The 69,876-nt window shown below is 52.7% G+C and overlaps 1 protein-coding gene across 1 annotated transcript; it reads left to right on the top strand.

Annotated features, from left to right (window-relative positions):
* The first annotated feature begins 32,105 nt into the window (after positions 1-32,105).
* On the top strand, positions 32,106-67,294 carry TSPAN14 (tetraspanin 14). The gene is made up of 9 exons (XM_039240536.1): positions 32,106-32,260; positions 40,054-40,154; positions 55,218-55,268; positions 57,063-57,209; positions 58,721-58,891; positions 60,808-60,933; positions 62,135-62,179; positions 64,303-64,422; positions 65,513-67,294. Exons 2-9 carry the CDS (start codon positions 40,074-40,076, stop codon positions 65,582-65,584), a joined length of 813 nt encoding a protein of 270 aa, XP_039096467.1. The 5' UTR covers positions 32,106-32,260; positions 40,054-40,073; the 3' UTR covers positions 65,585-67,294.
* The last annotated feature ends 2,582 nt before the right edge of the window (positions 67,295-69,876 follow it).

Genomic DNA, 69,876 nt, shown 5'->3' with positions numbered 1-69,876 from the left:
TGCTTCCTTGGTTAAATTTATCCCTAAATATTTTATTGTGTTTTGATGCTACTGTAAATAGGATTGCTTTCTTTTTTCTATTAGCATCCTTTTATGTCTGAAAAGTTTATAATAATGGCTCTTCTTTTATTCCTGATTCTAATAATCTGAGTATTTTTTCCCCCTTTTCTGCGTGGTATTGTATCCTGTGATGTTACTGAATTAATTTATTAGTCCTAGCAGTTTTTGGTGGAGTCTTTATGTTTTTTTAATATCATATCATCTGTAAAGATCATTTTCCTTCTTCCTTTCTGATCTGGATGCCTTTTATTTCTTTTTCTTACCTAATTGCTATGCCTAGGGCTTCCAGTACTATGTCGAATAGAAATGGTGGGGGGAGGGGGGGATCCTTGTCTTGTTTCTGATCTTAGAGGAAAGGCCTTTAACTTTACACCATTGGGTATGATGTTGGCTATGAGGTTGTCATATGTGGTCTTCGTTACATTGAGGAATGGTCCTTCTATACCTAATTTGTTGAGAGTTTTACCATGAAGGAATGTTGAATTTTGCCAAATGCTAAATATACTTCTTTCCAATTAGATATAATCTGGAAGGGGGCGCCTGGCTGGCTCAGTCAGAGGAAAATGCAAATCTTGATCTTGGAGTTATGAGTTCAAGTCTCATGTTGGGTAGAGAGATTACTTAAATACATAAAACTTAAAAATATATATATATATTATATTATAATATTATATTATTATAAATATGAACATATATATATGACCTGAGGGAGGTGCACATCACTTTTGCTTACATCCCATTGGCCAGGACTCAGGGCTGCCCTTAACTACAAGGGTGGCTGGGAAATGTAGTCTTTATTACGGATGGCTTTATAGCCTGTTAAACGCTGGCGAGTCTATCCCTAAGAAAAGAAAACAGTATGGATCTGAGGGTTCATCTAGCAGTGTCTGCCATAACATACTGACGGGAAAAGACTTGAAAAACTGGTAACAGTATTTCTCTAGGAACAGGTTACCGGTGGCTGGGGAAAATGTCCCCTTTAAACTCATTTGTTCCGTGTGAATGCACTGACTAGTTAAATGTCTTAAACAACATACTGAAAATAGCACTACCCTATGTGCTTAGTAAACCTCAACAGCTGCTTCACTGATCGGAAGTTCTCGCACTCTCCCCCCACCCCCTCAGAGAGGGTTATGGATGTGGTGCTAAACTCGGGCCACATCAAACTGTATGGCATTCATACGGCAGACACGTGGGAGATCTCCTCTTTTGGAGCCAGTAGACCCAGTTGGCATCAAGCCTTCCTTACACGCTTTCTGCCTGTGCTAGGCTTGCTTGGGGGAGAGAAGGCCGATTCTGCGGCCAAGCCCTTCCCCAGAGTTGCTCATACACAGGAGGAGGAGGAGACGGGCACCCTTTGAACCGGAAGGGGTGGGGGGCTGCGCCCAGAGACACAGCCAGCTTCGAGGGTAGGCGGTGCTGTTTGCCCTTTGAAGCAAGGAGCTGTTGAACCTTCTGCCGGGCACAGGTCTCAGCCACCCTTATCTGGCTCTCACCTCCTCCTCAGCCTTCAAGACTCAAGACAACATTGGAGCCAACCTCAGGCTTGCGTGGGGTGAGGGCTGCAGGGGTCGCCAGCAGTGAACCCCTCAACCAAGTGCGTGGGGCCAACCCCTCCCACCGGCTCCAGCTGGGCCAGGTGGCACAGCACAGGAAAAACACCCTCCCATCCCCTGGTGCACAGATAGTGCGGGTCTTGCCCCCTTGACTGGCTCCCAGCACCCCATGGGGCTCCCCACAGCTGTTCTTTAAAGCCCAAGGGGCTCTGTGCACAGAGAAACACGTCTAACTCTACACCTGTCTAATGTGCAATGTAGGAAAGTTGCAACAGTTAGCACTTCTCTAAATATTCACATATAGGCACACCTCTGAGATACTGTGGGTTTGGTTCCATACAACTGCAGTAAAGCGAATATTGCAACAAAGCAAGTCAAATCAATTCTTTGGTTTCCCGGTGCATATAAAAGTTATGTTTACACTATATCTGTTACTTAAATCTATTAAGTGTGTATTAACATTACGTCTAAAAAAAACCAACGTATGTAGCTCAATCAAAAAATACTTTATGGCGTGCCTGGGTGGCTCCGTCAGTTAAGCATCTGACTCTTCCTTTCAGCTCAGGTCATGATCTCACGGCTTCGTGGGTTCGAGCCTCGCATTGGGCTCTGTGGATCTAGCTTGGGATTCTCTCTCTCTCCTCTCTCTCTGTCCCTCCTCGACTTGCACTGTCTCTCTCTCAAAGTAAATAAATAAACATTAAAAAAAGGAATGCATGGAATTGAAAAGATCCTCACTTTATTGAGAATTAAAAGAATTCCTTAAAAACATACTGTATTATCATTTGAGCTTTCAGCTAGTTGTAACCTTTTTGCTGATGGAGGGCCGTGCCTCTGTGTGGATGGCCAAGACCGATTAAGGTGGTGGCTGCTGAAGGCTGGGGTGGTGGTGATTTCTTTTTTTTCTTTCAATCTTTTTGTAAATTTTTAAAATATTTATTTATATTTAAGAGAGAGAGAGAGAGAGAGAGAGAGACTGTAGGGGAGGGGAAGAGAGAGAGGGAGACACAGAATCTGAAGCAGGCTCCAGGCTTTGAGCTGTCAGCACAAAGCCCAACGGAGGGCTCGAACTCACAAACTGTGAGCCGAAGTCAGCTTCTTAATCGACTGAGCCACCCAGGTAGCTTTCTGAAAATAAGACAACAATGCAATGTGTTGCATCCATGGACCGTTCCTTTCATTTGAACACTTGGGGATCACTGTAGGGTTATTAATTGGCCTAATTTCAGTATTGTTGTGTCTCAGGAAGCAGGGAGACCTGAGGAGAGGCAGAGAGATGGGGGAACGGCCAGTCGGTGGAACAGTCAGAAGACATACAACATGGATCAATTGAGTTCGTCGTCTTACATGGGTGTGCTTTGTGGCGCCCCACACGATTACAATAGCGACGTCGAAGATCACTGATCACAGATCCACATAACAAATATAATAATAATGAAAAAGTCTGAAATACGGAGAGAATTACAAACATAACACAGAGACATGAGGGCACAAAGGCTGTTGGAAAAAAAGACACCGATAGACTTTCTTAGTGCAAGGCTGCCGCAGACCTTCAGTTTGTAAAAAGTGCAATGTCCACAGAGCGTCACAGAGCAAAGCACAAAATGAGGCATGCCTGCATTATTTCTACAATGAATACGTTGAATTTTTATCAGTTCAAGAAAACAGATTTCCCCGAACACTTAAACGTTATGCATAATCAATTACACTTCCTAATTCTAACGATTCAGAGTCTCATAAATGTTTCAACTGCCTTTAAAAATCAACGAGTAAGAATATAGTAATCACAAAAACCGGATCTGCATACTCACCCTGAGACTGGTTACAAAATGCTAATGCATGGATCTAAGTTCGTTTTATTTATTATCTGGGGTCAGCAGCCCTTGCAGCAGACCGAATAGACAGGTGTCCGTGTGCCACCCCTCACTGCCCTCTCCTGGGGATCTCAGAGAGCTGGCATGCTACCCTCCCATGGGAGGCTCCTCGCCACATCTCTGTGCCACAGACCGTCCATCCTGGACACAGTGACTGGACCTGGGGTGGGTCCCAGACTCGAAGTCTGGCCAGGCATATCTATAAGACCGGCACAGATGTCCTACCCAAGAAAGGATGTGGGTGGCGGCAGTTGACCCAAGCAATCAGCAATTCGCCAGGGCACCTGAATGTGGGGCCAAAAGCCATAGGCTCACAGAGGAGGCAGAGGGCAGAAGCCGGGCAGGAGCCCTGGGCAAGTTGGGGACCAGCTGGCCAGAAGCAGCTGCAGCGGTAGAAACAAGGCGGGGAACGAGTGGCAAAATAGGAATGATGCTCTGGGTGTCGGTGACGTGGACACACCCCCACACATATCCTAAAGGACCTGGCTAAGGGACCCGCCTGAGTGTTTTTCTACCTCCCGCGTGGTTTTCACACAGGTGAAGGGAATGGGCGGGAGGTCATCTGAGCAGAGGTAACGGCATGTGTGAAGGCCAAGGGCACAGGACACAGAAGTGGATTCAGAGATCTGTGTGCACAAAGTGAGGGGAAGTGGGATGGGTTGGTGGGAGAAAACGAATTGTGAGGCCATCCAAGGGACGCCTTGACTGACCCCATGGGGAGGCAGGGGCTGGAGTCACTCATCAGTTGTCCAGAAATGAGCAAAGGGGACTTTGGAGAGCCTTGGGTCCTAGATCCCTACGTGAGGCGGCTTCTTTCTGCCAGGGGCGGAATCAGATTCCAACACCTGATCCCGAAGGGTAGTCCGTGCGGCCACCATTATACTAGAGGTGGCAGGCCGGTCACTGAGTGTGAGGGCGGCCTGTGGTCTGGGATGTGGTTACAGTGACCAGACGTGGCCAGCCTCTGTAGGACATTCAGTGAAAAGAACTTCTCATGGTTTAGGGGAGAGGGCTGATGGGATCCGATTTTCATTCTAGACTGAGGCGGGGGCTCAGGAGAGAGAACAAGACTGGCAAGAAACATGAAGTGTGGCCAGTGCACAGAAGACATGTAAAGACACGGGCGTGGCTGGGGCCTCACAGAGCCCGTGGACGTGAGGACGCGGGTGCGGGGCGGGGAAAGGGCTTAGCGCAGAGTCTGGGAAGAACAGCAACACTTACAGGGAGGGGAGATGAGGACACTCCAAGGAGTTGGGTGTGCACTACGCGGTCTTTTTGGGGGGGGGGTAAATAGGAGAGCCAGGAGAAGGAAAGCTCCAAGGAGGAAGGCGACATCACGGACTGTAAAGCCCTCCTCTCCTGCCCCAACACATACACACCCAGCAGTGGCTTGAGAAACAGTTCAGCCAACTGCCCCTAGATGGCAGTGTGTGCACATAGCAGGAGCTGCCCAGCAAGACTCCCCAGGGACAGTCTCCCAAGGGACCAGCAGAAGCGCCCCCCACCCCCACCCCCCAGAGCTGTGAGAGGGACCAGGAGAGGCACCCATGATGCCTGCTGCATCCACCTATGCTCTGCTTTGCAGCAGGTGTGTGTGTGGGTGCCTCTCTGTCCTATGCACGGAGGGGAGGTTCGGGCAGGGCCTTAGTACAGCCCCCCAAATCCCCGTGTTCATGACTCTGCATGTGGGGACTGGAGCTGGAGCAGCCAGTGTATGACCACAAGCTGGCTCTGCGGACGACAGCTTCCTCGGGAAGGCGAGCCAGAGAGGACCTACCAAGCAGACATGGGACCCGAACGACACTGTGGAACTCTGACTCACCTCGCCCTCCTTACCTTTGGACTTTTCATTATGCCAGAGTTTTCCAACAAGTACAGAAACAAACATCGACAGAACCGACCTGGTTAAAGCAATGTAGTGGGGTTGCTGTTATGGGAGCCAAACACATGCTCTCATCAAGACAGTGCCCAGGGCCGCCTGGGTGGCTCCGTCAGTTGAGTGTCCCGCTCTTGGTTTTCAGCTCAGGTCATGATCTCATGACCCATGTCAGAAGATCAGCCATGGTTTGTGAGTTCGGGCCCTGCATGGGGCTCTGCACTGACAGCGCGAAGCCTGCTTGGGATTTTCTCTCTCCTTGTCTCTCTGCCCCTCTCCTGATTGTGTGCTCTTTCTCTCTCAAAATAAATAAATGTTTAAAAAAAAACACAAAACCTGTTGGGGCGCCTGGATGGCTCAGTTGGTTAAGCACCGACTTCGGCTCACGTCATGATCTCACAGTTCGTGGGTTCAAGCTCTGCGTCAGGCTCTGTGCTGACAGCTCAGGGCCTGGAGCCTGCTTCGGATTCTGTGTTTCCCTCACTCTCTCTCTCTGCCCCTCCCTCACTCATGCTCTGTCTCTCTCTCTCAAAAATAAATAAACATTAAAAAAAATTTTTTTAACTGTTAAAAAAAAACAAAAACAGTGCCCAAATGTATAGCTTCTGCTTAAATGTCTCTCTTAAACCCCAACTGGCAAACTGCACCTCTTGCCTCTGTCCTGGAACACTTCAAGGGAAGAGGTCCAAGTTGCCACCACACACATGCAGGGTCACTCGAATTCCTTCTCAGTGAAGAGCATGCCTATCTACGAAGCTAGGAGACGATGTCTATTTCTCATCTCCCCATCTAATTAGGTCACCCCTCAATTCTACCTCCTGCGTGTACTTTCAACGTGGTCATCTCTTCCCATTAGCACATCGTCAACTTTCTGAGCCATTGCAATAGTGTCCTTCCTGACCGTTCTTTGCTTCAATCTTTGCCCTCTCCAATGCATTCTTCCAACAACTACCTTCGTAGGGACCTTCCTTTTTTTTTTTTAAACATTTTTTTATAATTTTTTTAAATGTTTTATTTATTTCTAGGAGAGAGAGAGAGAGAGAGAGAGACAGCGTGAGCAGGGGAGGGTCAGAGAGAGAGGGAGTCACAGACTCTGAAACAGGCTCCAGGCAGTCAGCACAGAGCCCGACACGGGGCTCGAACCCACGAACCGCGAGATCATGACCTAAGCGAAAGTCGGACGCTTAACCGACTAAGCCACCCAGGCGCCTCTGGTAGGGACCTTCCTAAAGCCCAGGCATGACCATGTTACTATTCTGCGTAAAACCTGGGGGGACTGCTTATGACCTAAGGATCACCGGCCGTGCAGATCTCTGCCAGGCATTGTGAGGTCCGTCTCACACACACCATCTTTTCTTTGGCACACAGATGTTGCTTCACAGATCACAGGGATGTGCATTTGACCTAGAGGGAAGTATCGAATCTTCCCTCTTTCACTAAACTGATGGGTCCAGGAGTGGGCATATGACCAGAACTGGACTGGTTAGAGACTAGTTTCTTGGGATTCGTTCATACCAACCTAGAGTTAGAGTCACGTTGGAGAGATGTAAACTGAGCCCTAGGGAAAACAGGCTGGGTTGGAGGGCTCGTGGCCTGGACAACCCACAGGATCAGCCCCCAGTTTCCAAAGTCACTCTAGTTTCAAGTTCTGGTTTTGGTTCTGTGAGTGAACCCCACCTCCTTAGGCCTGAACTAGTTCTTGTGGGATTTTCTTCCATCAAAAGCAGGCTAACGTGAAGATTCTCAGTAGTCTGGCCTTAATAAGACCTCCTTCTCAGTTAACAGAGCTCCTCACGGCCTACCGATGTTTTACAAACGTTATTTCACTTGATTCTTACTATAAGCTCGGGAGGTGGGTTTTCCTATTCTCCTGACTTTACAAAAAAGAAATCCAAGGTTCGGAAATGCATTTTGCTCAACATCAAGAGGCTGAGAATAGGGAGAACTCGAGCACCAAGTCCCTCTCTTTTTTTTTTAACTTTAAAAAATTTTTAAATATTTAGTTGAGAGAGAGAGAGAGAGAAAGCAGGGGAGGGGCAGAGAGAGAGGGGCACACAGACTCTGAAGCAGGCTCCAGGCTCTGAGCTGTCAGCACAGAGCCCGACGTGGGGCTCAAACTCATGAGCCGGGAGATCATGACCTGAGTTGAAGTCAGACACTTAGCCAAATGGAGCCACCCAGGCGCCCCACCAAGTCTCTCTTCTATTGGAGCTCCTTCCTCCCTATTCCCCACCCTCTGGCCTGTACACAGAGAGGTGTGGCAGTGAGGAGCCCAGGAGGAGTAAACGCAGCACTGGGACAGAAACTGGACCAAGGCAGAGAGGCAAGGAAGACATCAGAGGACAATAAAGACCACCATTTTCCGCCACTGAAAATTTTATTTACAGCCAACTACGGCTCCAGGAAAAGGGGAAGAAACTCTCAGCCTCTTTCTCTTCCCACCCCCATACTGGTTTTTGTTCCCATAATCCATACCTCAGGCTTGCAGTCTGCACTATAATTCAACTAGATACTTGGTAATTACAGCTGTAGGACCTGGCCTGGAAACTAAGTCACTGGTTGCAGTAGAGCCAGTCCTTTTATGAGTTAGGGCTGTCCATCTCTTCTTTTTATTTTTTTTTTTAAGACTTTAAAAAAAATGTTATTTTTGAGAGATAGAATGCAAGTGGAGGAGGGGCAGAGAGAGGGGGACAGAGGACCCAAAGTGGGCTCTGTGCTGACAGCAGAGAGTCCAACGTGGGGCTCGAACTCACAAACTGTGAGACCAAGACCTGAGCTGAAGTGGGACGTTTAGGGGTGCCTGGGTGGCTCAGTCAGTTAAGCGACCGACTTTGGCTCAGGTCATGATCTCACGGTTCATGGGTTCGAGCCCCGTGTCAGGCTCTGTGCTGACAGCCAGCTCAGAGCCTGGAGGCTGTTTCAAATTCTGTATCTCCCTCTCTCTCTCTCTCTCTCTTTCTCTCTCAGCAATAAATAAAACATAAAAAAAAAAAATTGAAGTGGGATGTTCAACTGAATGAACCACCCAGGTGCCCCTTCTATTTATTTTTTAAAAAAGGACAATAAAATGCGCCTGCTCTGCTTGGAGTATCCCTGATGCTCGGAAGCCACCCATATTGCTATAAAAATGGGTCAGTAAAGCTTAGTGGGTCTCCCATGGCAACTGGGACTGGCATAAGAAACTGTCAAGCAAGGCCCAGTGGGGGGTGGTAGATGCTGTGGTGGCTCTGTGGACATGTCCTTCACCCTCTTCATACCCTGCTCTGACGTGGCCGACCAGTCCACAAGAGAGGGGTGTCCCAGAAGCTGCTCAGGCTGGCAGGACCCCCCACCATCCGTGGTACATAATGGTAGCTTTACCTTCCCCTTCCTCCTTGGTCTAAGCTCACGCCTCCTTCACATCCAGAATTCAGCAGACATCATCAGATGTGAATGACTGTCTTTCCAAGGCCAGCTTTACTGGAAACATCTCTGCCTCCAAGCCCCATGCAATGATGGTGGAGGCAACCCTCTATCAGGGGTGTCCTGTCCGTTAGTGCCTACATCCCATCTCCTTTTCTTCAGAATCCTCCCTTCTGCCTTCTGTCCTGGATCACTCCTATGCCTCTGTCAATGTGCTCTCGTAACTTCTGCATTTCCACAAAACCTTCTGTATTCTAACAAAAGTTAAAACCAGACATGGCTGGACGCATCTGAAAACAGGATTAAACAGGACAAAATCACTGAGTGTTATGTGGAAACTAATTTGACAATAAACTATTTGTAAAAAAAAAAAAAAAAACAAAACAGGACCAAAATTTCTTCCCTTGTTAGACAAGGTCAAGAGGTGGGTATTCCAGGAAAGGTATGGTGGAACCTTTAGGTGGAACCTCCCTAAACATGAGGAACACAGATTCATTCTAACTTATTGCACTAACATCCTCAACACGTGCTTTCCACACCAAAGTCTAATACGGTTGCTTGAGCTCCACAGGTATATTTAGATCTTGCAGTGAGCAGGAAAGAACAAGGGCTGAGGACGGAGCACCACTTCCTTTGAAAGCTGGTTCTCAAGTGGGGCACATGGACGCCTCCACTCACTGCTGGTTGGGTGGAACTAGGTCATGTGACCATACTTAGCTGCAAGGGAGTCTGAGAAACTTGCTTTTATTCTGGGGAGCCACACGGCCAGGGGGAGAATGGCTGTTAGGGTCATCTAGCAATCTCTGCGGAAGCCTCCTGAGATTCCATGTCCATTTTGAGACCCCTCCCAGTTCTCTTGTGCCCTATTAGACAAGCTGCCCCAACATGATAGTGGTTTGGGTCCCATCCAACCATTCCATGAACACTCTATCACATTCACCAATAACCTTCGTGTTGCCTGAGTCAATGGAGCCTTCTCTGTCCTCATCTCATCTGAGTTCTAAGCGGCGTCTCACACAGCTGACCTCTCTGTTCTAGAAACTCTTTCCTTTCTTTGTCTGTGGGCTACAGCAATGTCCTGGCTCTCCTCTGGCCTCCTCATCCTCTCTTTCGGTCTTCTTTCCTGCTCTGGCTCCTCGGACCCTTCTGGGTTCCTCTTGAACCCTCTCTTCTTCTGCCAACTATCAGGTCACTCTAGGTGACTTCCTCAGATCCCACAGCCTTTCTTGTCTTTAAGATGATGCCTCCCAAACCCCACCTCCAGCCCAGGCCTGCCTTCTGAGCTCCTCATGACTTGACAATTGAATTGATCTCTGACCGGCATCTCCAACCCAACATGGCTAAAACAGAATTCTTGATGATTCTCCCTGAGCTGTAGTCCCCTTCCTTTAGGCTACCTCCAATCAGTGAGGCACTGTCCACTGGCTTACTCCAGCCAGAAACTTAAAAGTCATCTTAGGTTTTTCCCTTTCCTCCTCCCTCCCCCCCCCACCCCCGCCCATCCCCCATCAGACCTACCAACGTATCCTGTTGAGTCCACGTCCAAAATAGCTTCTCTCAACCACTCATCTTAGTGTGGCCACAATTTGGTCCAAACCACCATTATCTTTGGCCTGGGCTGCCACAACAGTCTATTTGTCTCTGCTCTTTTATTTCGGCCTGCCACCCACCCAATGTATTCTTCATGCAGCAGGAAATCAGAACATGTTAGCCTTCTGCGTAAAACCCTTCCATGGTTTAATAAAAAGCCTCCATCTGTAGACACAGCCTCACATGCCCTCCCCACCTCCCCACTTCCTCCTAGTCCTCCTTCCCAGGCTTGCTATTCTGGCCATACAGTTTTCTTTCAGCTCCTTCACTGGTCCAGAACTTAGTTTTGTCCAGAGGTTCCCTTTTTCAGGGCCTCAGTACATACTGCTCTCAACCTGGAATGTGTCAGCATGGCTTTTCCCCAGGCCGTCCTCTCTTTCATTTGACTTCAACGTCTCTTTCTCAAGGACACAAAGTTACTCCCATTCTCCATCCCAGCTCCTTGTTTTTTGTTTCAGCATTTATCTCGACTTGTAATTGTCACTTGTAATTGTCCTCCCTAAGAAAAGCAAGCTTTACACAGCAAGAGGCCTCAGCTGTCTCTTTACTGCTGTATCCTCAGCATCAAGATAGGGCCTGCAGAGGCACTCACTATCTGCTTAAGGGTGAGGGAATGGACAGTTTCCCCAAGACGTCCTTGGGCTGCCAGGGATGTCACAAGCAGGCTGTCTCCCCCTTAACAAAAACAACCAGGAAAGGACAGAACAGTCTCCGTTGCAAGATCTCCTCCTGCAATAGGACTCAACCTGTGGATTGTTTCTATTAAAATGTGGTTTATCTGGTTCCCTGGCCCAGTTTTGATAGATGTGACTTTCCATGTTGCTCACCTAGCCCTCTTTCACTTAGATGACTTTATGAATCAGTGGTGTGTCTGTGCCTCATTTCAGAGAGGTGGGAGGAGACCACTGAGGTCAGCCTTTCTAATCACAGCACCCAGCCAGCAGGGTGACCACCCCTCTGCCATCTACCCCTCACGGCTGCCTCCTTCCTCATCGCTGCTTTCAGCCATCTCCCCAGGACAGATCTTAGTAACAAATCTCAGCAGGCGGTCCAAAGAAAGCTTGGTATTTTTAGCACCAAGACTAGAAGGAGGTCTTTGCTGTCCAGTGTGCAAAGAAATGCAAAATTTTAACTTACTACCCTTCCCTTGAAGGCCTCCGCCCCCTGCAGCCTCCCAAGTCAGGGAGGAGCACCTCCTATTTTTTTTCTTTTAAGGAAGCTGTATGCACAACGTGGGGCTTGAAGTCACGACGACCCCCAAGATCAAGAGTCGCTTGCTCTATGGACTGAGCCAGCCAGGCGCCCCGCCTATTTTCAACACGGCCATTTTTCTTAATCCTGCGCTCACCCCTACTCGGTCACCCCCCGTACCCCTTGAGAGACGTTGCTTCCCCTCGGCCCCCGCCGTGCGGGTTTCTCCCGGGCCCAGGGCCAGCCCAGTAGAAGGCTAGGCAGGGGGCGCCGACGACGCAGCGCACCTTGGTGAGACGCTCGAGGTGGCCCCCAAACGGGACAACGGGACAGTCTGGCGACCAGGCCCCACCGCCGCTCCGGCAGCGCGGGCGGAAAGGCCCGGCGGCCGGGGGGAGGGGCGAGCCGGGGCCGGGCGGGGCGGGGCAGGGGGCGGGGCCCTCCGGGGGCCGGGGCGGAGCCGGGGCGGGCCCGAGGAGCGCGGGGCGGCACGGCACCGCGCAGGGAAGCGGCGCTTTTTTCTCCGCTGCCGCCCGGCGCCGCGCCCCCGGCCCCGCCCCTCCGCGCCCCGCCCCCATCGCTTGGACGGCCCGAGTCGCGCCCTCCCACCCCGCGCCTCCGAACTTGCTCTAACTTCCTCGGCCGAGCCGGGCCGAGCCGCCGCTGCTGCCGCTGCCGCCGCCGCCGCCGCCGCCACCGCCACCGCTGCCGCCGCCGCCGCCGCGCCCGGGTGAGTGGAGCGCGGAGCCCCTGCTGGAGCGTCGGGCCCTGCCCTGTTCATTGTCTGAGGCCGACCCCCCCACACCCCCCCGAGGGCCCTCTGGGGACTAGGACTGCTCCCCAGGTTCGGGCTCGGCCCCTCCGGCTTCCTCGCCGTTGCCCCGGAGGCGGCCCCACGGGCGGCGCTGGCTTTGTCTGCCCAGATCGCCCGCGAGGGGCTGGAGGCCTTGGCCCGGACCCCGTTAAGCCGAACTCCGGCGCCGGGCGGAGTGAGAGCTGCAGCGGGCGACCAGCCTGGCGCAAGGGCTTCAGTAGCCCTTGCCCTGTCCGCGTTCCCGGACGGGCGCGCGCCGGAGTCGCGCGGGGGTGGCAGAGTTCGGGGAGAGGGGGCTGGACCGCAGCCTTTGGGGCTCTGCCTCCTGTCCCCTGCAACAAACCCAGGGAGGGGCACTCCCTTCGGCTCGGCCAGGGACCCTCGGTACCTCAGAGCTCCGGCCAAGGGTAGAGGGTGGGTGCAGACCTGGGAGGGCCGTTCCCTCCCCCGCCCCGCGGTGGGTGTGCACCGAGTCGCTTACCCGGGCGGTCCGCCCCACTCCGGCCAGCACGGGTTTGGGGCGGCCCGAGTTTGAGTAGGTGGTGACCAGCTTCTTCGCGTTCGTCGTTTGAGGTTGTGCTTGCGAGCAGAGCCGAACTCCTGACCTAACTGAAGCTTCGGTGGAGTTGGCTGGTCTCGCGTCGCTCCTCCTGCTGGGGAGGGGTGGTGGTGCGGGTGGGTGGGAAGTGTGTATGTGTGTGTAGGGGTGATTATGCGGGTGGGTAGGAAGTGTGTGTGTGTGTGTGTGTGTGTGTGTGTAGCGATGGTGGTGCAGGTGGGTAGGAAGTGTGTGTGTGTTGGGGGGACCTCCGGCACACGTGTGAAGTTGGTCGACTAGAAGCGGTCTCTGCTGTGGGGAGTCATGGGGGGAAGCCGATCGCCCCAGTATTGGCGTGGTCTCTGGCTGCCAGGGCTGTGTGTACAAGCGCAGCGGCTGTCCCGGAGGGCCGGTGTGTGGGGGGCATCAAGTCATCCTGAGACATGCGTGCAGGGCGTTAACACTGGAGCCTCGGCTGGTGTGTCACTCCAGTGATCGGCACCCTGGAGGTCTTCCTTCCCGGATGGGGGTGGCTTGGGCTGATAGGAGTGGGTGTAGCTGCCAGCCAAATCCTCAAAAGTAGCCTTCCTCCTACCCTTTGACCTCAAAGAAGGGGAAGTTAGTGTTTGCTGAGTGCTTGGGCCACCCTTCCCTATTTGTGACGGGAAACCTGGGGTTTAGGTCATCAGAGCCCACCCAGCACTCCTGTAACCCTTGTCCATTCAGCTAGCCCTCTGGTTAGCAGAGGCACCCTTCCTTCCAGGGATTGTCCTGGGACCCTCAGAATGCAGCACATACTCTTCCTGTCTTGGCCCCATATACCCTTCTAGCTCCTCAGCTGTCCCCACACTGTCCCAGTCTGGATCCCTAGTGTCTGGGAGACAGGTCACCAGAGGGATTTCCCCCTCCTCTCCTACTGCATCACCTTTTGTTTCCACCTTCAGCTGGAGAATTTCTTGATCTCTCCATCCCCCCATCTTTGACCTGCACTGCTTGGACCATCGAATGTGACTTTCAGGTTATTTAACAAAGCACTATTGAGAGTCTGTGGGATGCCAGAAGTGGCCAGGTGCCGTTTGTAGGCACTGTACCAGGCTCACAACTCCCTGAGCGGCTGTAGGCCCCGTGTGGTCTTACAGCCCAGCCTGGACAGAGGTAGTAGGTGCTCAGTGGTGTTTTATCGATCTGTGCTTGATCTCCGCTTGAGCAGCAGTATTATTATTCAGGCAACCAGGAGTGCAAACCCGCTGGTGCTTCTGGAGGTGACTGCCTGGAGGAAGAAAGAAAAGGCATGGAGAGGAAGGGGCTGCCGAGGGTGGGCTGCCCAGGGGAGTTCCCTCCTTTACCAGGTGGGCAGCTGTGCTGATCTCGGAGGACAGGTAAGGGTGCCCCCCTTCCCATGTTTGAGCATGGGAGGACAAAGCTCATGCCCTGTGTCGGAGGGGAGGGGACTCCTGCCCTGCAAATCACAGTGATAGTGGAAGCCACGGAGTTCTGGGCTTCCAGAAACATTTCTCCAGGCCTCACTTGGATCACCATGTGCTCAGAGATTTGACTTACTTTCCGTTTGGCCGTGCCTACAGGGTGCTGTTGTGCCAGGCCTGGGCAGCCTGTGGTAGATTTAAAACGTAGTGGAGGTTACGGACAAGTTTGTGGGTGATTCCGTGGAAGGTTTAAAAGCATAGTGACAGTGAGGGTACTGAGACCTACCCTTGGTGGACACGTGCTCCAGGCGCTATCCTGAACGCTTTGCTTACTTGAACGCGTTTAACCCTTGACACGACGCAGTGTGAAAGATAATGCCATACGTCCCATATGACAGATGAGGAAACTGTTCTAGAGAGGTCACAGAGTACTTGCTTAAGGTCTCAATGTGAGCACGGTTTCTCATTTCTAATTTAGATAGTGCCTTCAGATGAAAGCTGGTTAGGCCACTGCACAAGCCTGGCCCATGGTGGAACTATTAGGTCTTTTAATGCGGCTGCCCTTTTAGCCTCTGCTTCTGAAAGCACCTCATCTGCCTGGGCACGTAGCGGGCACCCCTGAACCCCTGTTGAGTACTGGTGAAGTAGCTCTGGCCTCCCAGCGACTGGGCAGACCAGCACTGCCGTGCAGAGAAGATCGAGGAGTGAGTCACGGCCTCTATCTGTCTAGATGGATCAGGGTTTGCTGTGGTAACAATCCCCAAATCTCAGAGGCTTAGAGCAGCAGACGGTTATGTATTGCTCACCCCGCATCCATCACAAATCTGCTTTCTGTTGTTCTCACTGTGGAACCCATGTTGATTAATTGGAACATTTCTGGTCACTTGGACGGGCGGTGGGGGGGGGGGGGGACGGAGCACATGACCCATCTCACCCAGGCTCTCACAGCTTCTACCCAGAAGCGACGTTTCACTGGCTGAAGCAGCCGCGTGGTGCTACTTACACCTACAAGGTGGAATGGGGAAGAGATCTGAGAATCTGGGGTGAATGGCACTAAATGCTTACCATTGTGCCCTCCCCTGCGATTTCTTCCCAAGGCCTGGCTCTGCGTGTCACCAGAGACTGTGATCATGAATTAAAAAAACACTGTTAAGGCTAAGGATGAATTGAAGCACCCCACTTGAAGGGCAGGGGTAGGGCGAACAAGAAAGCATGTTAGGGTGGGAGAGGTAGTCTGCAGAGGCAGCCTGATTGTCTGCCCCTGGGCAAGTTGCTTGGGTTCCTTGACTCTTCATGGGCCCAAGGACTAGTGAGTTCCAAGCCAAGGATTCCTTCTAAGCGTATATTCAGCTCCTAGCCCAGTGCTAGGGGCTATGAACTGAGATGAGGATCCTTGTTTTCTGCTGCTGGGTCCTGGTGGCCTTTAAAGAGGGATATTCGTGTCCGTGCGAGGGAAAGTTGGCTCCTGGTCCCCATCAGTGCCCTGGCACTTCAGCCCTTGGACTTCCCCATGCTTTACCTTGTATGTGGCTAGTAGGGGCAGCCACCTTTTCTAGAAGCAGGAGCAGGTATTGGAAGCCCTCTAGATCTCCACCTTCATCTTCCATATCTAAGACTCTTGTAGGCCTACGGGTGTGGGGACAGGAAGTTCCTAAGAAGAGATGGGATCGCCTGGAGAACAAGCTTGGTTGGGTGTGGGGCTGGGGTGGTTCTCTGGGCTGTTGAAGGGGGCCCGACCCCTCTGTTCACTGCAACTTTCCACTCAAGTGAGCCACACCACACTGTGGAACTAGCTTTTGTGCTTTGTCACCTGCTTGGTCTCGGGTGACTTCCAGCAGGGCCAGGAAACACTGGTGGAGGGGTGAGACCTCAGCTTCTTCTGCACTGGGTTAACTTATATCCTTAGTCCTACTTCCTCCTTGGCCAGGGCCTCTGCTTTCCCACCTGGAACAGAGGGAGAGGTCATGGTGGGTTCCCACAGCGGGCTGACTCCTGGCTGGCCCTCACTGTTTCCAGGGCACTGTGTAGACCCGTGCTCTGTGACTCTTCCGTCCAGGTAGAATGCCACCTGGTTTGTCTTCTCCGCTATAGCGGCGTACTCTCTGAATCTGTGTGGGGTTTCCCTACTTGTCTCCACGTCCGTTTTCTCGCTTACGGCATATTTTTTTGGTTCAGACAAGGGCAGGTGCCTTGTGGGAACAGCCCAGGCCTTGGTTGGTGAGAAGTGTTCAGTGCCTTTGCCAGTTAAGCATTAAGATGAATGTGTGTAGGGTGGACAGTGGGGTGGCCGGCTTTTGGGTTGTGTCTGCTTTGTAGCTGAGTGACCCGGACAAGTCTTTGATTTTTGTGTGTGTGGTTTTTTTTTTTTCCTTTTTTCCCCTCCTGGACTTGATTTTCTCATCTGGAAGGAGAGAAGGCTTCGCCCTTCTTGTCTCTCACGGGGTAACCGTAAAGCTCAAGTACACACTTCATGTCCGAGAAGTAGAGTGTTAGCCCTGACACTCTGGTTTGGGGCTCAGCAGAGTGCTCACCAGCAGCTGATGCCGGGAACCCCACTTCCTCTGCTCTCGGGCTTGGTGGGGTTGGGTGGGGCTGGGCCAGGCTCTGCTGTGCTGTGGTTTTTCTCATGGAGGCCTGGTAAGCTGAGCTTAAGTGGGCCTGGGCCGGCTGGGATTAAAGTCTTCTCTTCTTGAGGCCTGTTCAGCTTCCCTTGCTGAGCAGCCAGGGAGGAGGCTTAGAAGCCTGGTGTCCATCAGCTAGATCACTGGAGGGACCGCCTTCTCTCTCCTTGGGGTCTTTCAGTCTGTGCTGTGTGGCTGAGAGCCACCGCAGTTGGCTCTGAAGTGGCCCGCGGGATCCTGGGTAAGAGGTGAGCGCCCCTATTGCTGCTTGAGACTGTGTTTCCCGGAATCTGAGAGAGCTGAGGCTGGCCTTTCCCACAGGGCTGTGGTTTGGGGGATGAGGTGGACCAGGACACGGGCCGGGCAGGACTTGAGCCTAAGAAGTTTGGTGACCTCTCTGCATTTTCCCTGACCACGTGTACCAGCCGTTGGTGTCTGTGCCCAGCTATTCTGCAGGGCCCAAAGAGCTTTTAAGAGAGAGGCTTTGAGGAATTCCTAGTGGTGACACCCAGGAGAGAGTCCGTAGCAGCAACTGGAATTAACCTAGTGGCCTCTGAATCTCTTTCATCTACTTGCTGAGGTCTGAGTGGGGAGCGGGAAGCCTGAGAGCGCCAAGGGCCCCAGCGTCTGCCAGGACGCACCGTCCCAAGGCAGGGTGTTATCTGAAAGTTGGGAGTAGGGAAAAGAGCCATCTCAGCCTCAGATTTGGGCCTCCCGGCCGCTGCCAACTGCTCCAGGGAGAGGCTCTGGCTGTCCACCGAGTGACCGTTGCCTTGAGGAAGACCTCCCTAATGTCTGGCCAGCCTGCAGATTGGCTGTCTTCCTTTAGCCCTTTACCCCTAGGCCCTGGAGCTTGGTGGGGGAGGCACGCCCCCAGCCCCAGACCAAATGGCTCCCACATTTCGGGACCAGGAAGACTTGGAGCTCCATGATGTTAAGGAAATAATTATTCTGACACTTGTTAAGACAGTAAAGCAGACCTGATGTAGGGCTCCTGCAGTAGACGGAAGGAGTTCTGCCTTCGGGTTTGCTGATGGACCTCGGGATTCTGCTGAAGGCAGGCTAGGGAGGTCAGCATTTACCCGAGGGACTGGTCAGACGCGGAGGGCAAGGGATTGTGGCCAGACGGACTCAGCAGGACTGTTGCTGAAACTGGACTCCGCGAGGATGCAGATGGAAGCTCAAGGTCAGGCCTGGTTGAGCCTGACTCAGTCTGCTCCTGGAGAGACTGCGTGTCAGTGTTGGAGGCTGGCAGCAGCCTGGCGCAATCCTGCTCCCGCTTCCTGCCCTGGCCTGAGCCCGCCGCGCTCCACACTTGCTTCTAGGAGTGGTGGCTCTCCTTGTTTCCAGAAACCCGAGTCATCGTCTTGTCAGCATCTGCTGGCTCCTCAGGCTCAGCCTGTTGGACTGCCCCTGAGCACCCAGGAAATAACATAGACCTGGGGGGTTGGGCTCCCTGCAGCAACCCCCCCCCCCCACTGGTTCCTGTTGCCGGACCTTTGGGGGCCAGCCTGCAGCCCCTTGGCTCCCTGACAACCCTCCCTGTTTGACCCTTGTTTCTTGGCCTCCGTACCTTGTATATCTCGTACCTTGTATTTCTCGCTCTCCCCATCCTGGGCAAACCAGTCTGACAACTTTATGCATCACACTTCTCTCGGCCTAGGGACCAGGCTGCCTCTTTTGTCTGAGCTGGGTCCAGGGAGGTGCTGGGTGGGGGGGTCTCCTCCCCCTGCCTGGACTGTGCACCTGGGGCCTTCCGGGTGAGAGCCCCCAGCCTTCTGTTCAAGTGAGGCCTTCCCATCCCTGCAGCCAGCGCCCCGTGTGTGGCGCTCCTTGCTTCCTCTCTGCCCCTCCTCTCTGCTCGGTCAGTCCTCACACTGATGACCTTGGGTTTGGTGTGTCTTCTACTCCTGGGACAGCTCCGATCACAGCAGCCAACTTTTTAGGAAGGAGGCTACCTGCCGTTTTGAGCAAGAAGAGTGTGTGAAGAAAACCTCATGGCTGCGGGTTGGGGGCCTTCCTCCCTCCTGAAGGCTCCAGGCCAGAAGCTGCCTGCCACAGTCGATGTCATATAAGTAATGACATAAATACGGATACATTTTGAGGGAGCGTGTTGACAACAGAGGCCGTGGTGGTAGCACGGGGCTTTCATTCCCCAGGGAACAAGGAGGAGGGTGTGGTGTGTACCCAGGGTTGATGTGCTGAGGATCAGTGCTTCTTTGGGGCTGGGGGCCTTGCCCACTCATGCCGGAAGATGGTTGGAGAGGGGCTGGTCTTGGTCTGATGGCGGGTTCTAGCATCCTGGGTAAGAGCAGCGAGGGGTTGCTCTGGGCTCATTGAGAGGGGCAGGGGCTTGTTTCCCGGCAGTAGAGGTCCAGCCTGATTCTGCTCATTGTGAAATCTCATTTGTGCTCTCTGGTTGGGGGGGGGGCTACCAGATGAACACTGAGCAGCCATTGGAGAGCGTCTTATGGGATAGGGGAGCCAAACATATATCCTTCCCCTCTGCCCAGCCTTCTTTCTCTGTGGCCTGGGTAGTCCGGGAACTTGAGGTCAACAGGAGAGCTTTGCTGTGGTGGCTGGGGGGGTGGTGGCACTAAGTGGAGGGCCTAGTTCTGCCAGGTAGTATGAGCCCCATTCATGAGCCACTCCCTGCCTTCCAGATGGTCTCACCCAAATGGTCCTGGCCAGTAGGCATTGTGTCATACCCTTCAGAAGCAGGAGAGGCTGGGGATGGTTATTATATTGTTCCTCAGGGGGAAAATCACTTGGAGGAAATACATCAGTGCTTCTGAGTGCAGAGTATTTATTGACCTGCAGTTAAAGGAGGCTTTTAAACAACATATATGTATCCCCCTAGTAAGGAATAAATGTACAAGCCCATCTCACGACTCCATTTTGCAGTTCCTGTTTCCTGAAAGATGTGTGTGTGTGTGTGTGTGTGTGTGTGTTTGTGTGTGTGTGTATGGGGTTTAGTAGCTAAAGGATTGGGGTTTTGAGCTTGGATTTTGGAGAAACTGTTTTTAGCCTGTTCTTGGAGCTGGGCCAGGCCAAGAAATCTGTTGAAATAGCTTTCTTTAACTGCTAAAATTGGGATGGGCTGGTACCACTAGGATCTTGAGCCTCTCCGATGGCTAGGGAGGGGCCCTGGAGAAGGGTCTGTGCTGGAGGCCTGGGATGCCCGAGGTTCAGCCTCCCCCCCGCCCCGGGGCACAAGCCTGAAGCTTGGGGACTTAGGGTCTCTCCGCAGAGTGGACCTGCCTACAGGTGGCCCTCCTCATGAAATAACCTCTGGTTTCCTTCCTGCTTTGTCAGACTCTGTTCTTGGCCTTCCTGGGAAAGCTTGTATGTGTGTAGGGACCCGGGGAGGAGCAGTGAGCAGTGAGCAGGGATCTCTCCGAGGTGGGGCGGCTCTTGCTTGATTCCAGACACTGGCACCCCTCCCCCCACTTTGCTCTCAGCCCCTTGTTCTAGGGAGATACCAGAAGCTACACACGGACGGACGGAGAGCTACAGGTGCGGTGTGTGTGTGTGTGTGTGTGTGTGGCCGCAGCCACAGACTTCAGGGATTTTCAACATCAATTTAAGTTTAACTTTTTAAGTTCAAATGTATACAAGATAAAAAACGCATGAAGATATACAGTGAAAATTAGCATTTCCATGCTTGACTGCTTCAGCTCTGCTCCCCTGAGGCCTCCATCACCCTAGGTTGGGTAATGTTGGGTAGGCGAGGGTAGGCGAGCAGCTCTGACCTCCTCCCTCGGTTTTGCCCCTGTCGGTACGTGAATTCCTCTGTTCTGTACTTAGTGCATTTTTCTCTATCTCATAGCTTGGGATTGCGGCCCAATCTCCTAGCTTGGGATTGTTCCATTTCAGCACACAGCTCAGTCCATTCTTTTTATCAGCGACCCGTTCTTCCGCTGCGTGGCAAACCCTGAGTCACTTTGTCAGCCTCCTCTGGATGGACGTTGAGGTTGCTCTCAGTACCAGTTTGGCTTCTAGAAGCCAGGCTGTAGGAATGCTTTGCACACATGCTCATAGGTCTGTAATAGACCCCTGGGAGAGGAGTCTAGGCACTGGGTGCTTAACAAGAAAAGAAAAGCGTGTCATTTTGATTCCAGCGGGAGAGAAGGAAAGTTTCCGAGTTTTTCTTTTGGAGGCACCGTGTATTTACTTCTGCAGGCAGAGCCTGGGGCTGGAGGGGAGACTGGGGTGCTGGTGTCCCGGTTCCCCCTGCAGTCTGTTCTGGTTCAGCTCAGGTTATCCGGCCAACATGGAGCACCTGTTGTTGGCGGCCCTTGGCTGGGCCCCGTTGGCACCTAGAAGTGTGATATAAGAGTTCAAGGAGGCAGCCAGAGCCAGCTAAGGTCTGGGGAGGGAGGAGAGGCTTCGAATGCGTGGGTTTGAGCAGGCCCAGGAGTGTGTGGGACTTGGGGGGGGGGACTGGGGCGGGAGCCCAGAGCCTTGGCTGAGAAACCTGGTGGGGAGGGGGAGGGGGAGGGGAGGAGGCATCTGCTTTCTCCCTCAGTTTTAGGGGGGTTGCTGTGAGGCTCAGGCCTCCTGTGGTGGCCTCCTTGGACTTTCTGTGGCTCTGGGATTCCCGTGTCTCCTACCTGCTCTGCGGCCCCAGCTTTGTCCACGCTGTGATTTTAAAAGCCTGTGTGTAAGGCACCTGGTGTAAATAATAGATGGGCTTTCTCTTTGGAGCAGGCGCCTTCCTTCCAGAGCAGAAGCAGAGGGTGGGGGGTGAGGGCAGCTGAGTGTTCCCTCCTGGTTTGGGGAGAGGGAGGAATGTGAGAGACCGTACACGTGCACGTGGGAGCCATTGCCTGGCATCCTCCTGGGAGCTCCGGGAGCTCTCTGGCTGTTTCCCCATCCCCATGGCCACCGTGTGCCTCTGAAGTGACCACAGTCGTTCCCTTTGTGGCTCTGGCTGCCCCTCGGCTGGGCAGGGCCAGAAGCGGGGAAGTTTTAGGGCTGGCTGGCAGATAGCCCCACTAAATAGAAAGGTGGCCGCTGTGCCCCTGACCTGGTGGGTTGGATGCCTGTGCCCCGGCCCTGTCTGTCTCACCATTGCCACTACTTGCTACCCCTACGAGAAGTCCAGAGCTTTCCATGCCCACAGCTCTGTTGTATGGGGCTCGGGCCCAGGCAGCACAGAAGTTTCTATTGTGGCCGGGTGGCAGCTAGGGCTGACCTGTAGGGCCCAGGAGGTGGGGCCTGGGGCCTGACAGTGGAGCTATTCACTGGCTCTGCCCCGGTTTCCTGCTGCCTCCCATTGTGGATTTTTTGAGCCGGGGAGGAGGGGAGGGGGCGGCCAGAGCTGCTATTGTTGCTGGCAGCGGGAGCCTATTATGCTCACAGAAGTCTTTCGATAGACAGATCTTAGCCACTCTGGGACCCCTCTTGTGTTTTGTGATGCTGGCTGAGCTGCCCAGCCTGGACTCTGCCCCCTCCCAGCGCCCCCCCCCCCGCCGCCACCCCTCCAGCCCTGGAGGTCTGGACCGGCCCTGCTCTTCATGGGTACCTCCGTCAGTATTCTCCCTTCTCCTCTCCCAAATTCTCCATGCTGTGCTTGGACACCCCCCTCCCTGGGAAGAGTTCTGAGCGTGGCAGTGCCTGGTCGCTGACCTGTCAGCCACCTGCCTGCCGCCTCGGGGAGTGGGTCCTGCCTGAGCTCTCCTGGCCCAGCTGTGCCCTTGGGTGGGGGGGTCAGGTGCGCGCCCGGGATGCTGTCAGTCCCGAAGGCTCCACTCTCCTTTGTACCCCAGTGCTCAGCGCAGTGTCCCCTGTTCCTCCCTGGAGCACTCAGATGCAGAAAAGCCTGCTTGCCGGCCGGCTGGCCTGAAGCCTCCACGCTGCCTGAGCCACGGCCATTTTCCTTTGTTCTGCCGTCTCCGGACTCTCGAATCTCAGGCAGGCGGCAGGCTGAGCAGGCAGCCGGCGGCAGGCGGTGGGTGCGCGGCACCAGCAGAAGCCCTTACGACATGAATCTTCCCACTGAGCCACAGGCGTTCAGTCCCCTGACGGCACAGTTCCTGCAGTACTCTTATCTCCCCAGGGGTGTTGAGATCTCTGGTTAGGGAAGGTCACCTCCTCTTACTGGAACAGAATCACGGTGACTTGTACAGTGGGGACTGAGAGAGGGCCCACCTGTTTGTGGCCACTGCGGGTGTGAGAAAGGGGAGGGAGAGAGAACACACAGTGCCCTGGGAAGGCTCGCCTCCTGGTCCACAGCTACTCCCCGGTACCAGGTACCAAGTGTGGTCCTTCCGGTGCTCCATGAGGAAGTCTGTGGAGGAAGAGCTCTTGGCATTTAGTGGCAGGGGTGGTTGAGAGTTTCTGTGTATTTTGGTTCTCTGTATGGTTGCGGGATTTTTCTCCCAACAGAGGGGACGCATCCCTTGCCCGTGTCTCACCTCCTCCGGATTTTGGTTGGCACAATGCGCTTCCTTCTGCGGGTTCAGTCTCACCCATGTGTGGAGTTACAGGCAGAGCTGAGGGCTACTCCCTGGTGCCTTGTCCTGGAGTTGTGCCCGCCCCAAACCAGAGATCGCCTGCTTCCTAAACCACAGCCAGAATCTGTAATCGTCACCTGTCTTCGAAGTAGAGTTGTTTGGCGTGAGCGCTAGTAACTTTCTCTATTTTTCTTTTGTTTAGCATTTTATTTTACCTTTTCAATACCCTTCCGTCTTTGAGATAAGCCTGATTGTAGGGGAGGAAAAATAATCCCCCCTCCCAGCCCTTGTTGATTCTCAGCTGAAACCTCCTGTAATTAAAGACAGATTAATGGGGGGGGGAAACAAACAGAAGTTTAGTAGCATGTCCACCACCTGCATGCATGAGAGAGATCCAGAAAAACTTGAGGAACTTCCCCAAATGGCCCAAGCCACCACCTTTTTCAGCTTAAGACACATGAAAGATGATTAGGATTAGGGCGGAGGGGGGGGTGTGGGGTGTGTGTGTGTGTGTGTAGACCTGGAAAGGGTGCGGGTAAGGTTGTTATGTAGATTTCAGTTTGTGTCTCCATTGATAAAAATATCTTGTGATTTAGTGTCTCCTTTATCTTCCTGGTGCTGAGAGGAACCACCCTTCCAAATGGAGATTTCTCTCGTTAATGTAAATTTCCCTTCAGTAAGTTCTACTCGGGTTTCAGAGCTTCTCCAGTGCCTGCTGTTTAAAAAAAAAAAAAAAAAAAACCAGATCAAAATAATCCTTATGCCAAAGAGGCAAGTTTTGGGGTGGCAGATTCTGCTTGGCTTCTCATTAGCCAAATCTCACACTATTAGGAGGGGAGTTCCAGCCCTGGGCTGGAACTTTGGCGTATCATTTCAGCGAAAGTTGTACAAGACTCCGCAAAAAGAGCAACGTTTACTTTCAAATGCATTGAAACACAGGCACTGCTTTTCCGGTAGGTGGACCCAGGCAAGGTTGGGAAAGCTCACAACTGGGCTCTGGAAAAAGCATGTGGAAGTAAAAAGCTGCGGTTGAGTCCCCCCCCCCCAAGTGCCACTGGCTCTTTCTGAGGTGACCTTGGCAATTCATTTCGATGGGCCCCTGTCTATGGAGAATGGAAGGGTTGCACAGATGAACCTCAGAAACTTTTTAGCTGTGTCTCTTTGAATTCTTTGAATCTGATTCCAGAATGGCTGTTCACTACCTTGAGAGCCCCTCTTGCCAACTCAGAATCTTTTGGGAAAGAAGTGTTATCAGATGGGATTCACGGAGGCCATTTCTTCCTTAGGTTCTTGAGGGGGGTCACCTCCACTGATGTCCACCGTTTTTCACGAGGAAACCCCTCACCCTGAGGCCTACCCTATACTATCAGCTCTCAGGGGCTGGGTGTGGTGGGGTGAGAGTAACTCTTTTGGAAGGGCCACATCCCTTCCATGAAAGAGGAGTTGCAAGGGGTGGGGGATGGGGAGGAGAAAAGTAAAGCTCTTCATTTTACCTTCCTTCAGAGTGAGGCCAGGCTGTTTAAAGTTAAAAACAGGGGAGCCTGGGTGGCTCAGTTGGTTGAGCTTCCGACTTCGGCTCAGGTCATGATCTCACGTTCGGGCTGTGTGCTGACAGCTCAGAGCCTGGAACCTGCTTCAGAGTCTGTGTCTCCCCACCCCCGCTCTCATCACTCTCAAAAACAAATAAACATTAAAAAAATTAAAAAGAAAAGTGAAAACAAAACCCTTGAGATAGAGACACCTTCTGTACATAAATATCCCCTTTCCTCTTCTGGAGGGGGCGGCGAGATTCAAATTTTGTCTCTATTTGGTTGTAGATTCCAGAAGGCAACACCATCCTTTCTCTGGTACCCCTTTAGGGTTGGTTTCTGGCCCTTTATCTGCCTTTCCCCACCCAGCCAACACCCCCAGGGCCTCTGGTGTCGGCCGGCCCGGTGGCTTTCCTCCCATTGTCTGCCACGCCTGGATCAGCCTCTGTCAATGCTCTAGGCTCTGTGTTTGTGCCCTGCGTCACAGGAGGCCTTCAGTCTTGGAAGACACCCAAGAGGCTGCGAGTCCAGCTTCACCAAGTCATTTGGTTAGAGTGGCTGCCACAGCTGTGAAATGGGAATAAAAATAACCTGTGCGGATCCAGTGCGACGCACTAAAATACCGCACAAATCGCAGAATTAACGCACTGCTCCGGGAACGCGGATTATGTCCCCGGAAATATACTCACAGTCAAGGTGGGTGGGCTCTCCTCCCAGGACTTGCCCTAATGGCCGAGAGCTGTGGCTTTTCTGGTGGGCATCTCACACCCTCTCTGTTCAAAGCACAGTCCCCAGGCCGTTGGGGGGGGGGGGTGGGGCAGCAGTGGCAGCACCTGGGAGCTTGTTAAGAGGCAGCCTTGACATTTGAACAAAATTCCCAGGTGATTTGCATACACTTTCAAGTTTGAGAAGCCCTGGCTCAGACACCTTTGTTCCACCTGCCTGTTGCTCTAGCACCTTCCTTCGTCTCTTTTGTGGTTTTGCAGACCTCGCCCGCTTGCCCTCCTGAAAGTTGTCGGCTTGAAACAAGTCTGGCAGCTCCAACTCCCCCGCTGGTGCCCTCTGGGGTGTGCAGTTTCCAGAGGTATCCCCGGTGCCGGGAGTTGGGGGCGGGGGGTGTCTCAGAGGTAGGGCCGGGGCCCGAGAAAGCCCTCTCCGCTTGCCTGGCAGCTGCGGGCACCTCCCCCAAGCCTGCTGGCGAGGTCATCTTTGGGGCACAGAGCCCAGGGGGTAATCGGAGCCCTCCTTTGTGAAAGGGTGGCAGGGAGCCTCTCTCAGCCATCTGGTGCCACTCGCCCCGCCCCGTCTCTCCCAGCTGGAAGGCAGGATCAGAATCACGTTGTAAACGTTTCCTTGTCGAAACACAAAACCTCCCATAGAAAGATGTTTTGGTGTGCGGCGAAGTTAAAAGCAGTACTTCAGAAAGGGGATTGTACGTTTATTTTTTGTAGCCGAGAAAAGTTCGACCTGGCCTTCCTGATGTCGCTAGGACCGCCTGCCCACCTCCCGCGTTCTGGTGGGGTGGGTGGGGGTGACTGGTGCTGGGCTCGGGGACAGCGGCTCCCTGCACAGCTGCCCCCGCCCCCAGGCCTTCAGGGACTCCGAGTAGGGGAGTAGGGACTGAGCCGCCCGCTAATCTCCTGGCTGACCCCTCTCAGCCTTTTCTGCAGTGGCCTACCGTTGATTTGCATTTAAAAAAAAAAATCTCCCATCCCCTCCATTCCTTTCGTCTTACTGTTTTCAATGCATGACGTTTTATTTCTTTTTTTTTCTAGCAGGCTTCACTTTTCTTAGCTTGTTTGGGAAGTTTGTTTTGTTTTCTTTGCTCTGTGAACCTTTCTCCCCCGGCTGTTTGCATTGCTGGGAGGAGGCCAGAAGCCAGGCTCTGCCCTGGCCTCGGAGAGTTCCCCGCCCGGAGCAGGATTACGGGGTGCTCCCCGTGCCGCTCTCCTTGGAGAGAAGCGGGTAGGTTGTCTTAAAACACCGTACACTGTAGCGGACTGTGCAATTTTGTGTAGAGGGATTTAAAAAAATTTGTTTTAAATGTTTTATTTATTTCTGAGACAGGGTGAACAGGGGAGGGTCAGAGAGGGAGACAGAATCTGAAGCAGGCTCCAGGCTCTGAGCTGTCAGCACAGAGCCCGATGCAGGGCTCAAACCCACAAACCGCGAGATCATGACCTGAGCTGAAGTCAGATGCTTAACCGACTGAGCCACCCACGCGCCCCAAGGGTTTTTTGTTTTTGTTTTTGTTTTTGTTTTTGTTTTTTTTTTAGTGTTTTAGAAACACAGTCTTTATGTGTTTCAGGCATGGAAACTTGGAGGAAAAGGAGTCTGTGTGTGTACTTGAGTTCTGACATCGATTTTTGGTGGGGGAGAGCCAGGTGGGGGTGGGGCAGACTGCACAGAGAACATTTCAGGTCTGCATTGGACATGCCGCCCAAATCTTCACAGCACTACAGGAGCTCCCAGAAGGGCGGCGGACACGGTTTGTTATGGGAGCAGAAGTGACTTCTCCCCGCGAGTGGGGCCAGTCATCACTTGGGACCTCAGGTGTGCAGGGCCCCAACTGTCTCCCCTCGGCTGGGACAGCCACTCTGGCCGCAGGGCCTGGCCCAGAGCTGGGGACACACCTGGGGCGGTGTTGATCATCTCCTCAGAGAGTCTTGCTGGTGAGAGACATTTGATGGCCTCCGTGTTGCGTCACAGTGTGGGCTCCCCATCTCCGGGCAAGTTGGTGACCGTCTAGATGTGGGGCCCTCGTGTCGTTCGCGATTAAACCATCCGCTCTGTAGAGGCTTTCCTGACCAGCTTCCCACCTCATCCTTCCTTCCTGTGCCCTATCCTGCCTTCCAGCTCCTACCCGACTCACTGCGCCCTGAGTAGAAGGAAGTGTGGCCCAAGTCCCCTGAGTCAGGCACCCGCCTCACTGTGAGCTCTTCACCCCCACAGCCTCATCTGGGGTGCCCTGCACACAGCAGGTGTCCAGACATGTAGAATCAAGTCCGAGGTGTTCTGTCTCCCACAACAAGAGCCTTGTCAACTGGGAAGGACTGGCCTAGCAAGTTTGTGCGCTGAGAGATTGTTTGCCACCTCGCGCTCAGTCTAGGGAGCCCTGGTCTCAGGCACTTACTTGAGAGTTTCGGGGCCCAGTGTGTTGGCCTTCTGGGTTCTTGGCCACGTTGAAGATGTCTCCGTGGACTGGGCCCCGTTTCTCCACATCTTGTGCACGACCGGCTTCTGGGTGTAGGCGTTTCAAGTGCAGTTAGGGTTTCAGAAATAGGCCTGCCGTGATGATCTGGGGAGAGGTACAGCCCCCCCCCCATCCTGTGAGCTGGCAGCTTCACCTTCCGCGGCAGAGGGCAGAGCAGCCAAGAAGGCAAGAAGGTGCCAGGCCTCTTGCACCCAGCTTTCTGAGCAGGTGGGGGGCAGCAGCCATGGGTGACTAAGTCCTGCCTCACCTGGGTGGGCCTGCACCACCTCAGTGGTACTGGTGCAGTTGGATGAGTACCTGATGAATCATGTTCAAGATCTTGGGGCCCCAGGCTTGCTTTCTGTCCTAGTGCTTTGTTTGTCTGTTTTTTGTGTGTTTGTTTAAGGAAAATGGCCACAAGCTCTACACTTTGACTCGAGGCCGTTTATTTTGTGGCATCTCCCTTACTTTAAATTTCTTGGATTCTTCCCTATGATTAGACTCATGTTCTGCATTCTCATCAGGAATGCCACAGAAATGAGGTGTCCTCCTCAGTGCCTCCCCTCAGGCAGGATGGCTGTTGGCTTGACTCATGACTGGTGATGAGAAAAGTGATGACTTAGTTAGCCAGGTTGTGTCTGCTGGGTTTCTCCACTGCCGAGTTACTGTTATGTTCTCTGTAATTAATAAGTGTCCTGGGGGAGATGGTTGGAGAGATGTAAACATGCTGTTTCTCATCAAACTAATATCAACTGGTTTTAGAGCCTGGTACTGCCTTGAATGTTTGTATCCCTCAAATTCATGTGTTGAAATCTTAACGCCCAATTTGACAGGCCTCTGGGAGGTACTTAGGTCATGAGGGAGAGCCCTCACGAAGAGGATTAGCAGAGCTCTTAAAAGAGACACCACAGAGCTCTCTTGCTCTTCCACAGCCAAAGGTATCAGCTTTGAACCAGGAAGGGCCCTTACTCGACCGTACTGGTGCCTTGATCTTGGACCTGCCAGAACCATGAGAAATAAATTTCCGTTCTTTATAAGCTGCCCAGCCCTGTTGTAGTAGCTGGAACAGACCAAAAACAGAACCCACCGATGATCCTTGACGGAAGTTTCTTGACAGATCTTTCTGTCTTGGCTGCCGAATGGTGATATCGTACTTCCGTCAATTCCTGCTACATTTATCATTTGGCATTCCGCTCAAAAAGAGCTTTCTCGCCGCACCTGCCTGACTCAGTCGGTCAAGCATGCGACTCTTGGAACTCTTGGGGTTGTGAGTTCGAGCCCCACATTGAATGGAGAGGTTACTTAAAAATAAAACCTTCCCGCCCCCCCCCAAAAAAGCGCTGTCTCTTTTTCTCCATTTGTTTGTTTGTCCATGTATTTATATATATCAGAGTGGACTCAAGGATTCTTATTTTATTCAATGAGTTAGGAATCCATTACTGTTATTGTTTATTCTGATGCTCAGATTCTTCCAGATTTTGCCAGCGAGATTTCCTCCAAACTGACTGCTGTGAAGGACAGCTCTGAAAAATGTGAATTTCCAGCTCTGCCACAGTTCTATTGAACCAGTCTCCATGGGCAGTTTGGACAAAGCTCCTTGAGTGATTCTGATGTTCTTTGGAACTTGGGATCAGCCGGACGAGACCCATGATTTTTCAAGTGTGCTCCTCACGAAGCCCCCCTCTTTTCCTCCCAGACACCCCAGAGCAGCGGCCCGCTCTGCCTGTCTTCATGCTGGGTTTCTGGGTCAGGGTTTCTTTGAACAGAAGCTCCTGTAGCTTAAAAAGTAATAAAAATAGTAAGTTTGAAAATCACTGGATTAGGTGACCTCCATTCCAGGCCCAGCCCTCCTCCCGCTGAGCCCTCGCCTCCCGCTTCCCTCCTTTGACCCACTTCTGTCCCTCCCTCTGCTTCCTTCCCAGCGTCAGCACTGATGTCGACAAAGGTCTCCTCTCACCAGATCAACAAGGAGGCCCCTTGGCGCTCCTTAGACTAAGCAGGGTTGGGTTGTGTGGGTTTTGGTGGTGGAAACTCATAATGGTGTTTGCTCAGTTCAGGGTTTCATACAGGAAACTAGATACTTAGAACCCTAGGCCCATGGGGGAGGCTGCTTGGGCTCAGAGCTAGTAGCTTAGGCTTTCCTGGACCACACGTGGAGGCCATCCCTTGGGTCTCTGGTCTCTGAACTCTGGGACCCTCCCTTTCCCACACCTGTGTGCCAGGGGCTCAGCGCTTGTGATACAGTGATAAGGGAGGGTGGCCCACCCTTACCCCTGTGTGACTTTGTAGTGTCTTCCCCTGAGGAAGTCAGACTTCTGGATGCCTCTGAGTGGCTGCTGCCACCGTGTCTGGCCCGCACTGTTTCTGGCAGACTCTGGCTGTGAGGAGTTGGGTCCTAAGGTGAATGGGCTAGAGTGGGACAGAGACACTTCTGACTCTGAGGGTGACTCAGAGACATTGAGAGCCTGTGAGCCTTCCTCCCTTTAGTGGGTGGCTAGGCCTTGGGGCTGAGGCCCCCGCATCGTTCCCGTGGGCAATGAGGCAGCCTACTTTGGCCTGCCTTTGTGACCCCCTCTCTCACTGGAACCCGTTCGCCTTCCATATTCACCATTCCTGTCCTCGATGCATCGTCTTGGGCCTCCCTGTTTCTTTGGCCTGAGAATGTTCCTCAGCACCCAGTGGGCCCTTCTCGGTTGGTGGGAATGTCTGAGGCTTAAGGTGTGCTCCTTGGAGATGCGGCCAGGCCTCCAGCTCCCTTGGGAATATGGCCGCCCTTCCCTGGGATGGGCCTGTGACTGGGCCAGGTGCCAGTGCTGGGAGCCTTGAAAGCCGGGTGGAAAGGTTGACTCTTGGTGAATGGCTGACTGGAGAATGTGTGAGAGAAGAGACAGCAAGGGTGGGTGGGGGGCAGTGTGGGAGGGAAAGTTTCTAGCTCAGGTTATGGGTAAACGGTGCTGTCCTAGTACGGCATAGTTAAGCCGAGATCTCTGCTTAGGGTTTCCTGTGGCCCACATCTAGGTGTTGGCAGGGTTGTGTTCCTTTCTGGAAGCTCTCGGGAATAATGTACTTCATGTGCATTCCAGTTATTGGCAGAATTCAGTTTCTGACTGTTGTAGGACTGAGGTCTTGCTTCCTTGCTGTCCACCGGGGCTACCCTTATCTCCTGCTCTGTGCGCGTGGCTCCTGGATCTCAGGTCCAGCATTGTGTTCTGTGTCCGTCTCATACTTGGAACCTTCCAGATGACTTCTGCCCTCAGCTGGTAGAGAGTCCTACTTTTAAGGACCCACTTTGGTAATTTCACTATTTTAAGGTCAATTGATCAGTCAGTCTTAGTTACATCTGCCAAGTTTCTTTTGCCGTTGTAAGTTATGCTTCATGGTTTTTCACTTTGCTCAGTAAAAAGATGGCAACTAACAATTTTTTGAAGTCTTCCTAGACATCTGGGTAAAATTGGTGGATTCATTTTACTTTATCACAGAGCTTCACAAAAGTTAAGATAAAGGGGATTTTTAAAAAGGAATCAGTATGAGGATAGGGGTGATGGGAAAGGAAACAACAAGAAAACATTTGTAATCCAGGACTACATGGATGAGTGTCCCGGTTCAAAATAGAGAAGTTGGGGGCCACCGGGGTGGCTCAGTTGGTTAAGCGCCCGACCCTTGATTTTGGCTCAGGTCATGATCTCACAGTTTGTGAATTTGAGCCCTGATCTGGGCTTTTGTGCTGATAGCGTTGGGCCTGCTTAGGATTCTCTCCTTCTCCCTCTCTATCTACCCTTCCCCAGCTCACACTGGCATATGCTCTCCTCTCAAAAATAAGTAATTATTAAAAAATTAAAAAGTAATTAGAGAAGTTGATGTCACCACAGTGTTATTTTTGGGGATGGCTCCATGTAAGAATTGTTTGAAAGCAGCTGATGTGGTTAGATACCTGGATTGCTTTCCTTCCATGATGCTTGGTGATGCCTTCTTCCTTGTAGCTGGACATTGGAGATTTATTCTCCAGAAGGAAACACCAGGGATCTGTGAGACTCCAGGCATTCCTGGAGGTGCATATGGAGACCGCATTCATTCCCCAGCCTTCTACTTCCATTTGGCTTCCCGAACACTGATGACAACCAGCCCCCTGCCTTCCAGCTAGGAGCTTAAGAGACCTCACTGGGGAACCTGACTGGCCTACGAGGAAAGAATTAACAATGCCAGGAACAAGGATTTCCCGGCAAATGGGCCAGCCTGATCATCTTCACAAAAACTCACCTGCCCCAAGACTCCCCACTTCCAGTTAGTTTTTAGGCATTTACTCTTCCTTGTGAGGATTACTTAAATTATGAAGATTACCAAGGACTACTAACATCTGAAGAAGGTGCCTAATCTGAAAGGAAATCAACCAAATAGGGAAAAGAAAAAAAGCAACTTGGAAGAAACATGCTATTTAGAGGGAAGAACACTTGGAAAAAAATTAGGTATTTTCTCAGAGATCAGAGGAATTTTGTATCTATGAAGTAAGAACAGGATACTACAAAAAATATTTTGAAAACAGGATTATTGAAAGTTTAAAAAATAAGGGCAGGACAAAAATATCAGAACAATTAGAGGATAAAGTTGAAGGAGTCTTCCAAAAAACGAAAAAGATGAAGAGATGGATAATAGAGTGAAGGATCAGGCAGGGTTCCCATATCCACTAATAGGAATTAGAGAGTAGAGAAAAAATTGTACGAGTGGGAAAATCATCAAGAGAAACAATTTCCTAGGGGGATATTGGTTTCCATATTGGAAGGACTCATCAGATGTTGATCCAAGTGGGTGAAGATGAACCCACACCAGTACCCTGAAATTTCAGTATATGCTGGGGAGAAAGAGATGATCCTACAACTTTACCCAGGTAGAGAAACCTGTCAAACACACAGATGGGGAATCTGAGTGGCTTCACGGCTTCTCGGTACCCAGGAATGTAGAAGATGTGGAGTAACGCCTTTGTCATTCTCCATGAAATTGATTCCCAATTCTGTCCACAAACTTTTGTTCAAGACTGAAGGTAGGATAAACATGTTTTCAGACCTATAGGGTCTACAAAACTTAACTTTTGCACTGAAAGATTTCTCCACCAAGGGGAGCAAAGACTGGATCTCTTGTGGGCTGTGTCCCAAATTGACGTAAAGGGAATTCAGTGTACCAGTCCAGATCGAAGCAGTTCCAGAAGCTCCAGGAAAGTTTTCTTCTGGAAGAAGAAATACAGATATGACATCTGCTGTAAATGAACTTGCTGAGAGGAGACTTGGACACCTGGCATTGAATTTGGGGTTGAATATGGGTAAATTTATAGGAAACCGAAAACTAAGAGAATTATTATTAACTCCAGAGAACAAAAAGTTGTGCAGGAAAAGTAATTATGATTTTTACAGCTCACCCTGATGGCAGAAGTGGTCATGATAATGTAAACTCTGAAAGTCACTCTGGCCATTGCTAGAGTTTAACTATAATTAGAGTGGAGATGCAGGAAAGGAGAAAGAGTGAGGGGCTTTGGGGCAGACAGGTGATTTCTATGGGAGTAAACAGAGTGGGGCCCCTGGGTGGCTCTGTTGGTTAAGTATCTGACTTCAACTCAGGTCATGATCTCATGGTTCGTGAGTTTGAGCTGGCATAGGTGCTCTGCTGACAGTGTGGAGTCTGCCTCGGATCCTCAGTTTCTCTCTCTCTCTCTCTCTCTGCCCCTCCCCCATGTGTGTGCGCGCGCAGTGCATATGTGCTCGCTCTCTCACACAAAAATAAACATTAAAAAAAAAAGTGACATCCTCACCTTCCAGGGTAGGAAGTAGGTAGATAATACCAAAAACTGAAAAGCCAAGGAATAGTAACACAAGCAAGTTATATACAGAAATTTCTAAGAGCTATTTGGAGTGTAGCGATGAAGATCAGCAGGGAAGTTGAAAGGGTCTCCTGGAACGGGGAAGGGATTATGATCTGCTTTTTTCCAACACAGTGTTTACAGAAGTTGCTTCTTAGATTATATGCAGGCGTGATTTTGGAAAAAAAAATTGAAACTACAAATCTAGAATGCATGGGGCACAAAAGGGAAGGTATTTTTTCATGAAGCTCAGCTGTGCATGTGATTACCTGCGCACTGGCTTGATTTTGTTCATGTGTTTTTTACTGTGGGTCATGGTGGACATATGAAAACCATTGTCTACTGGTTTCTCATTACCCATTCACTCTTCATGCTTCTGCATTGCTCAGATATTTTATGGTGGAGCACCTGCTACTTTCTTAAATTAAAAATAAAAAGGGAGAGGGAGAAGGAGTCTTATGGGCTGACATAATCCCAAAGTAGACAGGCCCTGTCTACAAGGTCATCATGTGGGGGGGGGGGCAATATCCTTGGAGGCTGGCACACCTTCCCCCCGCCCCCCGCAATGGCCGATTTACATTTATAATGCAGAAGTCTAATGGTTAAGTGCAACAATGGAAACGTTTCTAGAAAATCACTTAGAAGTCTACCACTCCATGCAACCGTTTCCATACTTTTATATTCCATTTTGGCCTTCGACCACATGCTTACAAATTGTTCCGTAATTGCAAACCATGGTGTTCAGATTTCATACTTAATGCATATTCTTTTTCTTTTGTTGGTTTATTTTCTGGAGGCAAATTCTTGGTCATGACTTTATTGGATTAAGGGTATGACTTTTTTTTTTTTTTTTTTGGTTTTGAATGTCTGTAACCATATTGTTTAGCTTACCAAACACTCTGCTGCCAGCAAGGTGTGAACTTGCCATCCTTACCACAGGCTTGCCAGCAGTAGCTACGTGGTTATTTTGTCAAATTAAAGCGTGTAACAGGAGATAGCATTCTCTGGATTGTTCTTAGGTTTCATTTCGGGTGATGTTGAGCAATTTCTCATCTGTTAATTATATTGTCCTTCCCTATCATTTAAGGTCCATCTCTTTTGTTCTTGTGCCTAAAACTGGAGGCTTTTAAGCATGCATTTTTATATATTGTAGGTTTTTAGCCTTTGTCATAATTGCTGCAAGCTGCCGAAAACAGCATTTATGTTTCACTTTAAAAAAATATTTTTTTAATGTTTGTTTATTTTTGAGACGGAGACAGAGTGGGATCAGGGGAGGAGCAGAGAGAGGGAGACACAGAATCCGAAGCAGGCTCCAGACTCTGAGCTGTCAGCACAGAGCCCAATGCGGGGCTCAAACTCTTGGACCGCAAGATCATGCCCTGAGCAGAAGTCGGATGCTTAACTGACTGAGCCACCCAGGCGCCCCCATTTGCGTTTATGCTTACGTTACTTTCAATTGCATGGGAATTTAAAAACTGTTTCACGTTGATATTTTTGCACCTCGTATTTTTTCCTGGTGGCTCAAAAGTGAAGATGACTTGAACTGCCCTGTTCTGTTTGTTAGTGTGCTTGCAGCCTTTAATTATTTAATTTTTTAAAAATGTTTATTTATTTTTGAGAGAGTGCAAGTAAGGTAGGGGCAGAGAAAGAGGGAGACACAGAATCTGAAGCAGGCTACAGGCTCTGAGCTGTCAGCGCAGAGCCCGATGCGGGGCTCAAACTCATGAACCGTGAGATCATGACCTGAGCCAAAGTTGGATCCTTAACTGACTTAGCTGCCCAGGCGCCCCACAACCTTTAATATTTAGATTTATTTAGCTTTCAGACTGCTGGGCTATTTCAACACTAACCTTACCCACCTTGTTTTGAGAAGTTGCTGTTTTGACAGATAACATGCCTCCTGTTTGCCATGTAAATGATTTATTCTGTTTTACTATGTTATGGAGTTGAAGCAGTTTGAGGACTTGGAATTAAATTTCTCTGATGATTGTTTCCTATATAGAAAGCACAGAATGCCTTTTGGAGATTCGTTTCTGTTTGAGTGATAATTAGTATTTCTGAAAAGTTTATCCATCTTTTAGGATATTTTGTTATTTTGTTAAAATAAGATTGTGTGTGTGTGTGTGTGTGTGTGTGTGTGTGTGTGTGTATTTTAAGGTAAATGGTCTTGATTTTTTGTTTTGTAAAGGTTTTATTTTTAAGTATTGTCTACCTCCAACATGGGACATGGGGCTCGAACCTACAATCCCAAGATCAGGAGTTGCATGCGCCACAGACTGAGCCAGCGGGTATCCCTAAATTGTGTTGGTTTTAATTGAGTTCCTTAGTTGGTAGGGAACTAGGTTCCATCTTTCTCTGATGTGACTTGGTTTAGCAAAGAAGCTGAGCTGTCAGGGACCACGGTCACCTCGGGGTCATTTTGGTGCACGTTGGGTCAGCTCTGGGCTTTAGTTCCGGCACCAGTGCCTTTGTCACCTTCTCGGGGTGCTGCTTCAGCATGGGTAACACCAGATGGGTGGCTAAGGCATTGAGGCTATGAAACTGCTGAATCAGATCCACTTCGATCTCTAAACCGAGGGCCGCAGGGCCTTGCATCGGAGGGCGTGGCTTGGACGGGGTCCACACAGATCTTCCCGTTCACCTGCTTCGGTTTATGTTCTGGGATGTGCCCGCGCGCACAGGATCTTTGGTGACGGGGACCTTGGGCACCTGCTTCTACCGCCGGCGGCCAGCAGAATAGATTGCAGTGCGAGAGCCTTTCCTCCTGCTCCTTAGGCTCGCTGGGGGCGGCGAAGTGGTTACTTGAGTGCCTTTTCTTCCCACGGGGAAGAATAAACAAGTGGGTGACAAAAGACTGAAATGTTTCCCCTCAACGGTTTCCTCTTTTGTGAGTTGGATGGGGAAATGGTGTCATTGGGACATCCCCACCCCTAGACCTCACAGGGTTATCTTGGGCTGACAAACGTGGTGCAATGCCCCGTGTGTGTGCCCTGGGTCGTGCAGGGCAGGCGTTGAGGGGACACGTCTGAGTATGGTGCGCGCTGTCAGTGGTGATTAGGGGGTTCCTGGTCCTTTCCCGATGTGGACCTGGCGAGTGCAGTTCTAAGTGTCTGAGCCTCCAGGAAGGTACGGCTTGGAGTTGAGGTCATGGTTGTTGACACTCTCTGGGTGTGGGATTGGACCCTGATGTCTGTGAAAGGAGAGCTTTTTCCGGTTGGTTGTGTCATTGGAGGGTGAGGCCTTCCGGGCCACGTGAAAGAGGGTAAAACCTGAGGTGAGGGAGGCCAGGTGCCCTGCGGACAACTCTCTCCTCTCGGGCCTGCGTGCCCATCAAATTCCTGTGGCCTTTTATGCTCTTCAGGCTTAACTGGCCCTGTTTCACCTCAGGTTAATCCTTTCCCAGAGGCTCCAGGCAAAGGGCAGGCATGCGGCTGCCAATACTGTGGAGAACATGCAGACATGTGCTAATTGGCCGGTTTCTTTGTGGAGGAAGAAGGGGGACTGGCTTTGTTTATTGCTTCAGAGCTTTGGAGTGAGAGCCTTACCATGGTTAGGTCCAATGGTACCCAAGGCTACTCTCTAGGACTCCTGAACTTTTGGGTGCCATGCCTGAGTAGGCCTCCCCAGTCTATGGGGTTCAGTTCCATGGAGCGTATGGCCATCCACCTTCCAGACGTCTCCAGAAACCGCAAAGAACAGGGGACAATCCTAAGGAGCAGGCTTGTCTCGTCCATGAAAAGGAACAGGGTTCTACCACTTGGAACATTTTCCTGCCTTCTGGGGCATTTCGAGCCAAGTTGGCTGTTTCTCTATGAGAAACTAACCTGAGTTTTAGGTTAAAAAAAGTGTTTTTTTTTTTTCTTCTCCTATATGCATGAAGCCAGTCATCTGTAGTTGGACAAAAACCTGGTGCTTTGGGGGCTTTGTAATCTGTGAAACATAAATGGGTGAGTGTCGGTTCCCTTTTAGTTCGTTGCCTACCGAGAGCCGTCGCTACCATAGCCCTAGTCTGTGTCCTGTGTCCCTACAGCTAGCAGGGTCCTTCTGCCTTTGTAGGGTCCCCAGAGGGACCGCGGTCCTTGGCTGATGCTTAGTCCATCAGGCAAGTCAGACATTGTCAAACAGGTGGATTCTGGGCCCCAGCCCGGACCCACTTACCAGAACCTGCAGGGCAGAGAGCCCTGAGATCTGTGTTTAGCCTAAGGGTCAGTCTTAGCTGAGAATGCTGAGGCCTCGAGAGGGCAGCAGCTGGTCCAGGGTCGGGTCGTGTTGCTGAAGGAAGGGGTCTCGGCCTGAAAGCCCTGGGTGATCTCCTTGTAGCCGTCCTGCGTGGCCCAGGTCACGTTCAGGCCTCCTGTGTGCCCTGGACCCAGCAGTGTGCTTCGGTACCTGGGTTCACCTTCATCCTCATCCGCGGAGGGGAGTTTTGTGGCAGTGCTGTTCTGACGGTGGGGACGTGAGGGTTTCTGGGTCGCTGTTGCCTTCCTGGCTGGTTTTTGAGGCCCCACATGCCAGCCTGGCCCATCCCTCCCAGAGGGAGGAGGGTGAGCCAACGGTGGTGTCCAGGCTTCGGCGCCTGTTGATTCTGCTCTGTGGCCTGGAGGGTTGAGCCAGCACAGCACCCATTTCCAGAGGCCTGTGGTTTTCATGTCCCTGCTTGGCACCACTTTCTCAGAGCATCACGAACCCTGGGGCCAGGCCACTGAGGCTGCCACACGGGAAGGGAGTTTGCTGCAGCCGCTCCTCAGCAAGGCGGCAGTAGCTGGAATCTTCCCGGCAGTTGTGAGTGGGTTGTGTCCTCTCTGCTGGAGTAGCCTTGTTTGTTTTTGCCTCGGGCCCTGTTATGGTTTGCCCCTCTTCCCAGGAAGTGGGAGGTGAAGAGGGGGGAGCTGGGGGTGAGCATTCCCCTGTGAACCTAGATCCTGCCGCCCCAGGGTCAGTTTGAGGCACCCACCTGACCCCCCACCTTCCCCACCACTCAGCACTCAGTCTTTGCTTTGACAGCAAGGGGTGGAGGAGGGGGAGTTAGGGGCCCACCTGGATGGCTGTTGGGTTCAAGAAGGAAAGTCAGAAAGGCGGGCCAGGTCCTCGGATTTCTCTTTTGAGGGCACCCTCCTTTTTGTAGGCTTCTCTGAGCGGCTTTGGGGGAGGAACACAGATAGAAAGAAAAGAGTGCTCCCCACTTCACCCTCTGTGCATTTCACAGAACATTCTGGAGTCTGAGCTTTTACCCACAGCCTCTGGAGACCAAAACAGTGGCGGTGGGAGAGTTGGAGGGTGGGTTAAGCAGGGGAGGGCGGGGAGAGGGGCATGGGGGGAATGCCAGCTGCTGTAGGCTCCTGGGCTCTCTCCACCTTCCTCACCTCTATGAGGACAGAGCTTGGAAGGTCATCTCAGAAAACGTTAGATGAATGGATATGGAGACTTAATCCTGACTTTTCTTTAGTGGCGTCGGTTAGCTCATGCCTCCCTTTCGTCTCTTCTTTCCAGATGTGCCTCTCAGTACCCTCGTCCCTCGTTTCTTTGGTGACTCTCTCTACTCCTGGCCCCTCTGCCCTGGGTAGCGGTGGGCAGAGAGGATGTGGACTGTGGCCCTGGGTAGCGGTGGGCAGAGAGGATGTGGACTGTGGCCCCCGCTGTCCTGGGTTCAGATCCTGGGCCCTGTCGTGTTTTTTTGTCTTATCCTTTGGGCAGGTCCCACAACCTTCCTTCCTAACTCCTGTTTCCTCTGCTGAGAAGTAGAGGATGAGGAGACATCCTGGGAAGCTGGAATGTTCGCGAAGCCCTGGAATTCAAGGGAAGCCTTTATTAAACATCGGCCTTCTCCTTTTTTTCAGAAACCTCTCCTTATTCTTTTGGCTGCTTTTGGAGAGCTGAGGGAATGTGGTTTTTGCCCAGTCTGTAGCTGGCCTTGAGAGTAAACCGAGTCCTGGATTTGTGCACGAACACGGGGGGACAGTCTGGGGAAATATCTGGAGACTGCGTGCGAACCTCACCCTTGCTCTTTCTTGGGGGGTAGGTTTGGGGGAGATGTTACTGATTGCAAGTGACCTTGTCATCTCATCGCTCCCATGTCTGTCCACAGATCCCACCTCTCGGAAGATGCACTATTATAGATACTCTAACGCCGAGGTCAGCTGCTGGTATAAGTACCTCCTTTTCAGCTACAACATCGTCTTCTGGGTGAGTTACCGAGAGCAGCTGCTCAAGTCTTTCATTCAGTAGATCATGATTCTTCACCAGGTGTTGATTTGCCAGGCCCCCCGTGAGGCCGTGCAGGAGAGGGTGGGCAGGGTTAATGAGCCTGGCCCCTGGCAGAACCAGCGACAAGTCCATTACAACATAGATTGTTAAGTATAGTGACAGGGAATGCCGAGGTGATTGAAAACGAGGTTAATGGGCCCCTACCCGAGCCTCGGAGGGTTACGAGCGTTCGAAGCTCTGGCCCACATGCATGTCTGTCTTCCCACTTGCCTGCCTGGGAATGTTCGTGGTGAGACCTCAGTAGCAGGGCACTTAGTGCACTTTTGACTATGGGCCAGGCCTTGTTCTAGGCTCTGGGAGGCAGGAGTGGACAAAGGCAGTAAAGCCCTGTTCCTTGTGGCGCTTGCATGTGACCAGTAATGGCAGGAGCCTACTGAGCATCAGAGTAGGGAGGAGCTCTTTGGCTGGGATGGTTTGGGGAAGGGCATTCTGGGGAGGTGACTTAAGGGCTGAGACCAGAGTACAGTGAAGAAGCAGCCGGTGGTGGTCTGGTAAGAGAGCCATAGGCAGGAAGGGCAGCCTTTGCAAAGGCCCTGAGGCAGGAATGCACTTGGCAGGGGCAAGGATCTTGGGCCTTGTGGTTGGGGCTCATTGAGTACAGGGGAGAGGGGACACGAGTGAGGACAGAGACATGAAGGAACCAGGGTATGTAGGACCTTACAGTGCTCAGGAAATAGCTGGGATTATTTTCTCCTTTTAGTAACTCTTAGCTTCTAAGTTGGATCTGAGTTTGGAGTGATTCTGCAGAGTGAAGGGACGGGGTGGTCCCATGTTCTGAGATAGAATTTGGGGACAGAAGTGTGAGAATGGTCTCTTAGCCACATGGAGATGTTTGTTTCCTAGGTCTGTGGCCATCCTAGAGATGAAAGACTTTGCTACCGTCAGATAGAGGCTAGGTGAGGTCACTGAGTGAGAGTGTGCTGACTGAGAAGAAGGAGGGCTGTGAAGATCAAATCCTGGGATGCTAGAGGGGACCTTGCAGAGGAGAGTTGGATCCAGAGTTGGCTGTGAGAGGAGGGGTGGGGGGGTGCTGAAGGAAGGCCAGGAGACTTTGCATTCTAGAATAGAGGACCAGTCAGCTGTGCTGCAGGGGAGTGATGGAGGATGAGGACAGAAAATTGGCATTGGCTTTGACAAAGTGGGGGTTGTTGGTGACCTGGACCAGACGTGCTGTATGCTCTGGGAGATGGAAACCCCCCTGGAGTTGGCCAAGGAGCCGGTGGGATGTGAGGCAGTGGAGACTGTGACTCGTGACAGACCTTTCGAAGGCTCTGCCTTAAAGAAGAGCAGAAAAATCGAGTGCTTGCTGGAGATGGTCAAGGACTTGAGGGAGGTATTCTAGCACGTGTGTGTCACCAGCAGGATTGGTGCAGCGAGAGACAGATACCGGGTCTGTGCAGGTGGGTGAGGGGCTGTGATCGTGCACCTTAAGCAGGCATTGCTTGTCAGTATCTGGGAGCACGTGGACAGGGAGGGATAGAACGAGTGGTGTGATGCCGCGTTTTGCCTCTCCTGTGGATTTTGGCACGCCGTTTGGACTCAGACTCTTGAGAACAAGGCAGACTTACGTAAGACTTCCCAGCTTTCACCTTTGATATTATAGCCTCATCTCCTGATGGCTTATCTCAAAGTTTTGGTGGTTTTTTGTTTTTTTTTTTTTTTTAGTTTTAATTTTTTGTCCTGGAGAAACAGGGTAGGATTCAGTGGCTTGGCCGTTTACCCCACACCTTTTTCTGTGCTCTGAAAGCCTGTCGCCAGCAACTTCGTCATTTTCCTTGAAATAAGGCAATACAGGACATTCGCTGTGGCTCTTTGGGCTTCTAATGTGGCTTCCTGCACTTGTAGTGCTCCTGGCCCCGCCCCGCCTGGAGGCCCCGCCCCGCCCATGGGCCAGGTGTGTGGTGGAGGGCCACATGGCAGGCAGGCAGTCTGACACTTGGGACAATTGCCCGCCCAGCTGTCAGTGTTGCTCTCTCCCTCCCCCAGGCTGTGCTTGCTACTTCTGGCGCCTTGGCCAGGAGGTCGTCCTGCATTTTTCTGTTAGAGCGAAACTCGCTGCTGCTGTGGCCGCGGGCCCACTAATGCCCCGTTTCCTCACATTCTTTCCAGAACGGATTCTTTGCTTTTGGGAAGCTTTACCAGCTTGCCCGGTAACCCCTTGGCAGCCCCAGATTCGAGTAGGGGAGTTCACCAATCCAAAGTTATAGTGAGTCTGCTTGATCAAAGGGCGCTGCAGCGTTATCGGCCCTCGGCCGGATTGACGAGTGTGTGGGTGACAGTCTGTTTCTCAGTTAGTGTGCACTGGGGCAGCACAGGAGGGGACGAAAAGGAACCGCCAGGAAAACGAGGCACAGGAGAGCTTGGCTGGGAAAAAGAGAGGGTGGCCAGACGTGTCCCAGCTGGGTCCCCGACAGTGATTTGCTGTTGTCTTCTGCACAGGAGCATAAGTGTGGGGTGAGGCCTGAGAAGTGGGCTGCTGAGCCCTCAGGAAAGAGCACAGTGGGTGCAGCAGGGGGCACCCAGGTGCCAGCCTGGACTCTCAGCCCCACTGAGTGATGCCGAGTAGTCTTTGCGTTGTCATTGTGAAGCATCGATGGCACAGCCCTGTGGCCTGCCTCCCGAGGTTGCTGAAAGTGTATAAATCCTATGCCAAGCTTTCCGTCCTTCGAGAAGTATTCTTTTTTAAATAGAGCAAATACCAAAACCGAACAACCTAAGGAACCCTCCATGTTCCCATCAGCTGGTCTCAACAGTTAACCAACTCATTAACCAATCTTTTGTAATTTATATCATCCCCCACCCCCACCATCAGCATCGATCATTTTGAAGCAAAGCATAGGTTGTTTTGCTTAGAGTTTTTATATTTGTTTTGTTTCAACGAATTCGCAGCAAACAGCGGGGCAGGACAGGACTGCGGCTTTGCTGGCAGACCTGGGCCCAGCAGGCATTCAGACATGCAGAAGCAACCTGTCGTATCTTTGACCAGTTCTAGATGCTGGAATGAACACAAGGTTTTATTGGGCGCTTGACCCCATTCAGAATTATTTGTGTGCTAACACACCCGTGTAGCGTTCTAGCAGGGTTTAAAGCTTCCTCCTGGGAGTTCGGTACTGAGATTTTTTTTCAAAGGACCGTTCATATTTGCTTGGGGTGAGAAATGTGGATAGAGCTGATGTGTGTATACAGCGTGAGCATGGGCCGGGCCTTATGCGGCTCTTCTCACAGGGCTGTCTGGGAAACAGTGCCACCAGACAGCACAGCATTGTAAGGGCACTAGCACTTTCTCCTTAAAAAAAAAAAAAAAATGTATGTGGGGTGCCTGGGTGGCTCAGTCAGTTGAGCGTCTGACTTCGGCTCAGGTCATGATCTCGCTTACAGGTTCAAGCCCCACATCAGGCTCTGTGCTGATGGCTCAGAGCCTAGAGCCTGTTTCAGATTCTGTGTCTCCTTCTCTCTCTGCCCCTCCCCTCCTCACGCTGTCTCTCTCTCTCAAAATAAATAAATGTTAAAAAATCTTTTAAAAATTGCATGTATGTATGTATTGTTATTATTTAAAACTTTTTTTTTTTTTTAATTTATTTCTGAGAGAGAGAGAGACAGACCGCGTGAGCAGGGGAGGGTCAGAGAGAGAGGGAGACACAGAATCTGAAGCAGGCTCCAGGCTCTGAGCTAGCTGTCAGCACAGAGCCCGACATGGGGCTCGAACACATTAACCATGAGATCATGACCTGAGCTGAAGTCGGATGCTTAACTGACTGAGCCACCCAGGTGCCCCTGTATTATTTTTAAAGGGCTCCATGCCCAATATGGGGCTCTCACTCATGACCCCGAGATCAAGAGTCTCATGCTGTACTGACTGAGCCAGTCAGGTGCCCCCCTACCTTTTTTTTTTTTTTCTTTTTTTTTTTTAATTGTAGTCATTCTTTGGTTGTATTAGTGAGGCCTGTTTCAAGTGCAGAATATCACTTTGACTTAAGAAAATGCAAATGAAAACCGCAAGGAGATACCAACTTCCACCTGTTAGGATGGCTCTTACTAACACACGCACACTCACACACCAAAACACCGGATGTCGGTGAGGATGTGGAGAAATTGGAAGTCTTGCGGGCTGTTTGTGGGAATGTAAAATGGTACAGCCACTCTGGAAAACAGTATGGAGGCTCCTCAAAGTAAAATAGACGTACCGTACGATCCAACGATTCCACCCTCGGAGTAGACCCGAAAGAATTGAAAGCAGAGTCTCAGAGAGATGCTTGTCCACCTGTGTTCCAAGCCACATTCTTCACAGCAGCCGAAAGACGTAAGCAACCCGAGCATCTACCGACAGATGAATACATCAACAAAGTGTGCTCAGTGTGTGCGATGGAATCTTTTCCAGCCTTAAAAAGGAAGGAAATTCTGACGCATGCTACAATATGGGTGAGTTTGAGGACATTATGCCAAATGAAATAAGCCCGTCACAAAAGGACAAGTACTGTGTGAGTCAACTTACGTGCAGGACCTTGCAGTCAGAGGCATCGGGACGGAAAGTAGAATGGCGGTGGCCAGGGGCCGGGGAAGGGAGTGTGGGGCGTTCATGTCCAGTAGGTACAGAGCACCAGTTTCGCAAGACGGAGGCAGAGCACAGTGCACAATGCTGTGTACTGAGTGCCACTGAGCCGTGCTCTCGCAAATGGTTACGGCGTTTACCTTTCATGTTGTGTGCACGTTCCCACATTTCAGATTACAGAGCAGTCTCCTCTGCCCTGCCGGGGAGGGGCGGCTGGGACAGGGATACTCTGCAGGCAGCACCGGCTAGAGCCCTTTCCTTTGTTCTCACCCCACCTGGTTCCAAAAAGAATCCGAGCTCTCTTGGTTTTGCCGAGTGAATCCTCTGGAGGGAACGATGCAGCTGATGTCTGCGGCCCCAGGATGGCTTCCCACCGTGGCATCGAGTTCAGTCTGCAGAGGTTCAGGTAAAGCCCTTGCCTGGATCTGTTTCAGAGGCGGATTAAAAGTGGAGAACCGAGGCCCCCTGGGGTGCGGACAACAAGCCTGTGTTACGTGGACTGGAGAGCCCTTTGCCACTGGCCACCCTGGAGACTCAGGCAGGTCTGGGCCGCAGCCTCCCTGCTTGTGAAGGGCGGGGATTGGTTTCCGAGCCCAACGGGCAGCCCGTTTCTATGTGACAGGAGAGCCGTGGGCATCTGCACTCTGTGACCAGCGTGGCTTCAGGTGCCTTCCTTCAAAGTGACAAAGGCCTCCCGTGAGTAGGGTGAAAATGTAATTTATGGCTCGAGTTGGAACCTTCTAAGAGTGAGAGAGAGCTTAGTAAGAGTACTCCCGGAAGAACGGATGCCTCCCAGGACCGTCCCAGGGAAACCAGGCTGTGCGGTCACCCTGCCTGAGAGGCGAAGCGAGTCTGCTGGGGAAGGACTGAACTGTCAGCGCCCTCCCCCTGCCCCTGGCATCTTTGTGGGGGAGGGTTGTCTTCTCTGTGTCTGGACTTGACTGTGCTCCTCCTTTGATAGCAGACTCCCCACATCCTGCATGAGCTAATGTTTCTAGATCACTCTGACTGATGGAGAATCGCCCTTATTTGAGTTGAACTCTGTCCGTGTAACACCAGACGCCAAGGCCTGACCCCCGGTCTCAGTGTGGTTTCTCTGCTTCTATCTCTGGGTGATTAAGTGCCATCAAAAAGGGGGAAGTCCAGGGGCGCCTGGGTGGCTCAGTTGGGTAAGCGTCCGACTTGGCTCGGGTCATGATCTCATAGTTTGTGGGTTCGGATCCCATATCGGTCTCTGCCGACAGTGTGGAACCTGCTTGGCGCTCTCTCTCTCTCTCTCTCTCTCTCTCTCTCTCTCTTTCTCTCTCTCTGTGTCTCTGCCCTTCTCCACTTGTACTCTCTCTCTTTGAAAAATAAACAATTAAAAAAAGGAAAGTCTAGTGTTTTAATAATGTGCAGTGTATTTTTGCTGTCACTGATGAGAAGTGGTACCCTGTTTCTCTTAACGTGTTATTTAACAAACTTGTAATTGCATGGGAATTCTAGAAGCATACCCAAGGCACCCTTGCCTTACCGAGTTCCCTCCTCAGGCTCCTTCTGTCTGCAGTCACCCGTGGTCTCCCATCTTTGTGAGAGCACCCTTGAAGTCATGAGGTCTGTGTTTTCACATCAGCATTCCCCAGCCTAGAACATTCTGGGTCGCCGCAGAGTCCTCCTGATTGTAGTTTTGGAAATTCCCATATTGGACATTTCGGTTGTTTCCAATTTTTATTTTACTATCCTAGATAAGGATGCAGTGATTAGTTGGGTGTAATACAGATTCCTCCCTTTGGGCAGGGTAGGGAAATTATTTGCTGGGATAGATTCCCAGGAGTGAGATTAAATGGGTCAGAAGGTGTGTACGCTGTTTTGACCTGACTGACATATTTATTCAGGCAAAACTGCTTCTCTAGAAAGGGCTGCTCCAGTTCATAGGAAATAGACTGCCTTATCTCTTGGCACATGGGGTCTGTGAGTGTTTTTTTTCCTACATTTGCACTTACCGAGTCAGAGGGCAAGATTGCTTAATCTGAGATTCCACCAGAACACCCCGATGCTTACTCCGGGTAGGGCTCGGCTCCTGATCTCACTTGAGCGCGTGGGAGGCTGGGACCACAGCAGGGATTTCGGAGGAAGGGCTGTTCATGGGGCTCTGCGGTCGTCGCCCAGCGCATGCGATCCCTGCGTGCTCACTGGGTAGTATCCAATCTGGGTAGCTGGTGGCATGTAGAACTGCTCTGTCTTGTGTGCAGGGCTGCCCTCCTACCTTGGTTGTACCTTCTTCTTCTTTTCCAGAAACACTTTTTAAAATATCACCTCTGTTGAGCTGTAGATTCAATAGATTAATATTTACTCACTTCAAGTACAGTCGCATGAGTTGATGGCTGTATACTCCACATAACCACCATCTCCCCAGTGGAGACAGAAAACCTTTCTAGCACTTCAGACACTTCCCTGTGCTCCTCTGCTGCCATTCCCTCGTTCCCCTTCCTCACACAACCGTCCGTCTGCTGTCTGTCATTCTTAGAACGGACTCTCTCACCTGACTGCTTTTAGTTTAGGTCATGTTTCTCCGTTGCTCTTCTGTTTTTAGTTTCATTGATGTCTTTAAAGATTTAAAAAATTATTTTATTAAATTATTTTTTGTTAAAAAATTTTGTTTAATGTTTAGTTATTTTTGAGAGAGAGAGTGTGAGCAGGGGAGGGCAGAGAGAGGGGGAAACACAGAAGCTGAAGCAGGCTCCAGGCTCTGAGCTGTCAGCACAGAGCCCGATGTGGGGCTCAAACCCATGAACCACAAGATAATGACGTGAGCTGAAGTTGGACACTTAACTGACTGAGCCACCTAGGCACCCCTAAAATTTTTTTTAAGTGTTTATTTTTGAGAGAGAGAGCGCAATTGGGGGAGGGGCAGAGAGAGCCAGAGACACAGAATCTGAAGCAGGCTCTGGGCTCTGAGCTGTCATCACAGAGCCCAGGGCTCTGGCTCATGAACTGTGAGATCGTGACCTGAGCCAAAGTCGGAGGCTTAACCGACTGAGCCACCCAGGTGCCCCAGGTTTGAATAATTCCTATTGCTTTGTCTTCAAGTTGACTCATCTTTTTTTCCATAGTATCTAATTGTTATTGCTATCCAGTGAATTCTTGATGTCCAGTGTTATATTTTCTATTTCTAATGGTTCCATTTGGATTTTCTGTCTTCTGTTTCTTTTCCTCATTATGTTTATGTTTCCTGACAGTATGTACAATATCTGTGTTATTTAAAAAAATTATTAAAGATTTTTAAAAAGGTTTTATTTATTTACTTTGAGAGAGAGCAAGAGAGAATGAGTGGGTGAGGGGCAGAGAGAGAGGGAGAGAGAGAATCCCAAACAGGCTCTGCACCACCAGCCTGCAGCTGGACACAGGGCTTGAACCTAGGAACCATGAGATCATGACCTAAGCTGAAATCACAAGTTGGACCTTTAACTGACTGAGCCACCTAGATGCTCCTACAATATCTGTTTTAAATTCTTAGCTAATTACATCTTCTCTGTCATGTTTGTGGCTTTTTCTAGTTACTGAATATTTGTCCTTGTTAGAGATCACATTTATTTTCCTTTCTTGCCCATCTGGTACCTTTTTTTTTTTTTTTTCCTTAAAGTAGACTCTACACCCAACGTGGGACTTGAACTCACAACACAGAGATCAAGAGTAGCACGCTCTACTGACTGGGCCAGCCAGGCATCCCTGTCTAGTAGCTTTTGATTAGATGCTAGATGCAATTTTTCCACTTAAGCAATCCGCTGTTTGGTCAGCTCAGGCTGCCATAACAAAATACCATAGATGTGCTGACTTAAATGACAGAAGTTTAATGTCTCACATTTCTAGAGGCTGGAAGTCTGAGTTCAGCCTGGTTGGGTTCTGGGGATAGTCTCTCACTGGCTTCCAGATGGCCGCCTTCTTGCTGTGTCTACAGGGCAGAGAGAGCTCTGTTCTCTCTTCCTCTTATAAGGATACTAATCATGGCTGCCCCATCCTCATTACCTCATTTAACCCTAATTACCTCCCAAAGGCCCACCTCCAAATACCATCACGTTGGGAATTAGGGCATCAGCATTGGAATTTGGGGAGATGTAAACATTCAAGCCGTAACACTGCCTTAACAGTGTAGTATCTTCGGAATCTGGCATTTTTTTGTTCAATATTGTGTGTGAGATTCATTCATGCCATTGTATGTAGTTGTAGATCATTGGTTCTCACTGTTGTATAATATTCCACTGTGGGACTGTATCATTTGGAATTTTTTTTTTTTTTACAGTTGTAGGCTGCTATGACCTGTGCAGGTAATACAAAACAATACCAGGTTGGAGACACGAATTATAGGGATGCCCTGGGGTTGGTGTGGCTGAGCAAAAGGAAATCCTGCCTTTCGTTCTGCGGTCCAGATGGTTCTAGTGTGATAGTTGAGTGCGGGACTTGGCAGACGACAGCTTTGCAAGCCTGGCTCCCTGCCTGTTTTTGCACATACAACTTGATTGGAACACAGCCCTGCCCATTCATTTACGTATTATCTATGGCTGCTTTCTTGCTATAAAAGCAGAGCTGAGTAGTTGAAAACAGAGATCATCCAGCACAAAGCTTAAGATATTTACTCTCTGGCCCTTTGCAGAAATGTCATCTGCTGGCCTATTTTGGTTTTCTGTCCACTGTTAATCACTGAGCTGTGCCAGCAACAGCAGAGCCTTGGGAGAAGGTGAGGCAGAGGCTGGCTTGGGGTTCCTTTCAAAGGAACACAGTCTGATTCCTGGGCGGGGCTTGGTGGGGGAGGGCTGTCTGTTATCAGGAAACTCAGAGACATCTGTGGAAACTGCCCCCAGAGTCCTCTGGGTAGTCCTTACTTCTCCTCACCGGGGCCCCTAGCATGTGTTTACTGGCTGTGCTGGGAAGGGCACACATGCTTCTTATTTTCAGAACCGCCCTTCCGGCAGGAGGAAAAGCTGGTGTGTGATAGCTGTGTGACCCTGCACGAGGCACTCCTGCCTGGCCCTGTTTCCCTCCATAATGAGAAAGCTGGCCACCAGCATCCCTTCCGGCTCCTAGACCTTCCAGGCTCCCGCTGAGAAGTGGCTTAGTTTAGCCTCTCTGAACGTGGGACTACTTGGAAGTGGCATCCCTGCACTGCTGAGGGTTCAGAGTGGCCACAGTCTTGACGGGGTGAGGCTTCCTAACCCCACAGATAATCCTGAGACTCACCCTCAGCAGTCTGGGCTTCCAGGGTGAGGTTGGGTCTAGTGCGTGTGCCCTCTGGCGTTCTTTCTGGCAAATAACTTGTATCGTTAACATCTCAAGTAACTGCAAGCATCTCTGGCTTTCTCAGAACTCACCAGTTCTATAATCAGAATCTCCTGTTCTGGAAAGCACCTGAACCACCATGGGGTGTCCATCCGGCATGATCTGTGATGGCAAAGCTTAGGCAGCGGGAGGTGTACGGGCTTTTGGAGACTATCGGTCTCCCAACTCCTCAGTTTTACAGATGGGCAAACTGAGGTCCATGAGAGGGATGGCTTGCTCAAAGCCACAGGGTGAATTAGAAACAGAGCTTAAATTCTCTTATAGCTTCTTCCACTCTCTGTCCCTTTTTCTTTCCATCATTCTTATATTGCTTCAAATTTAAAGCCTCCAGAGATCCTGTTTCCCTAAACTCTTAATTCACCGTTGTCTCCTGAGACCCAATAAAACAGATGCCTCTGGAAAGGAGGACTTTGTCTCAGGACAGAGTCTTGAGCTGGGAGTTATTGGGGGTTGGGCACAGAGAGAGAGTCTTCAGTCTGGCAAATGCTGGTGGCATCTGGAAGGCCCCTCAATGCCTCTGCTCTGCTCCCTTCCCCCACAGGAGGGCCAGGCTCAGTTGGATTGGCTGTACATCCTGGGGTAAGCACGTCATGGGTGGCCCTTAGAACCCTCCTGTGACCCAGGAGGGGTCATCCCCATTTTGCAGAGGAAGTCACTGGCACAGAGGAGCTCCTGGGCTTGGCGTGAAGTCTTTGTCTCCCGGAAGTTGCAGAGTGGAGACTAAAACTGGGACCAGCTGACCTGTGCCATTTGTTGAGCACAGGTCTGGTCTTCTTCAAGTCTGGCTCCCTCTCGGCTTTCCTTCTGGATTTTTCTCTGGGACTCCCACAGGCGTCCCTGTGAATGTCAGCCTTTGACAGCCAGAGGATTTGCGAGAACCAGAAGCCAAGTAGGGCAGAGCCTGGTTCTGGTGGTTGGCCTGGAGCTCACTGCACAGAGGCCTCTGGGACCCGCAAGAGTTGCCCAAGTATGTCGACACACAGCGAAATGCAGTCTTGCGAGAGGCTGAGGCCACTCAGTTGTGGGTGATCAGTGGCTGCTTTTGAGTTTCTTGGTGTCGGAACCCTCCTCCTGTCCAGCAGGGCCTGGCCAGCTGTCTACACCTACACTGTCACTTGAACGTGCGTGCGTGAGGTGCCCTGGGCTTGCTCACGTTGTGAGTGGATTCTGGATGGCTTCCCGCCTGAGTGCTCCAAGAGGTCCCCTCCCCTTCTTCCGTAGGTGGGCCCTTTGCCTAGGGTGGAGAGGTCAGGAGTATTTACAGCGACGCCCAGAGAGGCCCTGCTCCCTGGCCACCCGCTCTAGTTGGGGCATAGAATGATCCTCACTCCTTGAGGAGACAGGTGGTTGGCTTCCGCGTCGCACAGCCCAGAGCCCCTTCCGCGGAACTCCCGTGCCCTCGGGCCCCTGTGTCCAGGTGGAGGGCTCGGCTGCTGCTTGCCCCTTCTGGCCTGGGTGGCCACCCTGTGGGCGGGGGGATAACGTGTTGGCAGGAGCGTCAGAGACGCCCAGGTTCGGTTCTGACTCTGCCGCCAGCCAGCTGTGTGTCTTTGGGCAAAGAACCGAATCGCTCTGCCTCTGAGCTTTCCTGTTTGAAAAATGGGGGTAATTGTCCGAGTGCTATGCGGTGTGGAAGGGGCCCTTTAAGTGTATGAAGCGTGTAACACAGGAAAGAGCGGTCCTACTCGGCATGACGACCGCAGCGGTGTGTATACCTCATGGTCCGAGGCCGGCCTCCCTTTGGGCTTAGCAGGAATTAGGCCCCATCCTTCGGGAGGGAATTTGATCGGGTCATAAAAGAGAGACAAAGAAGGGTACTCGTAGTCTGGAAAGCGCCCAGCTGAACTGTCCCCCCAGATGGTTGGCAGCCGGGGACAGCAGCCCTGCCCCACGGGCCGTCTGCCCCAGCGAGACCCAGGGAAGAGGCCCCGTTGGAAGCTGGGTGAAGCTGGCAAGTGTCCTGGCCCGGCTCTTTCACGGGGCTGTCAGGTGAGCTCCCAGACAGGCCACTTCCCCTGTCTGGTCCTTCCTCAGTCTCCTCGTCTCTAGAATGACTTTTGGCCCCCAGAGTTCCTGCCTGGGGCCTGTGTTCACGGAGCCTGTGATCTAACACGTGACCCCACCGCCCCGCCGGTTCCTGTCTTTCTGGTGCAAGTTAACTTTAGTTCTTTCTTTAAAACAGAGTGGAACAAACCATGAGCCCTTTTCTTAGCGACTGGTCATTGTGAGAGAAGGGAACCTGAGCCTCAGGGCAAGGGAGCCGGCAGCGTCTCAGCCCGGGCTCTTCCAGGGCAGGATCCTCTCACTGTCCCCCGTGGGGCCAGGTAGTAGGTAGGCTGTCATGGAAAGTGGTTAGGCAGGGGCGCAGGGAAGGACAAGCCTCCAGGCCCTGTCCGGATCCTAATGCCTCCGAAGGGATTGATCATGGACTTGGGCCAGGCTGGGCTTTGGCTTGACCCTCATTTGCTCTGAGTACATTTGGAGGGAATGAGACCTGGGAGCACTTCTTGGAGGAGGGCTGGAGACCATGGGCAAGAACGGCACTGGTCCTGGAGCCCTGGTGACTCCCTCACTTGTGCCCAGTCTGTACCTAAAAGAGCCAAGTCCTTCTCCAAGTTCTTGGGATACGACCCTGAGCAAAACAGAAAGCATCTCTGGGCTTAAGCGGGAGAGACATAGTAGACAGACGTACAGCCCATGTGGTCTATGGGAAGTGCCACGAAGAATGTCCAGCAGGAAAGGAGGTCAGGACTGAAGGATGGGGGCTGTCCACCAAGGATGGGGGAGGGAGGTGTCTCTCGAGGGCAAATTGAGGAGACCTGAGTGAAGTGAGGGAGCAAGCCCGAAAGGGACATGGAGGAACATTCTAGGCTAAGGGAAGGGATGAATTTGGCAGGTTCCAGAAACAGTAACAATGCCAGGGTGGCCCGGAGAGTAGTCGTATGGGCCAAAGTCTGGCTGCCGAGGCCCTTGGGGGTCACGGCAAGGAGTCTGAATTTTATTCTAAGTATGAAAGGAGGTAACTTGGAGAGTTTTGAGGAGGGGAGTTGCCTGATCTATATTTTTAAATGATTCCTCTAGTTGCTTAGGGACCTGTGAGGAGGCCCCTGGAGGATCCAGACCTGCAGGGGTGGAGCATGGGCAGGTGGAGCAGAGAGTCAGGGAGAAAGCCAGTCAGGTGCACTACGGATTGAAGGGTGAATGGGAGTCAGGGAGAAAGAGGCATCAAGCATGAGGTTTAGGTCTTCCTATCTAAACAACGGAGTAGGTGGCATGGGACCATTTAATGAGAAGGGGAAGAGTTGGCTGGGGCTGGGAGAGCAAGGCTCCATTGTGGGGCGTGTTAGGACTGAAATGTTGTCACCTGTCATATGTGGACGTAGGGTATTTGATCTGGAAGCAGCTATGGCTGGAGATTGGGATTTGCGGGTCAGCTGTGTAGAGACGGTGTTTCAGGCCGTGTGAATTAGGGCCTCATCTAGAGGACAGAGGGAAGGGCAAGGAATCCCTGACTGAGGTCCTCGTAGGAGGAGGAGCCAGCAGGAGAGGCTGAGGAATCGTGCCCCCAAGCCAAGCGCCTTAAGGCAGGAGGGAACAACCAGCTGCGTCTGGTCAGGTCAAATAAAGGAAAAAAAAAAAAACAGAAGACTTGACCTCCACCTTTGGCAGGAGGGTAAGTCACTGGGGGCCTTGAGGAATGGCGGGAGGGAAGCCTACAGGATTCAGTGGGCAGTGATGGGTCCCCTTGGGGCATAAGACACTTGGGGAGAGAAAGGAAGTGGTTACGCACCCCCATTGAGAAAAACAAAGGCCTCCAGCAACTAGTTGATTCAGCAGGAAGACGGAAAGGTAGAAAACCCAGCATGGAGCACAGGGGACTGTGTGTCACTCCCTGGACTGTGAGCCCCAGCTGGGAGGTAGGGCTTTGCCTGCAGGCCCTGGAGCTGCCCTTAGGATGTACTCGCACAGCACTCGGGTCTTGGCCCTTCTCCACGGAGTGGTGTTTCCATCTCGGCCCTCTTGGGGCCTGTGTTCTGCTTTGTAAAGCAGACAGATCAGGGCCAGGCAGGGCATCCGCACACAGGGCCCACAGACTGCCGTGGGAACCAGCAGCGAGGGGTCTGTGAACTCTTGGAAATTCCATCCAGAATATTGGGCACGGAAGCATTTTCTGAAGGTGGTCTGTGATTCCAAAGAGGTTGAGACCTCCCGGGGCCTTCTTTAAAGGGCCTCTGCTTCCCTCTCCAGCCCCCTGGGGCCCGCCGGCAACCAAGGAGGCAGGAATGGCTTAATGGGTGAGAATACAGGGGAGTCCTAGACAGACCTAGCCCTGCTGTTTAGATCGCGAGGTACTGACGATGCCGGCGTGGTGTAAAATACTTCTGCAGAAAAATTAGCTACATTTTCGGAGACCAAGTGTTTTGTTTCATATGGAAAATCTCTGGTTTAGGAACCTGTGTGGTGTTGCATGGGTGGGGGGGGGCTTTTTCTGGGGGGAATGCATTATATGACATAGGCCTATTTTAATTCAGGAACTAATAACCCAGGAATTAATAACACAGGGAACACATGTGCCCCGTGCAGAGCGTAGGTGCCCCTGGCTCTGCGTCCCCCACAGCGGTGCCCAGTCCTACGGAGAGAGGCTCCCCTGCTCCGGAAGCCTGTGAACGCATCTGGGGGGCTGTCGCAGAGGGCAACGTCATCTTATACCCCAGATTGTGTGTTGAAATGAGCTGGGGGGCTTTCAGCATGTGGAGGAGACAGGGCAGGACCCAATGTCTACGCATAGTCTTTGCAGGCAGACTCTGCTCTGAGATCTTCACCTCTGCTCTCTGGAGCACGGGGACCACAGGGTTCAGGTTTGTCTAAATGTCCAGGGAAGGTAGGTGTGGGTCATCCCAAAAGCCTTGCCGCCCCTTTGCTCTGGAGTGGAGTTCCTGTCCCCTGCAGGGACAGACGGCTTGTCTTGCCCCTGTTCTGCCTGCCTGGATAGGAGCCGGGAACATCCCTTGACTAGCAGTGTGGACGTTCCTCTAAGAAGCACATTCATGGGGCTCCTTTGGGAGCTGACTAACTCTCTCCCTCTCTCCCTCTCTCCCTCCTTTCCCTCCTCCCCCCAGTTGGCTGGAGTTGTTTTCCTTGGAGTCGGACTGTGGGCATGGAGCGAAAAGGTAAGCGTCCCTGTGGTGGCGACCCTGAGCGTCAGGTAGCCCAGACCAGGTTGGTTCAGCTTAAATTGTTCCTTCCTCCAGACACCTCCCCGACAAACGTTTCTTGCACATGGTTATGGTCTGTAGCTATCAGTCATCACAGAGCCAGCCCTCGGAGATCGTTCCTGAGCTTGTGACGGAAACTCCTGGGGTCCTGCGTCTGGCTCTCCTTCCCCATGGTGGGGGTCGCTGCTCGAGGCCAGGGCTGGGCTGGTTGGGTATTTGAGCTCCATGTGTGCGGGGACCCCTCTCTCCTGTTGCCAGGAGCCTTACACAGCCCGGGGGCTTGTCTGCAGCTGTGTCCAGGGCCGGGCCGGGGCCACCTTCTGCTCTTGTCTGTGCCTCTGGGAGCCAGCAGGTCCTTGAACACAGTGGTGTTTATTCCTGAAGTTCTTGCCCTGAGATCAAGGAGCAGGGCTGTGTTCACACGCCCCCTGGGCACCCTGTGGGGCAGCAGAGGCAGGTCTTTACATACCTGTGAACCTCCTCACCCTGCCTGTGCAAGGGGGGTGAGGTGGGGAGAGTGGGCTCTTACTGTCTGGAAGGACAGGGCAGTTGAAACTCTAAGAGGGGCTGAGACCTGTGAGCTGCCGTACCACTTTATGCTCTGCGGGGGTGTGCGTGCTGGGGAGGTAGCGAGAGAGCTGGAGAGGACCCTCAGTACAGGGAGGGTGGAAGAGGGGAGAGGGAAGGAGCCAGGTGGACTGGACCAGGCTCCTGATTGGGAACTAGAGCACCGTCTTGAGGCTCATGCCCAGGACCCTCTCTGTTCCTTCAGTGGACCCTTCCTTTGCTTTCTGGAGAAGGAGGCATGGGCGGTGAGATCTCTGGGCTTTCTTGCCATGGCCTTAGGAACTGAATACGGCCTGCCTTTGGTTTTGGGCATCTTCAGGGTGGCCTGTGAACCCCTGAAGGGCAGGAGCTGAGGGGCAATGTCACTTTGCCCTACTGACAAACCCTGCAAGCCCGCGCAAACTGTGACTCCTAGTGCCACCGTGTGGCCACTGCCTGCACAGCAGCAGCTCCCCTGGCTGAACCCCCAGCAGAGAGGCCTGGCTACGCCTGCTCTTTAACTGCTCTGTCCGTTGTGGGTCACACTAGCCACACGTGCTGTGTGTATTTAAACTTGTTAGAATGAAACACGAATGAAAATTCAGTTCCTCAGTTCCACTCAGGTGTTCAGTGGCACGGGTGACCGGTGGTTGCCATTTTGGACAGTGCACATGTAGGAACCTCTCGTCGTCACCAAAGGTTTTTACGGACAGAGTTGCCTTCGTGGGCCTTCAGTGGGTGTTTTCCACAAGAGTGTTCATGCTGAAGCTGTTTTCACCTCAGAACAGTGGGCTTCTCCATGAGTTGAGTGCAGAGTAGACTGCCAAATGGCCAGGGTGAGGCCCTAAGGTGCCTTGACCAAAAGCCATAGGGTTCCCCTGGCACCCCTTCCCCACTCCAGGTCTGGCATAGGCACCCTGCTGGCTACAAAAGAAGCATGGGGTCCGGCAGGTCAGAACTCATAGCCAAAGTGGAGCCCCAGAATGCTCCATGTGAGGGTCCTGGGAGCCGAGGTGGGCAGGGATCTCGGGGCAGGGGTCTGTGATCTCTGTGCTCTGGTCTGGCTTTTAGTAGGAGGACTGAGCCTTAGAAGACAGGTCCCTGTCCTCATTTTAGCTCTGGACACAACCCAGCTCCCCCCCCCACCCCCGCCCCCCTGACTGCCCGAGGCTGATGTTGCCCTCTTTTCTCTGCCTCTTCCAGGGGGTGCTGTCCGACCTCACCAAGGTGACCCGGCTGCACGGAATCGACCCTGTGGTGCTGGTCCTGATGGTGGGCGTGGTGATGTTCACACTGGGATTCGCTGGCTGCGTGGGGGCCCTGCGGGAGAACATCTGCCTGCTCAAGTTTGTGAGTGGCCCTGGTTGCAGGGGTGGGAGAGGGCAGGGGTGCGGGGGCGCGGGCTCTGCCAGGCAGGCTTACACTGTATCTGATCAGAGAGGGCCCAGCAGTGTGGGCAGGAGGCAGCCTTCGGGCCCCTGCTGTCCACCTAATGGTAAGATTTCAGGGAGCGCTCAGGTGAGCCGGCTCCTTGTACCTGGTGAAGTTGAGCCACTCTGGTTTCCGGCTCCCAGAGGGAAGAGACGGCCAAGCGGTGGGCTCCTCTCCCCCTCCCTCACTTTTTACTTCCCTCAGAAGTTCCCAAGGAGTTGTTTGTTGGCTGCTCACCTTTGCCCTTCTTGGGTAAGATCAAAAGATGTTGCCAGTAAAGTTAAGAAATTGTCTCCCTCCTCCACGGGGTGTGAATCTGTCGGGATGTGCAATGCAGAGTCCTTCATTTCCTGGTAGAACTGCGAGTTCCTAAGAATTTGGTTTTATATTTAGATACAAATTCATGCTGAAATTCGTTCAGTTAAAATTAAATAGCACCTGGTGGGGAAAACACATAATCGTGTTTTGCAATAGATTATTTGTTGAAAATATTAGATCAAGCGTCTCTTCCTTGGGCTTAATTTAAAAAGCAGAACACGTGTTTGTTTTTTTCCCCCTAATTTTGTTTTCTATTAAAAATATATTTAGTACCTTCCGTGTGAATGGAGACTGCGTTTTGGAGGGCCTTCAGCATATGCATGTGTGCACACACGAGGGGGTTGGCGGGGAGGGCTCCCTTCTGTCTTATTCTGAGAACTTTGCCCACTGTGGCATGAGCGCAGTGTGACCAGTGATGACCGTGACTGGGGGAGTGCTCGCGCCACAGGCCGGAGGTCTGCCTGATGGGAGGGGCTGGTGGCTGCGGTGGACCCTCCAAGGATGCCACCACAGTCGCGGCCAGAGGTGCTGTGCTTCTGGAAAGGTCTTGACATTGGCAGCTCCAGAGTTGTGAAGAGTCTGCCAGGGAACGCAGGTGTCCTGCGTGAGCGGTGTGCTCTCAAGCAAGCCACAGTCCCACGTGAGCCTCAGTGTCCTTGTCCCTGCAGTGTGGGTGACAGATGAGATTTCTAGCAACTTGGATGGTTGCGTGTGTGAGGAGAGGGGTCAGGTACTGTGTCTGGGGCACAGGCTGTGCCCTAACGGAGCTGCTAGCCTGTTGGAGTAGGTTAGCCACTCATTTCCGGGATGGGGTTTCCTGCTGGGGGGAGGGAGCCTCCTTCCCAGGAAGCGGGTGACACCATGGCTTGGAGCTTTCTCGTCCTTTTCCTCGCCTGACTCTGAGCCGCCTGACTGAGCCGTGCTGCGGGGATGTGGGTAGGGATGCCTGTCTCCATTTACAGGCAGGGCGGGGTTGCCAGCCAGCCACATGGGATTCCTGGGCTCCAGTGCTGCTCTCGCGGTGGCAGGCAGTGGTCCTGGGTCCGACGAGGGTTCCCACCTGGCCCGGAGGCTGGAGGTGTGACAACTGCCCCACCCTCGCCCCCATGCAGTTCTGCGGCACCATCGTGCTCATCTTCTTCCTGGAGCTGGCCGTGGCTGTGCTGGCCTTCCTATTCCAGGACTGGGTGAGGGACCGGTTCCGGGAGTTCTTCGAGAGCAACATCAGATCCTACCGGGACGACATTGACCTGCAGAACCTCATCGACTCCCTCCAGAAAGCTGTAAGCACCTCCTTGCCGGCCTCCCCAGTAGAGCAGGGGCTTCCCCGGCTGTGTCTGCTGTTGGGGCTGTGGCTAGGTTGGGGGGGGTTGGGAGGGGAGTGCAGGGAGGCCCTGGGAGGGGTCGCTCCCGCCCCTGGGCAGTTTAGCTTTGTCAGCTCGTGGTTGTCCGGCGGTGCAGGCATGTTTACGGTGTGCTCTTGCCCGTTTGCACCAGGCGGGCAAGTCCAGCTGCTCCTGTGGCTACCCCCACTTCCCCAGGGGCCAGATCTCTCCGGCCCTGGCCACGCAGGCGGCCACAGGTCCCTAGGCACTGTGGGTACTGAGGGGTGGAGCGCCTCCCCCTTCTCTCCCCCTCCGGCCCATGACTCACCGTCTGAGGCTATTCCTGTCCCTTTCCTCCCGGGGACCTTTTCCCCTTCCTGTTTGAGAGGCCAGAGCTGCCTGGAGGAAGCTTCCCCACATGGAGAGGAATGTAACCTCCCTGGAATATGTCCCCAGGGGGGTGTCTGAGCTGTCCCAGGCCTTGGCCTTTACTCCGTCTGGCATTCAGTCCCTTGTGTGCAGCCACACCTGGAGGCTTGGACCACAGCCATCCCCGCCCTGCAAGGAGCCCACTCCCCACCGACCGGCCTGTGATCTGTCTGTGCCCTGCCAGCAAGCCTCGCTTCCTTGGGGACTTCATATGGAACGTTTTGGTTCCAAGGAGAGAATAATCCAGCAATCATTAAAAAATAACCATAGTCTACGCGCATGTTAACTGAAACCTGTTTACCCCCTATGTCATGTGTCCTGGGATCTGGCAAAACCCAGGGATGTGACCAGAGACCCTTCCTGTGTCGTAATAGTGACCTGCGTTTGTCTGCAAGGTCACATCCCAGCCATTTCCTACTGTCTGTCCCTCACGTCGCGGTTCTGATGTTGACACGTCGCCGCAGGCGTACAGGTGTCTGTCCCGTGTGCGGGGCGCTCTAGTCCTGCTCTGGCCTGGAAGGCTTTGCGGTGTTCGCCGCAGCTGTCCTCTCCTCTTGAAAATCCATTACCCAGAGGTATTCTGTACCTTACAGAGCTTCCTCCTGGTGAAATAGTCCGTGATCATTAACGCAGCTGAAAGGGTCGGGGAGCTAGGATTTTATCATAGACGCAAAGACGGCCGAAATTCCTGGTGGTGTGTTTGCTGTGATCACGGCCACACCCACACCAGCAATAAGGACACGTGCAAAAAGGGTATCTGTTCTTGGTTTGGGATGCCGTTGACCTCACCGTGCATTTTTCTGTACGTTTGGTTTTACGGTTTTTTAGATGAGTGGTGATCGTCTGCAAGAACACCAGATACCGGCGGGGGCGGGGGGGGGTGAGGGTGGGAAGGCAAGGGCAGAGACCCCAGGTCAGGGCCAGATCCCGCTCACAGTTCTGTCCTTGGGAGTAGATGTCCAGCAGCTGTTTTTTGTAGAGAGGCACATAAAGGAGCTAGGGCCAGCTTGGAAATTTCCTTGGGAGGAAGACACACTCACTGCCCACAAGGAGGGGATCCCTCGGTGGGGGGGTGGGGGTGTGCCAGAGAACTGCGGCAGAGGGACTGAGTGGCCTCAGGAGAGTGAGGAGTCTGCTTTCGGCTGAGGGGAGGTTAGGAGGGGGAAGGTCCTGGGGAGGAGGATCTGGACCTGAGTGCCATGCCCAGGCTGAGGGAGTCAGTCCTGCATGTTGAGATCATGGCCAAGGTTTCCTAGTTTCCTTCTTAGAGGGCTACTTGGGTCCCCACGCTGAGCACCTCTGTGCTTGCGGGAGGTCAGTGGGGAGAGCCTTGGTTTCTCTGTGTGGTACGTGGAGGCCCACTTAACCTCTCATGCCTGGTACCCTGTGGGTGGCCACAGCCCTGGCTCAGAGCCTTCGATGGCTCTCTGCTTTTGTGACTCTAGAACCAGTGCTGCGGTGCATATGGCCCTGAAGACTGGGACCTCAACGTCTACTTCAACTGCAGCGGCGCCAGCTACAGCCGCGAGAAGTGTGGGGTGCCCTTCTCCTGCTGCGTGCCAGACCCCGCGGTGAGTCCGCCTGGCGGGGCGCATGGCATGGTTCCTGACTCTCTCTGGGCTCTGGGTGCTTTCTCTTCAGACCAGACTAGTGCCCTGCGCTCCATCCGTGCACCTCCGCTCTGAAGTCCTCTGGGTAAAAATCCCAGGAGCATTTTTGCATGGCCCACCTGGCGCTAGTGTTCTGGGTGAGGCAGGAGAAAACCAGTGGTGTCCCTCCCTTGAGGGGCTGTCACTCAGGGTGCCTGGATGAAGTGCTACAACTTTGGTGAGCCCTGGGCCACCCTTTTCCCTGTTCTCTGGAGAAAAGACCCAGTGCACGGAAACTCAGGGGGGCGGTGGCGGTACCTGCATGTGGGGGTGGTGGAGAATCCTCTCCTTTTCTTTCTTCTTTGCTGTTTCCATTCCCAGTCCACGGCCCCGGTCCTTGGGGTCCAGAAATGGGGGCTCATGCAGTGACATATGAAAGGAGTGCTTAATGTTTGCCTGGACTGAGCCTGAGCAGAACTGAGCCATTTCCAGCTCTTGGTGCCCTGATTGGTACTGGTGTGTGGCCCCTGGTCCTGGGCCCCGGGGCTGCAAGCGGGCAGGGTATCCTAGCCACCGCATGGCCAACACCCCCAGCGCAGGAGAGGCCTGGGTTGGCTGAGGCTGCACAGCCAGCGCCAGAGGCCTCCACTCTGGCTGTGAAACATTGCACAAGTGGAACTTTAATCCCCTGGCGCAGGCACTGGCAAACTGCGACCCACGGGCCCGGTCCGGCCTGCTCTGAGTCTTCAGATGATCTGTGAGCCGAGAAGAGTTTCAGCCATTTTTAAATGGTTGAAAATAAATAAAAGCAGGGTGATATTTTGTGACAGGTGAAAATCGTATGAAACTTAAGTAATAAATGCCCATAATAAATGAAGCTTTATTGAAAGAGAGCCACATGCATTGCTTTATGTATTGTCAACATCGCCTTCTAGGCTACGAGAGCAGAGTTGAGTAGCTGCTACATAGGCAGGTCTGAACTAATGATCTAGCCCTTCTCACATAGTTTGTCAACCTTTGTCCTGGCCTGAAAGTTACTTGGCCTCAGGAGTGCAAGACATGAGCTATAATGGAATGTGTACGGGTGTTTGCTGATGTTTGGTTGTGGCTTTTTGAGAGCCTCCTACCCACTGGCTTCTCAAGAGAACAAAAATGACCAATTGTTTTTCCGCTTTTCTTGCAGCAAAAAGTTGTGAACACACAGTGTGGCTATGATGTCAGGACCCAGGTGAGCGCCTGTGCACACGGCTTTGCATTTGTCAGGTTTAGTCCCCGTGGTCCAGCTTCCTGATTTAGCACAAGTGCAAATTGGAGTGGGGACCCTGGGGGAGGTGCCATCCAAGCTGGGAACGAGCTGAGTAAGAAACTCCCCTCCTTAGCTGGCGGCCAGACTCACGGGAATCGGGTGATGGACCCAGTGCCAAGCCCCGGGAACCGTGGTCACAAAATCTAGCAGTTGCTGCATTAGGGGAAGGAGATCAGATGAAAATTTTGGGGACAAATGCTACATTTTTAATGGCTCCTTGGGGTCCCAGAAGGTGTGTGTTATATACAGGTTCAGGATGAAGCTGTAAGAGCACGTGGCTTGGTTAAACCGCCATGTGGAGGTGGTGGTGACAGGAAGGAAGGAGGGAGATGGATCTCCGGGTGGGAGAAAGACTCAGTCCTCCAGAGCTTTCTTCAGGCCACAGTGGGTGTGCACTTGGATGTGAAGAGAAGGGAATCTCCCCTTCATCTCCCCCCGAGACCTTGCTCAGTGGCCTTTGGTGATAGGAACGACCGCTCTTCTGAAGGACAGGTCTTGGGGAGTCTACAGCCACCCCTCCTGGTGGCCATGGACACTAGAGATGTGTACCTCCAGTTGGGGAGGCCTGAAGCCCCCTCTGCGGGGACCTCCACTGCACAGGGAGGGGCCTGTGCCCCGCATTGTTCACTTCAGTGCTGCTTGCATGAGGGTCTAGGGCTGGGATAATCAAATACCACAGACAGTGCCTTAAACAACAGAGTTTTGTCTTCTCAGAACTCTGGAGGTTAGAAGTCAAGATCAAGGTGTGGACAGGGTTAGTCAGAAGCCTCTCTCCTTGGCTTGTAGGTGGCTATCTTCTTCTGTGTGTGTCCCCACATGGTCTTTCCTCTGTGTCTTTTGGTGTCCTGGTCTCTTTTTTTAAGGACGCCAATCATGTTGGATTAGGGCCCACCCCGATAGCCTCATTTCAATGGCTCCCCCCCACGCTTTTGTGTCATATGGTGTTTTTCTCTGACTTACTTCGCTTAGCATAATGCTCTCTAGTTCCATCCATGTTGTGGCGAACGGCAGGATTTCATTCTTTTTCATGGCTGAGTAATATTCCAACCGTGTGTGTGTGTGTGTGTGTGTGTGTGTGTGTGTGTGTATAGATATACATATCTGTCTTTTACACGTAACTACTAGCTACGTATTTTTTCCCTCTGATTTAGGATTCGGGTTCGGTTTAGGGCTAGAATAACGGTTAGGGTTCAGGGTAGGGACATGGCAAGGGTGTGTGCCTATTTTCCTGCAGTTCAGAGACCTCTCCAGAGGGTTAATTTTAGGTTTAGGGTTAAGGCAAGGGGTATGGGTTATTTGACCTCTTTAAACACCGTCTCCAAATGCAGTCACATTCTGAGGAACCAAGGGTTTGGACTTCAATATCTGAACTTTAGGGGGACACAGTTGAGCCCCTCCCACCACTAAAATGAATGACCATTCCATCGGTGGTGCTATGGGTGAGGCTGTATGCGGGTGGGTGGGGTGAGGGTGGGCCCTGTATGCCTACTGTGTACCTGTATGACCCCCACAGGGGGTCAGTACTCGAAGGAGCCCCTTTGCTTATGACTCTTCTGCTGGCTCTGGCTCCTGGAGCCAAGCTTACCCGGGCAGGAGACACACCCTGGGAAGCCATGGTCCCCTCCTTCTCCAGCCAACTCCTCTGACTCAGGAGATGCTGAGCGCCCTTCCAGTTTCTCTCTTCAAAGGTGCATCTTCCTTTTTGGAGCCTGCAGGCCCCTCCCCACCCTCCCAGTGTGGGCTCTGGAGGGGTGCCAAGCCAGTCTGTCCCTCTGTCCGGGGAGGCCCTGATAGGTGTGGGTGAAGTCCACCACCGGGGAGCCTTCGGTTGGGCAGGGCACAAGACGCACACTGCGCGGGGAGGGGGCAGAGACAGAGGCGGGCTGGTGCGTTTCTCCCGGAGGGTTCCACTCGTCCTTGGCACCCACCTTCCAGCACCCTGGCTCCCACCGAGCTTTGCCCTGCCTGCCACGGGAGGCCTCTGGGGGGCCGGGGCGGGGACGTCTGGCGTGTGCTGGGCTCAGGTCACTGGTGTTTCTCTGCAGCTGAAGAGCAAGTGGGACGAGTCCATCTTCACGAAAGGATGCATCCAGGCGCTGGAGGGCTGGCTTCCGCGCAATATTTACATTGTGGCCGGCGTCTTCATCGCCATCTCCCTGCTACAGGTGTGTCCCCCCTGCCCTTTGCGGTTTCCTTTGTCCTTGTGGGCTGTGCCTGTTCCATTGAACCAGATTTTAGGCCTGGAAAGACTTTGGTGGCCGGGCAGGGAGTAGGGTGGCTGGGGGCTGCCAGGAGAATGGGTGGGGGAAAGCCAAGAACTCAGCGCATCGGGGAAACCAGGAGTTCCCCGGGGTGCCCAGGGCTTGAGAGGAGATGCTGGCAGCCCCCAGGCAGCCTCCGGGATGGCGACTGCTCCTGTGGGGAAAGTGCATTGCTTAGAAAATGTTTGGCCCTGACATTGCCATGAAGAGGGTGACCGAAGTGGCCAGGGGGCCACCAGCCATCCACACACTCCTTCCTCCTTCATTCCACGAACGTGTTTTGAGTGATCTCAAAGGGAAGCCTAGAGACAGAAGCATCCAGAAGAGGAAAGACCAAATTTACTTGCAAAACAGGCAAAGAAGTCAGACCTCTGAAAGACTGGCTCATCCACTCCAAACCACAGCAAGAATGTAAGGGGAAATAAAGAGCAACCTTCTGATGGTCTTTGAGTTCACATTCGCCTGTTCCCGGTAGAAAAACAGTCTTCCCACATGACTGTGCTGGTCGCCAAGGTCAGATATCAGCACAGCTAAAAATCAGGGAGAACCTTGTTTTTATTATGAAATCCAGCTTTGCAGGAAACATCAAGATTTATTGTTTTGAATCCAGTCCAGTCAGGTGGCTCTGTTATTTTAGGTTTAGCGTCGGGTACAGAGTGTGTCCCAGCTTATGGGATGTGACGTGCATGGTCACATGGGAGGCAGGGTGAAGGGTACGTTTTGCTTCGTGCCTGTGGTGCGTGTGGTGCCTGCCGTTGGCCCCTTCTGGCCCCTCGGGATATAGCGAGACAGACCCCAGGGCTTACTTCTTACCAGTGGGTTGGTCTCATTTTGCCACAAGTCCACTTGTTTCTCTCTCTGCTGCGTCCTGAGTGTCCACATCGTGGGTGTGGGACTGGTGTGCAGTGCAGGGTCCTCTGGCCACCTTGCCCTCTGCGCCCACCTGCTCCCGTCGGGACCCCACGCTGACAGCCTCTGCTGGCTTTGCTTTCAGATATTTGGCATCTTCCTGGCGAAGACCCTGATCTCGGACATTGAGGCAGTGAAGGAGGGCCATCACTTCTGAGGGCCAGAGGTGAGCGAGCAGAGCTGAGCCACGCTGTGGAGGTCAGAGCCCTTCACTGTTGTCAACTCGATGTCCGGAGGGAAGACGTGGACGCGCCCAGCCACAACCGGCACCTGTCTTCCGCGTCAGCGTGACATGACCTCTCTGCTTCTGTTTGCTGGTGCTGGAGACCGAGGGGCCCCCCTCTAAACTGCACTAACCTGTGACCGAGACACCCTCCCCCACCACCCCGACACTTGGGGTCTACCCAGAGACGGAGAACATGTTTGAAGCGGGGGTGGTGACTCTGGTGGACGGAAGCTCCTGTGGCTGTGAAAAGCGCCTGACTCAGTTCTCCTGGTGCCTCCTGTGGGGCACCCTGGCCTCCCCGCTCGTGTCATCGGTGCTGGCCGGGAGGGCTGCCACCTGCTGTGAGTGGGACATGGCGGGGGGACCCGGAGACACGGACAAGGCCTCTCATGGTGGCAGAAGGATGCTGCCTGTGACCGGGGAGGGGAGGAACACATGTGGACCGTGCCAGGGGAGCCTGCAGTGTCTGCACGACTCGGGGATGTGTGCAGGATCCTCAGCCACGTTCAAGTAAGCCTGAGCCATGTGTGGACCGGTGCCACGGAGGGCCTCCTCTGCCGCCCCTTCCAGAGCGGGAGCCGCCCCGAATCTCGACAGCATTATGCCCAGAGGGCACGGGGCATGGGCAGCATTCTCCTCGGAGAGTCGGCTCTTCTTTTCTTCAAATGTGTAAATAGTTTATTTATAGGGTTAAGAATGTTCTCACACCATTTCTTCATTTCCTCTGGCATTCCCTCGAAGCAGCCTTACGCGGCGTCTGCGACTGAAGCCATCCCTTTCAGTTCCTTTGAGTGTCTCAAGAACCAATGCCATCCGCTTCTCCTTTTCATCCCTACTGACCCAGGTGCACACACATGTTCCCCCTTCCTCCGCGCCCCCCCCCCCCCACCACCCACACACCCACTCCCCTCTCCCGCTTGGCCTCACTTGTCTTCTGGTCTTGGTGCTACTGAAACCGTCGTCCGGAACTTGAATCCTGACCCCCCTCCCTGCCGCCAGGCCAAGGAGCCCCAGCCAGAGAGAGCCGGCCCGGGACCTTTGACCAGGGCAGCTCTCGAGGCCACGCGGTCAGGGCCACTGGCCAGCCTGGCATTTGCCTCTGCCCCCCAACCTGGAGTGAAACTAGCCGGGCTCCCGTGCCCCAGCCCGCAGCTGTATAGAAGCTCGGGATGGTCCCCCCCTTCCCCCTGCTAACTTTTATGATGACCTCCCCACACCACTGTCCACAAACCAGATATCTGTGGTGACTGTGTCCACCCTTCCTGGCAGGGCTATCCTGGGGCTTGCTCTTGGAAATGAAGTCTGTCTGATGTACTGATGTGCCCCCCCACCCCCTTCCCAGACATAGCTGGGGCGTTTGTGCGGCTCTGGGCTACTTTCTAATGCTTCTCTGGATCTCGTACCAGTTCTGTCCTCGTCGTTCAGGGATTGAGTGCCACCTTCACTTACTCGCGGAAGTGTACATGCTCGTGTGGTGTATCCTGGCGGGTGTTTGTTGATGATGATACGATTTTTTTTGTTTGTTTTTTGTTTTTACGGTTTTCTCTGTAGACTAGAGGAAGAAGGATGCTTGTGTTTTCAGGAAGTGTAATGCTTTTCTTTGACTGCCAAACTCTTTTATGGAATATATCTTTGTATTAATGCTGTTGTCCTGGCTGTTTGTGTCTTGAGCGATGTCGTGACGGCCTTAAGTATCTCTGTGGTAAGCTCGGCCGCCAAGGGAACCGGGGTTGGGGGTGGGAGGGTGGCATGGCTGGTACGACAGGACCGTGGATGGTAGAGCCAGTTATGGTTGGTGCCATCTGAAATAACTTTGCATCGATTGATTTTTTTTTTTAAAGTTTGTTTATTTTGTGAGCATGAGAAGAGCACACTTGAGGAAGGGGGAGGGAGAGAGAGAAAGAGAATCCCAAGCAGGCTTCACGCTCTGCGCTGAGCCCATGTGGGGCTCAATCTCACAAACCGAGAGATCATGACCCGTGCTGAAATCAAGAGTCAGACACTTAACTGACTGAGCACCCCCCGGTGCTCCGTGATGCTTTGGATTCTGTATGCCACTTTCAATTATCCTTTATGGAGGTTACAACCGGAATGAGCTGGCTTGTGGCTTGGTTGCGGCCGGCTAGAAGCACGAGGCAGAGTCGTGACTCTGTGGGCCAGGAGGAAAAGCATTAGGCTCTCTCTGTGCAGCCCCGGGCGGTATGATCCAGGCAAAAGAGCTTGGGGACACTGAGTCGGAATCTGAGCACTGCTGTCCTGGACCCGCTGGCCCATCTGTGAAGGGTTAGCGGCAGTGCCTACCTTGCCATGTACCTCTGACCCCTTCTGCCCCGGGGGAGATGGTGACACCAGACCCTTGCTGCTGGTGTGTGGACACGAAGAGTTACAGCTCCTGCCATCCTATCTAACCAGGTCGACCTGGTGGCTGGACCCCTTGAGAATCTCTTTACAGGTCACAGCCCGGTTCAGGGTGAAGTCCAGCTACGACTTTTCAGAGTTCAGTTTGGTTGTCAGTTAGTTGACAGAAATCCTTGGCCATTCCAGCCACCTCCTCGGACTCTGGGTGGCTGGATGAGAGAATAGAAGGGAAGCCCGAGGAAGTGGTACATGGGTGAGAGTCTCCAATGAACTGGCTTCTGCATGAAGCCGCGGTGCAGCCTACTGGTCGTTCCCCACGCAGCCTGCTCACTCCCTGCCCTCCCACAGTGGGTAGAGGCCAGCGTGACCTCTGCACTTCCCCTCTTTGCCCGCATATACTCTCTTTATGGAAACTTTAATGTTTCCCGGTCTTTCCTTGGCCTTCCTGTGCCCCCCGCCCCCGCTCACATCCTTGCAGGACTTTGCTGTGTTATTTTTTTTTTCCCACCTCCTCTCCCTCACACCACCATGTTCCCCCATCTCAGAAAGCTTGCCTTGGCCCCCTCACCTTTCTTCCCTTCCTTCCCGGGGAGGCTTATTGTCTGGGCTCTTGATGCCCCTCCCGGCCGTAGCCCACCGCTCCCCTCCTCGACTGAAAGCTGCTCACCTCGGCACCAAACTCCGTTGGCCTCTAGCGCCTGGCATTCCGGACCCGCCCCTCCTCAGCATCCTGTGGCCCAGGCTAGCCAGGTCTCCGACCCTGTCCTGCCCATCCTTGTCACACCTGCAGCCAGCCTCGCCTGCCACTGCCCAGCTCACCAGTCTCCCGGCGTTCCCGCTGCCCAAAGGGGCAGGGCTGGGGGCTGAGCGGAAGCTGTGCCCTGTTTCCCCACATGAATAGCAAAAACAAATGGATCCTGGAACACAGGAAGTGCTCTGGGTACCTAACAGTTAAAAACCTCATTCCGTCACCAGAACAGCCATTTTTGTGCTCAAAATGTGAGACTCTGAGACGGGAGTTCCTTTGGAGGATCTGGAAGATCTGGACTCAAACTCTAGAAGCCTGGCCCATAGAACCTGTTCCTATTAAATAGGCTTGGTGTCTGTCCGCCTGACTTCTGAATGGTCTGGCTCCTGATGAACAAAGCCACACCAAGGGCAAGACCGGGAAGAAGCTGCTTCCTGAAGATTGTCCAGCTAACGGGGCTCTGTCATAGGTCGGCAGGCATTTGGGGAAGGCAGTGGAGTGCTCGCTTCCGCCTCTGTGCCTGGATTTGGGAGAATATGGTGCTCAGCCTTATTCAAGGCATAGCTTTTCCAGGTGCTCAGCCCCACCCTGCACCTGAGGCCTTGGCTTTGGGCAGCAGGCTCACTTCTCTGCAAGACCAGCGCTGCCATCCACCCAGCAAGCCCACAAAGGACTTCTATGCTGGGTAGTGAGGAATCGGAAATGGCCTTCTCTCCAAGGGACGCAATGTGGGGGCTACTGCTGGAGTGGCGATGGGCATACATGAGTGTAGGCCTTTGCATGTAGGGACCCCAGGCAGAGAGCTCCCCAGAAGAGGAGGTGGGGTCAGAGGCAAGCAAAGAAGGGAAGGCGTCAGTCTCGGTAGCCGGGGGCCACCTGCTCGCTCTTGGTCAGCAGCCTCAGAGCAGGGACTGCAGAGGCGGAGAGAGGGGAGGTGCCATTGCAGCGGTCCCAGCACCCAAGGCATCCTCCTGTCCTAGGAAGGTCCTGCCCAGGCACCAAGTGCTTGGCCCTGTCACCTGGAAGTGCAGGGCCTTCAGTTAGACCACATGAATGGCGTGGCTGTGTGACCTTCCCCAGTGGGCGTTTCCAGCTCTAGGGTCCCGCATGGTGTCTG

This window comes from Hyaena hyaena, unplaced genomic scaffold (assembly GCF_003009895.1).
Source record: "Hyaena hyaena isolate Hyena2069 unplaced genomic scaffold, ASM300989v1 scaffold_176, whole genome shotgun sequence".
Lineage (NCBI taxonomy): Eukaryota > Metazoa > Chordata > Mammalia > Carnivora > Hyaenidae > Hyaena > Hyaena hyaena.
This window is presented reverse-complemented; position numbering and strand designations above follow the sequence as displayed.

What these genes read in the sequence shown, in the direction of transcription:
- TSPAN14 (XM_039240536.1), top strand. Translation starts at nt 40,074, where the DNA reads ATGCACTATTATAGATACTCTAACGCCGAGGTCAGCTGCTGGTATAAG. An exon ending in GCTACAACATCGTCTTCTGG is followed by an intron (nt 40,155 to 55,217) that starts GTGAGTTACCGA and finishes TCCTCCCCCCAG; the next exon opens with TTGGCTGGAGTTGTTTTCCT. An exon ending in GCTATGATGTCAGGACCCAG is followed by an intron (nt 62,180 to 64,302) that starts GTGAGCGCCTGT and finishes GTTTCTCTGCAG; the next exon opens with CTGAAGAGCAAGTGGGACGA.